The 72,089-nt window shown below is 42.4% G+C and overlaps 1 long non-coding RNA gene across 1 annotated transcript; it reads left to right on the forward strand.

Annotated features, from left to right (window-relative positions):
* The first annotated feature begins 14,765 nt into the window (after positions 1-14,765).
* On the forward strand, positions 14,766-23,061 carry LOC140650001 (uncharacterized). The gene is made up of 4 exons (XR_012041815.1): positions 14,766-14,895; positions 17,285-17,335; positions 19,512-19,630; positions 21,437-23,061. It is a non-coding gene; the product is annotated as an uncharacterized lncRNA (long non-coding RNA).
* Positions 23,062-72,089: the final 49,028 nt, after the last annotated feature.

Genomic DNA, 72,089 nt, shown 5'->3' on the forward strand with positions numbered 1-72,089 from the left:
GACAAGGTGTCTTTTTGCCCCACAGTGACTGCTGGCTACCAGTTATACTTGGGGTGCCGGCACTGAAACAGCTGAGGAGTCTCCACGGGTAGAGAGAGGAGCGTCCCACCTGATGGAAGCACCTTCTCGAGCCACAGCTGGAGTCCATAGCCCAGGAATCACACTCCACAAGTGTATTTGCGTTTCCAGTTATAAACTGTCTCTTATCGAGAAAGAATGTAATGAAAAATAAGCGCTGCAGAATACACTCTTTAAATTACCAGAAAAAATAAATACAAATTCTTATGAAAATTTAGGTTATAATGGTAAGAAAGGATACTGGTGGGGAGGGGTAAAGTGTGATTTCCTCAGTTCCCTTTGTAACCCCTAGCTCAGTGATACTGTATGTATCCCTAGCACATAATCGCTGTATTTTCCAGGGGAAAAGGTTTGGAAATTTCAGTAAAACATTGCATGTGATGTTCTGTCATTGCTACATTTTAAAAACAGCAAAAGAGCTCTGAGAAGATCGATGCCCTTTTTTAGTCAATGACAAACAAATATGTAGTCCAGAGAAAAATCCATTCTTTTTCTTTTTGCAGTCAGTGTGACTTTTCATGGGAACATGTATTTTGAGTATGCTCACAGCTTTGCTACCACCAAAGATAATAGCATTTTTTAATTACTCCAACCAAAGCAGTGTGGAGAAAACATTATATGATTTTTGAACTATCACAACAGAATTCAACAGAAGTTGAAAACATAATACATTTTCTGTTCATATATGAATACTTTGCTGAGAAAACAAGTCATACCCATGTCTCAACCCACAGTAACTGCCTGTAATTCAAAACAATGATTCAGCACTGGGTATGTGAAGTTGTGAACATTTTAACGATTTTTTTTCCACAAAACTTTTGGCACTTCTGCCTTAGACACTTTTTGTACAGAGCAAAAGTTCAAGCAAGTTTTTCAAAAGAAAAAAACCCGAGGGTTTTCAATTCACACTTAAATGCTTGAAGAGCAGTTTGAAGGCTATCAACTAAAAGGCTTTGCATTTCAAGCCCATTTGGATTTCTCTGAGGATGTTTTCCGGAACAGTGTGTGTAAATGCAATGTGAGAGGGAAGCTCCAAAGGCTGCTTCCTATTTCTTTCTCAGATGGGTGGCCATTGCTCCTATATCTACCCTCTAATCCTCTTGGGTGGGCTCATGTCTCTGTGCACAGTCCTTCCGGATTTATCGCAAAGGATTTTCCCATCCATATCTGACTCCTGCCTCAGGTCCGTATTATTTTGGGACAGGCTAGCTTCCCCCGGGGTGACGGTACGGTTGCAGCAGACTGGGTTATACAAGCTGGGTTATAGTATGCTTGTAGACAGACAGACAGATGATCTGTAAGGATCTGACCCCAGCTGTAGGATCCCATGACTCACACCTGCCCTTGGGGAAGGCTGCAGGGAGTTTCCTCTAATCACCTTCCTGGAAAACGAGCAGGAGCGAGCACGGTTCCAGCTGCTCCCGAGCTGCCAGGTAAGAATTACCCAGCGTCCAGACAAGTGCTGAGACGGTCTCAAAATGGAAACTGTCTCCCTTCCCCGCTTCAGTGTCGCCCGCTGAAGTGAGGAGCGGGGGACCCCCTGGGAACAGCCTGGCCCAGCACCTCTGCAGTCTCCACGGCTGAAACCTCCTGGCCAGCCAGCAGCCGCAGCTGAGCGGGCTCTCTACTCTTAGCTTCCAAAAAAGGAGGAAAAGGGAGAACGTCAGCATTTGTCCTGGTGCCAGGTTTCTGCCTGCACGTCGGAGAATGGTATTGACCCTTTTAGCCCTGCAGTGGAAGGTGATGTCCAGATGGGCAGCTGCCCGTCACCTCCATCCTAGGCTATAGATCAGCGGTTTTCAAGCTTCATCAGTGTGGTCCCCCCCAGATCTCCCAGTGGAAGCACAGACTCTTGGGTGGCCAACTTACACTGAATACTTTTTTCTTAGTATCTCAGTTGTCCAAGGACCTGCAAAAAAGAACCGTGGATCAGAGATTTAAAAACCTGGGAGATGGAGAACACCCAAACTAAACCCCTAGGAGGTATTACAGCCACATTTCCAAATAAAAATATTTCACTTTGTAGTTGTATGCTAGCCTCTTTTGCCTTTCAGAGTGATAACTTCAATCCAAATGTTCTCTGAGAAGTGTGCCAGGAAAAAAAGTCTAATTTTTGTGCATTTGTTTTAGTTTTGTTTTGTCCTTTTCCAAGAGAAAACACCCATTTTTCAGCCAGATCGGCACAGCATCATAGGAGAGGGAATCAAGAGTTTCTGCACCAACTTTTGGGTTAACACAAAATAGGAATTTTTTTCAGGAAGAATTTTAACTGTCAGGATACCTGGTAGCATCTAAATATATGCAAGGTGTAAGATGAATAGGGTCATTAAGTCACAAGTCATTAAGCAGGTGGTGGCAATACTAAAAGAAGAAACACTAAATACAAAAGAAGCTAATTCTTAGCTAATAAATAAAGCTAAACTGAGATGCAGTAACTGCTGACGTCCTTGTTCCTCATTATTAAAGGTCCATGCAGGCTTACAAAGTACAGAGCTTGCAAGACAAAAGGAGATATTTTTAAACAAACTTAGAAAATCCAGGGATGAATGTTGAATTATAAATGTGTGGATTGATTCACTACACTGACTCTAAATGTGGGTCACTTTTGCAACACCACGTTTTTTAAGTGGCGTTATTTCAAATTGAAATAATGCTGTAATAGTATAGTATATGGATTTTTAAAAAGCATTTAAAAATGTATCATGAAATCTAGTACTCTACAGCCTGCTTTTTGGGCACAAGAGGAAAACTTTAAGGATGAAGGTTATTTTTATCTTCTCATAAACTAGTTTTATTCCTCAAAAAAAGATGTTTTTCTCTCTGAAGTAAGTAAGTAAGTGAAAATTTTCGTGGAAAATGGAATATTGAGATTCAGTGCTCGGGAGAACAATGCTACTAAGAACAATTGCAATCTCCCAGTTCAGTGCTCTGAAAAGCAAATAGTTTTTTACATTTCCTTCTTATTACATACCTTAGATTTATTTTAATCGTTGAAATACCTGAAGCAAAAACTAGCTATTGCGAGTACTACGTTTCCTTCCCTGAAGTACTGACCAGGAAAAACAGCAAAAAGGTTATTATATCTGATCAAAAATATAATTCAATAAATATTCACTATGAAAGATCCTCCTTCCCTTTTCAGATTCTTGTCCTTACATTTGTGTATTTATGCTTCTAAGAAGACAGGTTACAGATAAACCTTCTGATTAGAATTGTGTTAAAAAAATTGTAATCTGGGAATCATGGAAGGAAAGATGATCTCAGACAGACTTGGATTAATTTTCTTCTACATTGTTAGCCAAATTTCCTCTTCACTATTCTTTTTAAACACTGTTTTGGGGAGTATTTCTTTTTTTTTTTTTGAATCAGAAGTTTTAATCAGAAGGTGAAAGATTATTTCCATCCAACTCATGTTCCGTATGAGGAATCTGCATTTGTTTCCTGTGAGCAAGTATGGATTTTCCACTTATATCTACTCAGACCCTGAACATAATGGCACTGTGTCAGCAGCTTTGCAAGAGATCACATGTTTTTTCCAAGATCTGGTGGTGGAAAATCTGGAAAGCAATATTTCATGTCTCTCAGAAGGCTGTTTATTCTCAAAAATACTGTTATTTAGCCTCATAGCAATTACCCATTCCTAATTTGAAGAACATCCAGGAGGTAAAGCATTGAGCTGCAATGAATCATTTTTTTCTTTTATGGGGATTAAGTGCATTACTAAGCAAAGAATAAGTTGCATAATTTTTTTTTTTTAAGCAAAAAGAGGAAAGTGACAAAGGAATGAGGAATATATATTTTTTTGCAGTTTGTTTGGTTCTGGGTTTCCTTTTTTAGAGACTCCTTTTCAGGCACTGCCAGTACTACCAGCAGAGCCCGCTATGGGACCACTCAAATTTGGAGGAGAAAGGTGGACATTCACAGACAGGTTTCTGCAGTTTTGCTGTTTTCGTCAGTCACCAGAATCAGAGTCCACAAAGAGCCACCATCCATCAGGCCCAGGCGCCTGCTTAACCATGGAAGAGGAGACACTGAGTTTCCCCAGCGGATGCTACCCTGAGCAGATCAGCAATAATCTCAGAGGTAGCACCAGGTCCACCTAAGCCCATCCTTCCTGACTTTTTGCAATGACATTTGCCTAAGTATAGAGTTAATTAAACTTCCCAGCTTGTCTAGGAGATGAGGCGTCAGACGGGTGTAATGTATTCAGCAGCAAAGGGACAAGGAGTATTTAGGTTGATTGTTAAGCAACAACACTACGTGCTGTGGGCAAGAAGGACACAATGCCAGCTCTGGAAATTTCGCAACTGCTGTTTTTTTTCCTCAAGACTTTGTAATTGAGGCTTGCGGGGTTAATAAACAACAACCACCACCAAAAGTAACACTTATGACAGGAGAGAAGAAAAGGACAAGAAGAACATTTTGGACTGCTTACGGTTGTTATTCTGTTAATACTCCAGTAAGAAAGTGAGAGGTCTCTTGCGTCTTTTTTAGTCCAACAGCACGTCTCTAAATAAATCCCAGAGGGGACACGTTTTTGAACGCCAAGATGAAAGTGGAGGCTAAAGCAGGCAGGGGAAAAGGTGGTTTTGGCTAAACCCAAGCAGCTGTGTTTTGCATGTCCAAAACCAAAACCACACTTTGTCTTTGTACATTAGGTCTCGCTGCTGTAGGAGCGGCGGTGTGCAGGACGGGGCTGTGCACGGCATGGTGCAGCCCTGCGCAAGCGACCCGAGGAAGGGCACAACTCTCCCACGTGGCAGAGAGGAGGGTGCATGAGGGAAAGCCCAAAACCAGAGCTGGGAGCTAGCCAGAGTCACAGGACAGAGGGGCCATGGCAGTAGGGCAGTTCCTGCTGCTCCTGATGAGCCGTGCCCAGAGTGCACCTGGGGTGATGCAGGTTAAAGCTGAGTGAGCAATTAGCTCAGACTCTGTGGACCTCATCTCCTAGCTAAGGATGCACAGTGCTACCTCAAGAGATTTATCTCTGAGGTAGAGGGACATTTTAATTACCTCCATGCAGAGTCCTGGAATGAACCACTTCCCTTATCTCAAGACTGAAGGAAAAGCAAGAGAAAGTCTTCCATGCTCGCTGCTAGCCGTGGCAGCTGCAGCAATAAATACGTGCTGAGACAAACCTACCCCAGCCAGGCTCACACATGCACAAATAGTAGCCCAGGCTGTGGTTGCTTAATATCCCAAATGGGTGGCTAATTACTTAGTAGTCCAGGCTGTGGTTGCTTAATACCCCAAATGGGTGGCTAATGGGTAGCTGATTCAGAGTACATAGGCACTGCCTATGCAGCCTGGTAAAAATAGGTCTCGTGCGTTCAAAACCAGGTCAAACACAAAGCAACGCAAGAGAAATGGGCTGTAGAAGGGTGAGTGACACATGTCTCAGGCTCTACCATTTGCCCATGGGTAACCACTCTCACGAGGGCACAGCATCGCTAAAACTGGACATGCAAACACTCAAGGAAGGGGGAAATTGGGTATTAAAGAAACTGAATTTAAAATCAGAGCAGTGCTGAACTTACTTAGATACTGCCTCGTGCTCCTGACAAATCCCCTTCTAAATAACGCTGAAAGTCCAGACAGACCAGGCTTTTGTGTAGGTGAAACGTTTCTCACCGCTATACAGAAAGGGCAAACCACAGCCAGACGGTAAAATTATACTTTCCTGTGTCCGAAAGCTGGAGTCATGGCCACAGGAGGGATCCGTATACTGAAGTTTAGTGTGCAGAAGTCAGTTGCTGAAATTCAACCAAGTTATTTGGGCCACTGGAAAGTCAAGTATTCTTTCCCCATAGAAGTAACCGCTTCTTCTTCTCGGGGGTACTCTGAGCTGCCTGTGGAAGACATGGGCAGCATGGCACAACTGCAGAGAGGCCACTGAAAACAAGAGGCAGGAGGGAAACGGAGGAAGAGGGATTGTTTGAGGGGAGGCAACTCAGAATATACTTTTCTTAACATGCCTGGTTCACTGCTGCTGAATGACAGGGGGAGAATGATGGTGGCATTATTTTGTTTTTTTAAGGTAAATTGCTGTGTTAGCCTATATGCATGAAAATATCATATACTGGAATTGGAATATTACTACTATAATAGAACTTTAATATGGTGCATATGCTATGTCTGTCTAATATTTTCTGGATGGTACAAGTCTCTGCAAATTAGCTGTAAGACTCTAACAAAATGCTTCTGTGGCTGCAAATTGAAATTTTTGGAATTTTTGCTTTGCAGGAAATGTGACTTTTTATTCCACCCAAGACCAAAAAAAAATCCAATTCTGAAATATATCTCTCCCACAAATCCTTAGGGATTTCAGTTCGACAGAGAAGCTATGGAGAAGATTCACCATTGTAAGATTTTGCAATTATTTGGAGTTTGAAGCTGTCCCAAAATAGCAGGTCGTCCGAGAGTTGGACTATTTATGTCCTGGATTTAGACACACTTCCACTGACTTAGTTGTCTTTTATCAGCCTTTGGATTATTGTTTTTTACTTTCCTGGTAATAGATTGTCTTGGATTCATTTTATACAAAGACCTGGCCAACACCATAAATGGATCTCAGGAGCTACAGTTCTGAAAGTAGTAAAATGTTATGGCATAGTCCAAGAGATAGGAAGGCAATATGTTAGCAGGTAAACACTTGTTTAACGTGATGTCGCGGACAAATGCGTGCTATAATTTTAGATTATAATTCACTGCTTTTACTTCTATCTGATGAGCATAAGGATGAATGCTTTTGTTGTTTAAGACCACAACCTTTTATCTAAACCTCTGCATCTTTCCAAAGTAATTTCTTTTCTGGTTAAAGCTCGCTTCCCTTCTCAACTCTTCTGATCAGAAGCTAGATAAATACCACTTGCCTATGGTCTGGAGGTGAATCTGCAGCTCAGATAATTAGAGTAAAGTGCCTCCTGCGGCAAGACCTGCTCGTTCCCCATTGACTTGCTCCTCCTTACACACACACACATATGCTTTTTTGGGTGAAAAGGACTGTTGAGGGGCACGGGAAGGAGGGTAGGAAGGGAAAGCAAGCAGCATGGCTGCAGTGGCTCACACACAAGGACAGTGTAGGGGAAGGCTAAAGCTCCCGACTTGTCCTCCTTTCTTTCTCTCCAGGTGAAAGGACACTCGCTTGTTGGAACTATTTTCTGGCAATAGGTGACCACCACTTTTACTCCATAGAAGACAATATTACCACCACTCTATATATTTTCCACTTTTCTGTGCATGTTTTCTTCTAATGGCTGGTGGGTTGCTTGTCAGCCGTGGCAGTCCCTCCGGCACCAGTGGGTTCCCTTGACATGCTCCGTGGAGTCTCCACGACTCCCCGGCCACTGAGCACAGCAAAGCTATGCCAATGTGTGCACCCTGGGGCAGGAGGAAAAGAATGGAAAAGTCTCCAGAGCAGCTGCACAGGATGGCCGTAAACAGGAGACATTTTTGTTTCCTCTTGCCTGCCAAATGCAGCTCCGGGAGAGCCATGCTCCTTGCTGGAGCATGGCCCTGCCTTGCCAGACCAGATACTCATTTGGCATTGCAAAACCCTGAAGAGGTTATCCGGTCAAGGTGGCTGTGTCTGGAGCAGTCTAAACAAATTCTGTATTTCTGGGAATTATCACTCCGTTGGTCAGAGTACTGGTCGTGTGGCTGCTGGCATACCAGCTCTACAAACAGAGAAAAAAGTGTCAGGACTATTTTAATAAAGGATTCCAATGGGAGTCAAAAGCATCTTGATGATTTCTTTCATGTGTTAATGCCATTAGCTACCTCAGGCATTAAGCGTGGGGAGTACCAGTAACTGACAGTACACTGAGTGGGGAATGAATCATTTTATTTTTTTTTAAGTAACTTTGTTGTTCTCATGAAATTTGGCCTCGGCAACATTGTCAGGTTTCAATTAGTGTTGGTAACTCTGGTTCAGAAAAAAAAAATTAAACTTGATCCATGATGTGTTACTAGAAATTTGACAAAGAGTGCCTTCCAGCCCCCTTTAAAGTGGTCTGCGTCATGAAGGACATTAAGAAAAAACAGGCCCATGGCAGAGGGACTGCTGTTGTGTCCTGCTTTTTCATGGAGGACGTAAGTAGAGAAAGTTTCCTTACGTTTCTCCATGGCTGGCCCATCCAACTGGTAGGCATGTCTTGGGTCAAAATGCATTAAGTTTTGTACAAATGAAGCTTTTGTGCCACTTCCTTAACAAAGGCCGTTGAGAATAGTCAGATTCATAGCATAAAGCACATCACAGCTGGAGATGGGGACTTTCGAAAGCAAGAGGAACAAATACATGAGCAGCTTTGCAACCAGAGCAAGATTTTCTTTTGTGCTGAACCTGGCCGGCTGTATACTACTTTTCTATTTGCAATGTAGAGCAGAAACAAGAGTCAAGGGCTCTGGAGAATGAAGGGTAAAAACCCAAAGGTTACACTCTCTGCTCTAAAAGTAAGATCTTCAAAACCCTGCTTAGCACTGTCCTCCCCTCCCCTAACTTTCATGTGCCTGAAGGTCCAGATCCAGAGGGAAGTCAGTCCTAGTGAGGACCTACAGGTCTCCTACCCCAGCTGTGTGTTTCTGCTCCCTCCCTACCACGAGCCCGGCCAGGGAGCCAAGCTGGCTGGAAATTCACTGTTTTTCTTTGTAGGGTTAGTCTTTACCTAGTTCAGCCCTGAGAGCTGGCTCCCTGCCCAGATGAGCTGGCGAAGGGTAAAACGGCAGCAGCGCTGACTAAGCTTGGCTTTGGCTTCCAGGGAACTGATCTTTCCCCTCCGCCAGAAACGCGGCAGCCGTCATGGCCTTGAGCTCTGCGTTGCCTTATTTATTTTGCTGAGCAGACCTAGAAGTATCAATCAGTTCCATGGAGAGTGGAAAGCGTTTCAAGAGTAATATGAAATCTCCTTGAATAAATCTTAATGGGCAGATGCCTGTCCCTTGGTACAGACCTAATTACTGAGCCATTTAGTAAGCACAGGAGTAATGCTATTAGTTAGGCATGCAGAGCTGACCCTCTTTAATCTCTATAAAGAGTCTCGGGACTTGTATCAGAGCTTTAAAGACTGCAGGGCAGTGTACACCTAAAAATGAGTGAAACCCAGAGCTTTTGAAGGTCAAACCCAAAGTCTCTAAGCTATGTATGAGAGAGAGAAAGACAACAGTACCACAGATGTGCTCAAGCAGAGCAGTCCATGTGCTTAAGTCAGTCGAGCCTGGAGGAACCTTCCCAGGAAGTTAGAGGATATTTTATTATTACTCCTGGACTTCTCTGCTGAGCCTGCCAGTGGGTCTGCCAATTAATTTCAATGCTGAGTAAGTTTTAGCAAGTGGCCACCTAAGCAGTTAGGCAATGACCACCAAATAACTACATGTATTTCTTCCACTGCAGACATGAATGTACAGGCTGTCAATTAAATGAAAATTTTTTTAGCATGCAAAAACTGATGTGAACAACACAGACACATATATATATATAAATGCATCTTACACTTTTTTTTTTCTGAATGATGACATACAATAAAATCTCCTGAAAAATGCCATTACCTATGATGGAATTGTCATTAGAGGTGGAGATGAAACTTTGAGGACTGGGTGTACAAATACTACACATCTTTGAAGGAGTTAAGAGCACTTTGTCTGACTGACAGCCACAAATTCACCTTTCCTGTGTGCTAAGTCGTCACTTCACTAGTGAGTTCTCAGCTGATGTGGGAAGAAGAGCAGGAAAGCTGATCAGAAGCATTAAAAAAGTCTTAGTATGCACAAGGAGGAGAAGGGGCAAAATGGACTACTGAACCTCTTTGACCCAGGATGACAATGCGTTGTGCCTTAAAATTACTAAATCTTGTTCCCACTCCTCCTCACTTCTCGCTCATGTCTAGACCAAACACTGAATTTGAGATACTTTTACCACAGCATCTGGCTGCTTGGGAACTTCACTGGACATCTTGATCACTCAGACTTTTTATGTCTGAAATGTGGCCACTGGATCATCTGCTGCAGCTCTCAGTTGCTTTGCTCATCTGCATTGTGCTTTCTCTTGACTCATAAAAATCCTGGCTCATTAAGCAAGCTTCTGATGGTTCGACTATGGTGTCTACCCATTGCATACATATGTTTAAATCTGTTTTCATCTGCATTCACATCCAACTAGTGCACAGCATTCACTTTGTAGTTCTGGCATAATAGCCACAAACCCTCTGATGCATTATGAAATCATATGTTTGTAGCCCTTTCTTTTCCTTGATGAATTACAGCGTAATCAGACCTCTCAGCCTCAAAAAAAACCCAAAAAACAAAGACACAAAATACTTGGAAGTCAGGACACATTTAATCTGAAATAAAATCCCATGAGTGGCAGTGTTGGCATAAGTGGTTTGCGGTTATCTGTTTCACACACACACACAAATTGATATGATTCGCTTTAAACACTTGGCCTTTTTTCTTCTTGCACAAAACAATTCCATTTGACTTCAGATTGATGAATGAAGGAACTGAGCTATTGAAAGGGCAAGGAATGAATGACTGTAATCAGGTTAGAAACATCAGGACTTTAATATTATAAGTTAACTAATGATCAGTAACTAGTGGAGCAGGAAAAGATCAAAAAAACCAAATCAGGTTCTCCCTTCCCTTGATGTAATCAATATGTATCACTTTTTAAAACTGATTATATAAAGGTACCTTTTGAATATTGGCACTTTTCTTTCTGCCTCTATTCGTAACCATGCCGGTACGAAGCAGAGCTCGGGACTCTCAGGACAAGAGGAAGTTGTCTGCTCGCTACCAGATAGATGAGGGCGTAAGGGGGAAGCAAAAGGAGGGGTCGCTCTGCCAGACATGTCTCTTGTCAAGAAAAAAACTCAGACAGGATAAGCCATAAAAGTTTTCTTCTTATCTAGAGAGAAGATCATTAGGAAACCCATGAGACCAAGTTGGTCAGGGAGAACCTGCCAGCCCACACGCTTCAGAGGAATTCTTAGGAAGGAACTGAATATGAAATTTCAGGATTCGTTGTCTTCTACAAACTACCACAAAGTGAGAGGTTAACAGAATTACATGTAAAGCCATCTGAGTAAAACATTTCACTTTTATTTAGGTGGGTTTTTTCTCCCTGTTCTGGTAGATAAGAGAATGAATCACTGGAATTTTTGTACTCTCCATTTCTAAACAGTGGGAAGGGAGAGCTGGTTATTTCTGGTAGGATCAGCTTTGTAGTGGTTTCACTCTGCATATTCCCCTTCTGCAAAATCATCTGCTCTTTGCCAGAGTTCAGAAAACACAACTGTCTCACCTAAAGGAGGACAGACCCACCTCTAAGAACTACTGGACCTTCTCTACAAGCCTGCTGGGATCAAGGGGACAAAATGCAGCCTATTTTCTATGCTACTTCCCAGCAAATAATAGAGTATGTCACTCAGACCACATCTGCAGTGAAAAACAAGAACCCCACACACTTGTCTTTGAGTTCTCTGGAAAAATCACTCAGCTTGGGCTTGGATTTTACCACCAATACCACTGACTTGAGTGAAAAGCCAACCTTTGGCATGCAGAGTATGATTGTGGTTGGTATAGCTTTTCCTAATAACATGTTCCGGTGCTTAAGCAGTATGAATTGCCTGTATTTTTTATGTTTTTGACAAGGCGACAGAGGGGTGTTTTTGTGTCAGGGATTAAATGAAAACTTTCAAAGTATTGGTTACCAGCACACAACCTTGCTTGAGGTATGATCCCAGACTGAAGCAAAGGAGCGTCTGCTGCTTGATTGCAGTGGCTTCAAATCAGACCCTTGCTCTTTCTTCCTCTTCTGTTCCCTGGCAACATGTAGAAATAGAGTAAAATCTGAAGAAATGAAAATAAAATAGAAACATAAATCAAAAGAAATACAATACAATACAATAAAATAAAATAATAAAACAAAATCAATATGAGAGTATTCCATTAATATTGAGCTGTTTATATTGTAACAGTGAAGGGCAAAATCATTAATTTAACTCTGTCTGTATTTGAATATGCCCCTCCTTGGCAAGCTACTGTGCCATATTGAGGATAACAGGAGTGTGCTTTATTCTTAAAATAATGGTGAAATGAGGTGCCTGAGACTATTAGCTACTTGCAAAGTCTGAACATTCAAACTGCACATAATTTCCTGTTGCCCTGCTTAAAATGGATCCTGTTCCCACTGAAATCAAAGATGTCATTGCCATTAGCCTTAGGGAGAGTGGTTTCAGACTGCTTTTCAGATGTTCAGAGAAAATATTTCGGGTTTTTGTGTCCATAAATTGACATGGCTCTCTGTATGCTGTGAATAGACAGGGCAAGATCTCAGGAGCCTCTGAGGTGGGATGGCAGAATTACACTCTCATTGCAAAGAGATTTGTCCTCAACTGTGCAGCACGGCTCTAGACCAGAACTGATGAGGAAAATGTGCCTCCATCATAAAGGTGGGATGACAGCTTAGCCCCTAGGGAGATCCCTAGGTCTAAAGCATAATCAAAATTTAGTGGTTTTTGATGGAGCCATGTGTATCTACTGAAAGACCAACCATTAAAACCACAGTAAAATCTCAGTGTTAAAATGGTTGTCCCGCAGGGGCTGTATAAGGCTTTTTCACGTAATCATCCTGTGACTGCTTAAGATTTTGCCGATAACAGGGATTTTCCCCTCTTTCTATGGGCTACACATTTTGTCAAATGCAGCAGGAATTTACCTGGGAACACAGGGAGGGGATGAAATTCACTTACACAGAAGCTGACACATAAGCACTGCAAAAACCACTTTACCAGTCCAAGAGAAAGCATCGGTGTTATTTCCTTATTCTGAGCTATAGGAATTCACATCCTCATTTTATCTATAGACACTTTAAGATCTCACGCACACACAGAGCATACGTGCCTCCCATTCTCCTTTTGAGTTTATAGTCTACAGATGCACTTCTGTTGCTGGGCCACTTTAGCTTAGGAATCAGCACATTTGTATTCAAAGCTGAGGACAGGTATCCCAAGGAGAGGAAAAAGGCACTAGTCAGGTCTTGTCTCTGCGACAAGCTGCTGGATGACCTCCAGAAAGTCACTTGTGATCTTTGGCTCTTTTACCTATAAAATAAAGAGGATATTACTTCTTTTCTCTTACCTCTGAAAAAATCTTGAGCTTGGGCACCTTCTTGTATATGCCTCAGTGCTCTCTTTGGAGCCGGAGATCTGCTACAACCTCCATTGACCACCCATGTCAGGATTACTCAGAATTTTACGCATAGGGCCCCACGTCATTATAAAGTGCAGAGCAGTTGGCATAGTCTGTAGCAAGGTTTTTAGGGGCTTTTTTTGCTCAGAGGATATAACTCCCTTGCAGTGGGTACAAGAACCTGGCTCTCATGTGTCTGTCCTTGCTACGGCTTATAGGTAATTCTCTAACTGCATCTCCTAATTGAAAAAAGAAGGCTTGGCTCAAGCCTGTAATGACTCAGGTCAGTCTGTTATGTCAGAACATAGCACTTGCCTCAAAAGTTGTCTTGCTCTCTATATGCAGCTGTGCTCAAGCCTGACAGTGTGTTGCTTAAAAAATACCTCTTTCTCTTTATGACTCAGAGGTGAATAGCGCAGGCCATTTCTATGGATCTTACCTGCAGTTTCAGATGCCTTTCATCATCAATGCTAAATTCCTTCAAGTATGGCTAGGGGCACTTTCCACTGGACAAAAATTAAAGCTGTGCTGCATTGCCAAAAGGAGCTAACAGGACCAGAAGCAGAGGCATGACTTTGCAGCCCGGTGGCTGTAGCAGTCAGGTGGAACAAAGCTGTCTTGACTTCTGGTCCCTGCTTCCAGGCTTCTGTAGTTTACCCAGTACCTATAATTCACCCAGCTGATGTAGAATAAAAAATCACATCAGTCCTGTACCTAGCTCCACGTGGAATAAGTACTGAGGCTCACCTGGACCTGCTATGGAGTGGAAACCTCTTCTTCTACCTGCAAGTCTGGTGTTGTAGTACAGCCTTACTGCCTTGCATATATAAAGCCAGAGCTCCTTCAGTACCTGGATGGTTGTGTAAGATAAGGGCAATAATTACATACTGCACGCTTGTAACTCTTTTCATGGACAGCTTACGAAACTCCTTAAAAACATCCATCCATTCTCACAACGTGCCTGGGAGGTAGATAAGGTTTATTATGCACACAAGCCATTATTTATTGTGAACCAAGAGACAGTACTCTATTGCTGGTACACCAAAGATAAACGACTTGCCCAGGCAGAGCCTGGAAGGGAACTGAGGGTTGCTCCAAACCATGTGTTTCAATCCTTAGGCCAAAGCAGTGCTTTCAAAGTTATTTAACCTGGCAAAAGTTAAAGCGCTGGCTTATGGCACTGTGATAAATCTTGGACTCCTGGTTTACCACGGTGCAGATGAGCATGGAAGAGGAGCCTCGAGAAGGGCTGATAAGGCTGTCAGTGCTCTCCCAGCCGCTCTCCGGTGCCTGTGTGGTTCGGCTGCCGCCCCCCCGGGAGAAGCACTGCTTCTAGACTGCGTGATGAGTCAAGGTATTGTGGCTGAGACTGCAAGCATTGGCTCTGTCACCAAGCAGACAGACAGACATTCAAAGAAACCACAGCCCTCTGGTTTCTTTGCCCTTGTTTGCTTAATCGAATTTGGGTTGTGTGCGTGCATGCGCATTTTTTCACCCACAGCACAAACAAATACTGCTCAACACCTGAGGGTGGCTGGCTCTCAGAAGTGCCCCTGGAAAGGTGACTCAGGGGAGGAGTAGCGGGAGGCTCCTATGGCATTCATCCTAACACGGGAAAGAGCATTCCCTCTTACTGTAAGTGATCTAATTATATTACTGTAAATCTCACTCTCACATTTTCAGCTACCTCCGCATCAGCTCGCAGGCTGCACTTATGTAATTGTGGAAAACTTTCTACCGAGCAGAAGATTCCTGCTGCATGCCACATTGTTTGCAGAAGACTTGTATGCGAGCGTGGGCGGGGAAGGGAGACTGCAGTGCAGGAGACTGAAAGTGGTACCTTTTCTAAAGGTCACGAGTACATGAATTTGTGCATTAAATTGCACTGTGGGCCTATAAACTGCAAAGAAAATGAGCAGTCTAAGAAAGGTATGTTGTTTTCTTCAGTGGGATAAATCCCATTTAGACAAATAGGCCAAGTTTTTTATTCCTGTTTCAATTAAACACAATATTCCCTTCTTTTTTCTTTTCCTCGGTCTCACCTGCTGCCACTGATCTTATCATTAGGCAGCTGATAGAGTCCTGGCGACATTTCAGGGGTCCTCTACCTGTATCCCCTATAGGTGCTCCCCAAAAGTCAGCTCATCTCACACAGACCCCTGTTAACATGACAAGAGGACCCAGGACTTAGGTCGGAGGCATCTTATAAAAGAGGGTCCAGGTGATGAGCTGGGAGCAGTAGGCACTTGGGGAATAAAAGGTGTTTCATGGCTGTGTCAGTTAGTATTGCTATAGCGAGCTGGGCCAGGACTCGTTAAGTGGGCGTGCGTGGAGGTGACTCTTCCATTGGGGCCTAACGAGGGAGAGGGTAATCACTCTGCTTGGGAACAGAGCGAAGGGAGGAGGGCACCTTCTGCAAGCCCTGCTCTCTCTGCAGCTCACAGACGTCACTGGGAAACAGCAGCGGCACAGAGGGATGCAGCTGTGTGTGCCAGCGCTTGCCGGAGCAGCTGAGGAGAGTCTCAGAGAGGCAGAATTACCAAGGACACAGTCAAAGCAGCACCGTGAGCGTGTCCTGAGAAAATCTGAGAGAGTGCCTGGGGCAAAACACTGACTGGAAAAGAAACCTGAATGGCAGGAGAAGACTCTGGGCATGTCTACGCAGCCCGGTGCCCCTGGCTGGTGCCATTCCACCTGCGCGCCAAGCCAGCCCGGGAGGAGAGCCTGAGCTTGTCTGTGCCGCCCCTCAGAAGATGCTATTGCGCTCAGCTGGCCGCGGTCCAGCCGCCTTGGAGCCTGTGCGGAGCAGCCTGTCCACATCTGATCGAAGGCATGTCTATACAGCCTCTGAGATGCTTCCTTTTTTTTGTTATTTTTATTTTCGTTCCTGCTCTGTTCAGAGAAAAAATTACCAAAAAAGCACATTTCTTGTAAATAAGGTAGAACATCTCAAGCAACTGACACCACTACCTTCTTCATTTAACTGTGGCAGCCCACTGGGGCTGTGCATTTGACATAGATGGTTGAGTCAGAAGAGACAATGTTATTTGAAAAATATAGTTTCTAACAGAGCCCAGAACTTGATCTATTGTCTAGGAATCCAAATGGCAATAGGCCATATAAAAAAGGGAGGGAAAGGGTCACTCTAGCCCATTCTTCTAAATCAAAACCAAGCAAAGTAAGAAAAAAAAAGGCAGAAGGTCAACTGAGGAACTAACACCCGAGTCCAGGAAGTTGTCAGACAAAGCAACTACAATTTATATGGACCCCTTGCTGCTTGCTAGGATTACGTCTCTACACTTGCACCTCTGAACAATGTCCACATTCGGATTCTAGCTAAACTAAGGAGGGATGAAGAAGTGCTTTTCTGAGGTAGGCACGAAATAGAAGTATAAACAGCGAATTTGTGCCCATGCCCTGCCACAGGAAGAGGAAATATGAGGACGTAGTGACAGCATGACCAAGAAGATGCTGAAAGCAACCTGAAAGGGCCAGGGAGTGTGTGTTTAAGGTCTGAGTAAAACTTTTTTCCTGTGGTTTTTATTGTCTCTATAAATGCCTGATGAAGACAGAACCTCACATTATGCTCTTTAAAAACTGTGACGCAGTTCACACTATAAAGAAGTGAGTTTTCTGTAACTACGATAGTTGATTATTTCATCCTGTGAATACTTCCAAAAAGGACATACACACATAAACTTTCTATGAATTGACGTACTGAATTTATAAGTACACATGGATATTCTAATTCATCCATCAATACACACACTTTGGATTTGATCTGTTTTCTTACAATTTATTGTACACACATGAAAATGAAAGGCCAAATAATGTAGATGTAATTAGGGCCCAGTTCTGCTTCAGCTGAGGTGAATGATAACATTCTTGGCTTTTGTCTTCATAACCTTTAAGGACTAGCTATGCTCAGGATACCTTACACTAGCTGAAGATCTAGTGTTACTCCCTTAAGAAAGAATAATACTTTGCTGATCACAGTCAAGATTTGCTTCTCTTCTTTTCCAAGGTACATATGACAGGATTCACCACCTCTGCATCTGCAAATGACACAGCCTAGGTAGGTCTGAAGAAGTGGGTATGTTTGATGTTGTCCGATGTTCTTTTCTCCCACATCAAAATCCCATCTGTTGGCATCAGGTGAGTAACTGGAAATCTCAGCCTGTCTTTAAGAATTAAGTTTCTGGGTTTTAAGGCTGCAGAGATGTCTTCAGAACATGAAACAAAAACATTCGAAGGTCCAAAGGCAATAAAAAAGGACCTGACATTCATCATTTTTTAGGACCCTGAAGTTTTTAAGCCACTCCCATGATTTTGGAGGACTAACTTAGCAGGCCTGGAAGTTGTTGACTTGTACTGGGCAAGCGGGAGCGGTGGAAGGAGTGGCCGTTCTTCATGATGACGGCACCTCCTCTCTTGGAGCATTGGACATGCCTGTTCTGCCCACAAGGTGCAGGTGATACGTCTCTACCAAGGCCAAGTTCCTAGATTCCTATGAGTCATCCTACTCTCTTATTAAGGAGGAAGATATTTTTAGAAATTTAACAGGATCAAACAAATAGTGCTACTCTTTGTTTTAGATCCACGATATGCTCTAACATCTTTGATCCCTTAGTTTTTCAACCCCCTTTTAAATGTGCAAATGAGGTGTAGGTTAGCACACAGTTCTGGATTATTTAACTGGTCAAGGTATGGAGTATAGCTAGAAAAGTATAAATATAAGGAGATCTCTGTAAGGTGTTATTTCAGAGCTAAGCACAGATAACAAACTGAGTGTTTAATCCTTTTATTAATTTGTGACAGACCTTTGTGCTGTGTGTGATTTACCAGACTTAGTACATCAAATGATTAAAATAAAATGAGCACACTAAGGAAATACCAGCAACACAAAATATTGAATCACATAAGAAAAATTAGACCTGGTTTAATTAAGCACATTCTAATTGAACTGGGATGAACTTAAAGGTAAGTTTAATTTTCTAGCTGAAGCAGGGCCACATTTAAAAACTTTACTCAAAATATATTAAGATCTACTACTTATCTTCATTTCAGAGTTAACAAGCATGAAATCTGACTGGTTAAAAATCTGTACAAGAATACGATGACAAATCACAATCAGCTGTCACATTTGCCTGTTTTATGTCTTCATTGTTCACTATCTGTGAACATTTATTCAAGCCAAGTGTTGTTTGTATGAATGTTGGTTTTCATTTAACTGAGAAAATTGCTAGGATCAAATAACCATCTAAGCACTTGTTGCAAAGATTGATGGATAAAATGCATCTCCAATATATTCACTACTATAATATAGCCCTAAGTAATGCTGTGAAAGCACAAGAAATTTCCATTTCCAAAGGAGTTCTAGGAAATTAACATTTACTTTGCTCTGAATCAGAATGAAAACAAATGAATTGCCATGACTGAAAAAAATCCTTCTATCACAATACTTTTCTTTCTGTGATAGAAAGCAAATTACAGTTTGAAACTAAAAGTAGCTTTGAAAAAACACCTCCTCCCCCTTAGCTTCCATTCCAAAAGTGTTGAAATGGAATATTTTGACCTTTTCACAATAGTTCTTCCCGATTTTTTTCCCCAAAACAAAAGGTTGTGAAAATCAACATGCCTCAGAGAGCAGTTTTGGTTTGACAAAATGGCATTTTCTGATGGAAAAAAAGCATTCCATTGGAAAAATTTTTAACCAGCTCTAGCAATAACTCTGGATTTCACACTCTGGGCTAAATTCACAACCCTTCACCCTCTGAAATTAACTGGAACACTTGAGAAGTAAGGAACTAATCAGGGGAAAGAAGCACCCTCCCAGTATGGTTTGGAGACGACAGGGGGGCCTACTGGAACGGATCCGCACAGGCAGGCTGCTATACGGGTTCCCATGGTGTCTGCTCCCACCAGCCCAATTACAGGATCAGAGGCAGATTTGTAAGAGTCTGATTTTTATTTTTTTTTTTTTCTGAGGAAATAGCTTCATTTTGTTTTGTTTCTTGCTGTTCTTGGCATGAAATTCATGTTTTATTGGTATGAAATACAAGTCTGTTTTGACACTTGCAGAGACAACGCAGACAGAGAGAAACATCTTTCTAGCTATAAACTGAAGTTTGTATGCCTTGTAAATAGTTTTTTATTGCTCATATAGTAGAAAAGAAAAAAAGAAAATTTGCTACAAATGCAGATAAGTTATCTATGTCTTGCTGCGTACTTTCCTCTTTCTTTCAAAACAGGAACCTGGTTCACCGAGACCATCTGATCCTTTTGCGTACTTCAGCCCATGAAGCAATAAGCAACTCCCTGAAATCTGAGTATAGCTTCAGTGCACAGCCGTGAAGTTGCCTCCCATTAGGTTAGTTAAGAAGTTGCTTCTCCCCGAGCCTGCTGTAGAGACAAGATGGTCTTGGTATCTCTGTGGCCTGAAGTGGCTCAGAACTGTTGGACTAATAAAAAGAGTCTGGAGGTTTGGTCTGTGCTATTGGAAAGCCATTGGCCCTACTTTAAGTTACTTTTGATCTACCATAAGAGCTAAAACGTACAGGGCTGAAGCCAGCACATTTTTGTCTTGGAAGAGACACAGATCTCTTATCTGCATGTTGCTCCCATATCTAATACCGCATAAATGCAACTTTCATCCTATAAGGACTTGAGGCTAAAGCAGGCAGGAAACAATGTTTTCTCTCTCTCAAAACTTTTAAAGACTTTTTTTCAATAAATCTGTACCTCATTAAGATGAATCAAAAGCCTTTAAGCCCTTTTCTCACACACAGAGTGAAGACTTAGCACCCGAGACATAGGAGGTGTAGAAGCCTCAAGAAGGACAAAACAGCTACATCTGTACCCAAGAGTGGAGCAGTGCTGGGGTACTCTCCAGCTCTGTGGCACCTTCTTGGCCAGGGCCACCCTGTTGCATGCTCCCATCCCCTGGAGCAGGGGCTGAGGTACTTTGGCTATGACCCATGCTGACTCCTGAGCCATGATAGCAGGCCTGGGTTAAAACTGTGCCAGGGACCTTCCTAACAGTTTCATAGCATGACCATGTCCCAGCACCCAAGTCCACGGCACTGACACTATAATTTACTAGTATAGTCATACTGGATCAGTCTAGGGAGTTGCTCTAAAATCTCCCACCTGAGCACTCTGTCTCCAGACTATTAGTGCTTCTGCTTTAAGTCATATTTTAGGACTGTTGATAACATTGTCTGATCCAGAGTTATAAGAGGATAACACTTTGTGCCGTGTCATATTGAGGGCTCTGCATACAGCCACCTATCATTATTTAGGATAATGGGAGGCAGAATTTTACCTAGGCAATGGAAAATCTTGTATGGGCAACGTGGGATGGAGTGGAAAACCAGCTGGCTATGTGTAATTAGCTCAGGTCAGCCAGGTCAGTTCCAGCCCTGCTGAATCCAGGTAGCTGACTGTAATGTAATTTAAGTATTACTGCAGTGCACTCACTTGTCCTTTAGGTTATGGGAGAGCTTTTTAACTTGGTAAATAGCTGCTTTATGTATTCATGACAAGTAGTCATTAGAGACAAGTTTTTAAGAGTATTTTTTCAAAGCTGGGGATCCGTAAATACTCATGTCATTGTGAAACTGAAAGGGAAGCTTGCAGAACTTCACACTTGACCTACACGTCATGGATTTACCTTCTTTCTCATCAAAAGGGTATGGGAGCATTGTCTTCTCTTCCCAGAAAATTGTGGTACAGTTTTGTCTCCTCTCCCACGTGCAAGACAATGAACCTTATCCTTGCCTATAACAGGGAGTACCTCTGGAAATGCCATCTGGTGCTCTTGAACTTTTTAGTTCTTGTTCAAGTTTATCCTGATGAAATCCTCTGGCATCTTCCTGAGGCTTTTCTGCTTCCCTGCCAAACGTTAATTGGTACCTGTTCCTGTACATTTTAATACTCTCTCCCACAGCTGTAGTGATTAGCCTCAAGCATCTTTCCTAGCTTCCAGCCCTTTCTATAAGACTTTGACATTCCTTCAGAAACCTAACTGGGACCTTTCTTCTGAGGCCATGTGACCTGGTTGTCTCCCTTGCTGCTAAATATTTCACTTGTAAGGGCATGCATTGCTATATGGTCCTGCAGGTCTGGAAATGAGCTCACTGAGAGCCCAATGTTCACCTAACTTTCTGTTTTTCAGAAAAGCTGTCCCTCTCTGGTCTATGGGAAGCAACCCTGGGTGATGTATAAGCACCTGTCTCATGCAAAATGGTCTGTGGCCAAATCTGTGTACATATCCCCCAGTCTTCAGAAGGAATATAACCACATCGTCCATCCTTTCTCCCTCTCCAATGGCATGTAGAGAAGACAAGTAATTTAAAGCTTTATCAACCTAAAAGTGGATGCCGAGTGGATGGCTAAACTGTTTACTGCCCTTGCAAAGCATAGCCTCTCCCTGTAAATTTTGGGTTGCAGTCTTAAACAAAAACTCCCAGTCTGCAATGATGAGAATGTGTATACATGTTATTTAACCATATTTTAATACTTTTTATTTGCACAAGTCATGAGATTATTGTCTGATGAGTTTAGAAGCTGAGCATTATCTCTTCGAAGACTGTGCTTGCTCAAGCATGTGGACCTGAGCCGACAATCTGAGGTTCAGGCAATGCTAGTAAAAACTGCACTTTGCTGGATGTCAGTGATTCACTCCCAAAATATGAAGCATGATAAACTGAGAGGAAAAATAAGTAAAACACCTCTCAAGTGGAAACCACATTTAAGAAGAGACATCTCAGCACCAGCTTTAAATATTTGCTTATTTGTATGTCAGACGCCCAGGCTGGATTTAGCCCTTTCAATGGAGCAGAAGCCTTTATCGTATGGCCATTTCCCAGCATTTCAGTGGAACATCACGTCTCTCTAGAGCCTTGAGTGAAACATCTTGGCCTCCAACTGCAACCTCAGCTTCATGGATTGTTCCTCCAGCACCGACATGGGCTGGCATGTTGACTCAGGAGTGAGCAGCTCCTTACTGCAGTAGTGGTGCTCACTAGCATAATTGAGAAGGAGATTCACTACTGTCATCACCAAGGACTTGTTTATGCTTAACAACTGGCAGAAGTGTAATTAGATTTACTTAAAGCCAGTCTACTTACATCACTATGAAACTTTGTTTACGCACTGTTCAGAATGGCTGAAACCTGAGTTACATCAATTTACCTTAACTGTGATTGCAATATAAATAAGCTTGAATACTGATTTAGCTATTACTGGTACTTCTGTCTTGTGGTACATCAGGATAACAGTACTCACTCTAGTGTGACTGCTTCCTTCCTCAGAAAGTCATATCTCCTACATTGCTGATGTTTTCAAACTCAAAAATAACCTTTCTCTTACATTAACGTGGGAGATACTTGTGATCTGTTCTTTTGAGATTTTACCGGTGTATCAAGATGCAAAAATGGGCCACGATATTTCAGTTAAGAAAAGGTGATAGATGAATAAGATGAGTATTTTACAAGTCTTAGTATAGCTGAGTGATAAAGCTGTTCCAGGGACAGAGGAAGTTTTATTTCAGTAGCACATCAAGCAACAAGAATTCCTTGTGCTGAATTCTTTATGGGCATGATCCAGCTATGCTTCATTTGATGGATTTCATGATGCCTTTGTTCTGCTTTGTAGGAAAGTGTTTCTTAATATATGTGGTGTTTAAAGTGTATCTATGTGGAACAAATACATAAGTCTTGTGAAGAAGTGTCATTGGATTCATTCATGAGACAGTACTGGCACTTGTGGTCTGTAAATATGGTATTGCTGTTATATTTATTTTAGAGGTGAATTGGTCAAAAATTAAACACAGAAAATCACAGCTACTGGGCCCTGTTTCACTTGTTGTTCTTTTAACTTGTCTGGGAAAGGGCATCCATGTAACGCACAGCTTCAAGCCCCGGCAAGCTGGAATGCAAAGGTTCTGATGTAAAATAAGAGATGGAAACATGGGATAGGGGATTTCCTGAGCTGTTCTTGGTGCATCCTTGCTGTTAAGCAATCTTGTTCTTCCTCTATCCCTCTCTCTCTTTCATATACACTCCCCCCCCCGCCCATACATTTTTGGTCCCTTTTACCACCCCTCAGGAGAGAAAGGCACAGGCCCTAAGAGCAAAATCACAAAAGCAACATGATGTGAGTTTTAAAAATATCTGGCCTTTATATCTGGACTGGGTTTTGCCATCCAAGGAATAGGTCTAACTTGTTTGAAACCTCATGGGAAAGGTGACATGCAAGATGGACACAAGACTTTCTGTCACATTGTAAAAACCCCATCGTAGAGTCACAGAATAGACAGGGTGCATGCATTCCTCCGTGACTCGAAGCTACATGTCTGAAAGTGAATTATATTTGCTTATCATTCATGCATGATTGTGTTCTTTTTCGATGGCCAGGTTTTTGCTTCCTGGAAAGCACTTTTCATTTTCAGTGATCTGCAAGAAATTGTTCTTTCTCCAGGCAATGCTGACATCACACCACTCCTCCATCAGATTGCTCTGGGCATGGTTCTGTGTGTTTTTCCCAAGTGCACCATAAGGGCCCAACCCTATATTCCCAGACACCCAAACTGCAGCTGACTCACTGATGTTCTAGATATTCAGAGTGTGCAAGAGGGGACCCAAAGCGAGAGGTCAGTCTCTACTGAACTTTCTCCCTCATTATTAGGATTTCAGTGCAGTCTAAGACCATACTAAAAATATTGTTAGCACTGTATTTCTGCCTTTCCTCCTTTTTCTAGTCTTCAGTGCCTTGGGTCTTCTGTCTTGCTACCCCTGCTTCTTCCTCCTCACTCTGTTTTTCTGATTCTGGGGTTTTGCCCTGTTGATTTTTCTATTTTTGTCTGCTTTCTGTCTTTTGTTTCTTCAATTTGTCTAACTAACTCATGCCTCTCTTATACTTCCCTTACCTCTCTCCTTTTTTTCCTAAACTCAGGACACTTTTTCATTCTTCTTTGTTTACAGTCATCCCATTTTTTTCACCCTCTTCTTGTTTGTTTCTTCATTTTGCTATTTCTACTGTGGTTGATAGAGCTTCCTTGCTTGTTGTGATGAATATACAGTTAGAGATATTCCTAGTTTAAAGGAGTTTCCAATCTAAATAGAAAAGAAAGGCAAAAAAGAAGTTGAAAAGAAAGGAAATATTGGTATCTCCATTTTACTGAGGGAAAACTGTGGCAATAAAAAAATCAATAATGTTTTCTAGGTCACACAGAAAGCCTGTGGCTGAACCAGGAGGAAATGCCAAGCCTCCCAGATTTCATTCAGTGTCTTACTCCTAATTTCTTGCTGATTTTTGCAAGTGTCTGCAGTGTAATGATTTGCAGTGTGATAATAATGGCACTGTCCACAAAGGAGCAGACTTCCCGCACTACTATGGTTTTCAAGCTTACCATAAAAGTCGCTGATTACTTGGCGTACACTGCATTACAAACTAATAATTATTTTAAGAAAAACAGTTTTATTGGATGCCTTTTCCATGACCAACTCACATCTTATTGTGAAAGCCCATCAGATAGTCAGCCCTATAGGTTCTGACATCTGCATTTAACTGACAAATTCTTTGAAGAAATTTGGAGTAATCCAGTTTTCCTAGTTTAAGTAAGTCAGCTCCATTAAGATGAACTCTGATCCACATTCTAATAAATTCACAGAATTCATCTCAGCCTGTGTTCAAAATCTTTACTTTATTTGAAATAGGTGTCATTATTAACAACTGCTGATTGTTTCTGTGGTTAATGTTTGGCACTAAATGCAGTATCAGCTGACACTTGCAGTATTTGTTCTCATGGAGAAGGAGTTGTGGGTACCCAGGCATGTGTCTCTGGGGTTAGCTGGATGTTCATCACCAGCTATTGCTTGCTTCTCACTGTTTTAACCTGCTCCAGGTGGGCCATTTTTCTCTGCATCCATTCATTTTAGGGAGATTTTGCATAAATATGTCATGGGGAGGAGCGCAGAAAGAGTGCAGAACTTCTGAACCTCTCCATGTATTATGAATAATGCCTAGGGAGATGCCAATATGGAGCTACAGAAAATCTGGGGGCACTCACCTACCTAGATCCCATGATTACACGGAAGCCTCTCCAACAGCTGGGGCAGTCAAATGGGCACCAACAGCATGGCAGTACTCATCTTTCCTCCTCTAAAAGCTGAGGATTCAAGCCATAATTTGGTGGTTGCTGGTTGAACTCAGAGCCTCAACGTGTGCCGCTCTTGGGGCACCCACCCTACCCACGACCCTGGGCCTCCAGGCACCCACTTCCAGCTCGCAGAGCTGCATGCTTGTCTCCTGATGGTGCATGACCAGCAGCAAACCAACCTTGCGTTCACACAGGCCAGCTGTCTGGCAGAAGGACATTACTGTGACAGAGTAAATCCCTCTGGGGCTGCCAGCTTCACCTTGTACAGAGCCAAACTTTCCTCACCTGCAATGTGGCCTTGGCCTTTCATAGGACATAATCACCATGGGGAAAATGTGGTTTTGATGTAAGTTCGTTAGCTTGGGTGAGCTTGTAGCAGAGGTGCATGTGGCACTGTGTGTGCACATCAAGCCTTGTCTCATTTCAGCTGAGCTTAAATTTCCCTCTTTCCCCTGGTGTGTCTGTTGCTCCTAAGAGTGGAGTGGGAGAACTAATCAGACTATGTAAATATAGCCATGTAGCACAGCATAAATGCGCTTTAAACGTATTTATGCCACCAAGGGGATTTCAGGATTAGTGTAATTGCTGTGCAGTTGCCTCAATAAATGTGATATGATGAATTCATATAATTGGCTTGGTGCTGCACCGAGGCATGGGGATGGGAAGCGAAAGCAAAGTGCAGAGGCTGCCCCCACTGATGGCGAATCTTCTCAGATACCTCAGAGAAGCCAACACTCACATCCATTCAAACCGAAAACTAGCAAATGAGTGCACCAACATTAAAACAAAACCCAAATGCACCAGCAGCCTCCTCATGAAGAGCGAGAGGTGCCAGAGTGAAGATGAGAGCTATGTCAAATTCTGATCTTGCAAACAGTGATGTAAATACGAAGTAACTCCAGTGAAATCTATGAAGTGGGTTTGATAAGGGGCCTAGAGGGCCATATTTACAGCACATAAATTTAGACACTGACTCAAATCCCTAGTTGATGAGGCTACAGGCTCCATCTAGAGTTAGGCGGTACCTCAGAGGGATTCAGAGGTACCCAAGGTAAACTTGTGCTCTAAACTGTTCTAGAAGAACCAGTCTGTTTCTCCATTAATGGTAAAGGTAGTCTGGGGAGATAGACTGGTCATGTTGGTGACTAAATTAGGTGTGCAAAATTAAGCAGAGTGAAAATGCCCTGAACTATCCAGTTATAGAAACCTAGAAAGAAAAGCTGACCTCCTCAAAAAGCTGTGGCTAATGCAAAAAACATTGGGTATCACTGTTATATACCAGATCCCCCCAAGTCTCTAATCTGCTCCCAGGCCTTTACTATCATTAAGACAATCTTCTGTTTCAGTAGAAAATTTGCAGCCATCAGTCCAGTTTCTCTCCTTCCCATGTTCTTGATATCCTCACTGAAGCATTGGAACGTGCTTCAGTTAGGAAAATACTTGCCATAGATGCCATACCTAGAATGCTTGAGGCATCCTACCTGGCTCCAAATGGATGTCTGCGCTAAATGCTGTACTGTTTGGCACTCTCTGGTTGTACTGGGATTACAAAGGTGCACCTGCAAGGGCAGTCTTTTTTTTAATTCTCCAGCTCATGTTATCTTCCTCACTTGTACTCTCACATGCAAAGCCAAAGATGAGTGCCTGTAAAGGAGCACGGTCAACTGAGTGGAGCAGGACGCTAGTCCTATGACTGAGCACACACCTCCATACCACCTAGACATGCCATCCGTTCAACTTGACATACCAGCTATAAGCACCTCTAGCCTCTTCAAGGCAAACTTAAACAGTTAAAGTGAAGGTGGCTCACCTAAACAGCTGGCCTCCCCTTAAATGCCTGAGTCAGGTGATGGCAACCAGCATTGGAGCAATGGCGGCTTCTTCTCTCAGCTCCCAACTTCAACTACTGCATAGGAGAGGACCATTTAGGAAACTTGCTCCCTGTGAACACTTAGGGCTTAGTTACCAGCTCCTTGCTGAGACAGAAACCTGACTGAAGCCATGTAGATGGGCTTAATATGCACTGTTGTGCTCAATTTGGCATGTCAGCAGGTGTGCCAGCACTCCTCTGGGTCAAGAGCACAGTCGCTTCTCCCTCTGGACATGCACCCAAGGTGCTGGGTTCGGGGCAGGGACAGGCTCACGGGCAGTGCTGGGCACCTACCGAGTGCCTGCACCGTACCAGGTTCAAGACAGTGCCATCATGGCCGTTGGTTCTGCAAGTGTTTCCACTGACTGGAGAACAGCGAGAAGAAGCCTTTGTAGATTGCTGTACTATTGTCAGCCACACACTGGGCTTTTTTCATCAGAGAAAAAGAGATGGGAATTCCCAAGGATCTTAGCACTGGACACATTTCCAGACCAACTGGCCATAATGTTAGCATATCCACTACAGCAGCAAACAGGCCTCCGAATGCAAAGAGATCTCCCTTGGTATGCTTTTATCCTGGTGGCCTCACAGGCAACCTACCCGAGATGACCTGGTTAGCAGAAGGCAGGATGGTGATGGCTTCATGATTTTGAACAGATAAAAGAGTTTTTCTATTACTGTACTGCCTCCTCTGCGTTGCCTTTGCAGCTCGGTGCTGTGCTTCCTGCAGATTTCCTGGAAGGTGGCCTGTGTCATCCTGACCTTCTGCAGTGACGGTTCATCATCTTGCATCTGGAACACAATCTTTTGCCACCAACTGAGGTTTCTTTCCTCAGCCCAGTGTGCACCTTTGTCAAGTTCAGCGAGTTGTGTTTTTCAAGCTCAGGAAAAGTCCCTTTTTGAAGCAGCTTCTCAAACTAGTTGTCTTCCTCAGCCTTGTTTACCTCCTCATTCTCTGCAGCTTCTGCAGCTGTTCTCTGCAGCTGGGGGCAAAGCTGGGGTGACAGCAGCTGCTGGAAACCCACAGCCGCAACTGCTTGGGTGATGCTGGGGCAAAACTGTTGCTCTCTGAAGGCAACACCTCAGCACCTCAAGCTCCTCAGCAGCCCCTCTGGAGCCCTGGGGACGAGCCTCACAGTGCAAAAACCTGTCGGCTCTTGACAGCCTCAGGTGTTTGAGTCAGCTACTCCAAAGGAACTTGATCATGGCACAGGGAAAGAATATAATGTGATTTTGACCTCAGCCTGTGAAAGCTAGTGATTTAGAGTTAAATTCTTCTTGGCATCCCCCTGTGCACAGCAGAAGCTGTCTCAGGATGCACAGGGTCTGGCACAGGGGCATAGAGACCCCCACAGCTCTGAGTACACAGCTCTGGGGAAAATCCCCCCACATGGAAGTAAATATTGAAGTAGAAGTTGTCTGTCTGCTTAAACAAGGCTGGAGCAGTGGGGCTGAACAGTTTCCCAGCTCCTTCACACTCAGCCCCTGACTCTTCAGCTGTATCTTCTTGGCCTGTGACTTTTGTAACTGAGACCTCCAATCACTCTCCCATCCAAGGATCAGACAGATCTGAGCTGCTTAACTTGCAAGGCTCAGTGAGACTGAGTGCAAGCAGGGCACGGCAGCCATAGCTTAGAACAAAAGGATTACAGAGAAAACATGATAAGAAATATTGAATTTTCTCCAGCAAATCATCTGTCTTCTTCAGGATGACACAGGTCTTCTCCAAGGCCTACTTCTCCTTAGGCTGAAGTCTCAAACACATCAATTTTTGGGAAAGACGTTTCTTTTTGGTCTCCTTTGGGACAGGCATTGCTTCCTGAATCTTTTAATATTCTGCATTTCCTGTGCATCACCTGTATTGCAGATGAAGTATAGGACAATATGAAGTCAAAAGCTGATTTAATTCTCTCCTCTTAGTTTAAAAGCCTTAAGCTTCCTCCAGCTTTACAACCCTTGATACTCCAATACATACAACACCCTGGAGTCATACTTCTCATCAGTGCAATGACTACAAACATGGCAAAACAAATTCTGTTCTCAAGCAGTAACTCCTGATAGCTGATGGTGGACTTGCAGTGGTGTAATCAGGCATAGAATTTGCTCCAATGTGTTTTTAATACAACTAGAGAGACTCAGGCTATTTATTATGAGAGTCATGTAAACAAGTCATTCAAACAAAATCCTCCTAATTTTACAGCAGTCTAGACATGTAGCATATTGCGAAGCCACGTCTAAGGACAGTGTCATTAAAGTTTTTATCCTTATTTCCAGTTCAGAGGAGAACTGAGGATAAATGTGGCAGTCTGGCACCTAACATATTATCCCACAGTACCTAAAAGGAGCGTCAGATTCATCTGAAAAGCCCTTTGATTATTACATGATAAGAAAGGTTTATTTCATGTTTGCTGTGCTGGGATAACATTGGCTTTACTGTGTTTTGCCAAGTTTGCACACTTTCTGTGGGAACCCTCCTCATTCCAATGCAATGGGATGATAGGAAGCATTTTATTAGAGCTTACTGGAAAAATGTGCCATAAGTGCCAAGGAGCCAGGACTGTTGTCCAGCTGGCTGAAGACAGACAATGCGTAAGTTACAAAAAGTCGCAGAATTGCTGGGCTGCATGGAAATTCCCATCTCAGCTGGTGCCTGGTCTCCCAGACTCATACACCTTCCGTGAAACACATGCAAACCTTCTTCGCCAACCCTAAACAATATCTAGGAAATATACCGTAAGGGTTGCCTTAAGGTCAGCAGGATTTTGAAGAGATGGGGGTGTGCAGAGCTGATTGCTCTCCTGGAAACCCCCCATCCTCCTGGGGACACGATGGCAGCATGACGCTCCTGCACACCTTCGGGGCAGACAGCACGTTGCCTCCTGTGTGGCTGTGCGAGTTGGCACAGATAGGACAATCTTGTTCCCTCTTCAGGCTTCGCATGTGCCTCCCCTCTTTTATTTTTGGTGTGACTGAGGCTTGTCTTGCAACGTAAAGCTTAGCCCAGAGCTCTCTCAGCAGAGTCAATGACATCTGGAAGTAGAAAATGCCTCCCAAATGTTTATGAGATATGTCAGCAATTTCCAGATTATTATTTTTCCCTAGCGTCTAACCTGAAACTTCCTTACTGCATTTTTAACTCGTTGCTTTTTGTTTACTCATGAAGACATTTCAGTAATTAAAGTTTATGAGTAATATTCTAAATGAGGGAATAAAATGAATTTCAAGAGACAGCAGACCAAAAAGAGGAGTCCTGAGAAGAGATTTGGAAGAGGAGACTGGGTCTGATATGTCCTTTTCTGGCATAGGAAATGCCATAGGGGGAAGGAAGCCAGAAATCGTTTGTGGGAGGAGGCGACGGAAACTGCAGCCGCTAGTGGATGAGTGGCAGGAGTGAGAAACATAACATTAACAGGAGTTGCACGCCATGTCTGGGTGAGATGCATTATTGGGCAAAGCACTGAGATAGGGGGGGATATGGCTTCTCAAGCTACTGGGAAGAGGTTTTGGTTGATTGCCAGAACATAAATATTTTAAATGAAGTTCAGGCTCCGCTAAAGTCTGTGAGAGTTTCACCATCAACTTCAGCAGGGCTAAAATTTCACTCTGTGTTTTATTAATTGTTTTTGGGGGGGTAGCTTCAGAAAGTGTCAAAATACAGATAGGCTTGTATTAAAGCTCTGGATCCAGATTCAGATCTACATGCCTGCTTTACCTGACTCAGAGAACTGAGGCAAATTGCAGAGTGGTAATGGATTGAACAATGGCACAGTCAGATCTGATGTTAAAAGCCTTCAGCTAGAAGTAGTCCAGTCATGGAGCTCTGGTCTAGCCTGAGACTGAGATATGAGACACAGATCATCACTCTAAGTGTGGATCAGATTTTATGAAAAATAGAGGAGGTAAAAAAAGTTCTGAAGAAAAGTAGCAAGAAAACTTAGCAGTTGTTTTTCCCTTGTCTTTCTTTTTGTATCTGGTCACTCCCAATTTCATATCAATACACTGTAATGGTACAATATCAGCTACCACATGTCTTTCAGTGTAAACTGTAAACTTCCAAATTTTATGTTCTCCTATGTATTGTCACTTTAGTACTAATGATAAATGTAAGTCATGATTCAGCAACATCCCTAAGTGCTGCTTCTTCTGTAAGTCTATGAGATACAGTTGTGTAAATTATAAATGTTTCAGGCCATGACTGAGCTGGAAAAAATGAGGGATGGGATTTTGGGAGAGGGGAAGGAAAATGGAAAACATATAATAGTTCAATTTTCTTTGATCTGAAATAAAGCATTTAGTGTTGGCCTTATTTAGCTCTTTCCAAAAAAACATGAGGTTAATACTGAAACGTAAGAACTGTTTCAAAATGAAACATTGACCTTTCTGTACAATTGTCCTCTCCATTTTGTTTCTGAATGTAGTTGCAGTTTTTCAACAAACTGTAAAGTAGTCTAGCTGTCATGTAAATGACCTTACGCTACTCATACGATCAGAAGTTAGGCAACATGAATGTGTTTTGCAACATTAAGGTGAAAGAAGAGCGAAAGAAAGTCTGCATTGAGAGAGGAAGATACACTTTGGGAATACAGATCAATGTGTGCAAAGAATGCATTCTAGCATGTAAACTGTCTGCAAAAGTTTAGCTAGCGTACAAACAGTCTTACAATGTGTTTGCATTTTGCAGGCCAACAAACACTCATCATTAAATCAGTGAGGCCAGTCAAGATGTCTGTAACACAGCAAGAGGCACAGCAAAAGCAGCAGCAACAGCAGCAACAGCAGCAACAAACTCCCCTCTCGCTGCCTGCAAACATCCCAAACTTTTACAGCGTTCATTCCTAGCAGGCTGTTGGGAAGCGTGCTATCTTCGGAACTTAATATCTTTAGCCTAGCAGAGAGAAATCATCTTCTCAAAAGCTGGTACTTTGATCACCCTCAGAAATAAAGATCAGAGGATGACTAAGGATCTTGGGAATTGAGTTCTTGCTCTCTTTCTTGCTCATGCAGGCACGCAAAAACGCACACAAAGGCACATTTTCATATATTTGTTATTGACGCAGACACACTTCAATGAGAGATCCTTGCAGCGCACGTACTTAACTGACACATTACACAAATGTTTGCTGTGTACAGAATAATCAAGGAAACAGACTCATGTTTATTATTACTGAATCAGCAGCAGTCTAATGGATTAAAAACATCCTCTTTTTTTTTTTTTCCTCTCTCCTGTTGTGAAAGTGCCAGTGTTGTAAACTCTCCCTGCAAAGAGAAGTGGGTGGAGATGAAGCGACTCATGACCTCCATGATCCGTGCGCTCCCAATCTCTCAGGTTAGGTCTTCTGGCCACAACCCAAAATCCCAGAACATCAGCTACAGATACTTGGAGCCAATTGGGTTGGGAAAGAAGACCGTAAATGTCTGTTTCCGGTTCACAGGCCCCTTAGCGTCACCACATATTTTGGAAGTCTGTCTGGCTTCCTGACTTTGAGAGTCTCTTGATTTAGACTTCAGAGAGCAGCAGTGAAAGGGGGGAAAACAAGGCTTACCTAAAACCTCGTGAATAGTCGGAACATTTTATTTTCTATGACTTTTAACACTTTTAAAGCCTTAATTTATTAGACTGGGGGGGAGGATATTTATAGTAACTCCTGTTACTATAACGAGTTGTGGTTCTTTACATGTATACTATTCAGATTGGAAGAGATGCCTTAAATTGGGTCTGAACTCTTCCTTATCCATCCAGGTTTCCACTCATTTCACTGGTATCAGGGCTGGACCTTGAGGCCACTGTAACCCCAAACAAGAAAGTTTGGTCTACACTGAAACAGTATTTTCTTAAGTCTGAAAATACTGCCAGTCCTATTTAAACACAGACTTAAGTCAGTCCTTGTGAAGCTTTTATACATCTAAATTAACTCAATAAATTCACTCAATCTGATTCAGTCTGTCTGAGCATCTGCTTTTAATGTGGGAAGAATGGGATTTAGCAGCGCTTTGCATATCATTATAAAACTATTTTTAATCTCGCTGTGATAAGCAGCACAGCACAGAGGCTTGGCTACCACTCAGACTGGGGAAGTGGTGTGTAATTGTGAGGGACTGTACCTGTCCCAGCCCATTAAAATAGCTCAGCTTGGCGAGCAGCTTGTAAAAGGAGCTCTAATACATGAGAGCAAGAACTGGGTTACTATAATGATCTGAAGAGGGAAAGAGAAGATGTGAGAGTATGCAGAGAGCTGGCATTACCCATGCTGGAAGCGGTTGTTAGAAAAAAAGGAGAAAAAGATGAAAGCAAGGGGACCAGGCCAAAGCACATAGGGCCCTTGTACCTTTCTAATGGCCATTCCTGGCACGGGCATTGCTGTCACTCTTTGCCAAGTTCTGCGTTGGTGGAGAGGGCTGGGTTTTGGGATTTTTGGATCCAGTTGGGTGCATGTGATGGGGCTGTAACTTCTGAAACCTCAGGTAGATGCTCAATATTGGTTTTTCTGTTATTGTCGTAATCAGAGTACAGACTGTTCCTTCCCGGGCAAGGACAGCATTCCTCATGGGCTCCTCAACACCCTGGCACTATTACCCCACCTCAGCAAGAAATTCCTACCCACATTTCCATAAGTTTTCTCATTCTTGCAAAAGTGACTCTAGAAGGGTCACATTTCCATGACCGGGCCTACTGATACATTCAACTTTCTCTTAGTCAGAGGGCTGAACTACATACACTTGGCAGCGTGCCTGGGCAAGCACACAAAGCACAGCCTTCCCTTTTCATCCCAGGCGTTTATCAAAGGACGCAGATGTTGCTCTTGTCTCTCCTCGGGCCTGTGTTCCTCCTATGCTAACCACCTCTTCCAAGCCCATGGCGGCTCTGCCTGTTGGTGCGGCAGACAGTGTTGGAAGGACAAGGAAACCTGCCAACGGGAAAGCCAGTGAAACACAGCCTAAAACAAATAGACTACTGCCTGTGTCGCTGAAGAAAAGGCTCTGTAATTTTTAAGGGCTGGTCTTTTTCGATCGTCTTGCGATGGTCTTTCAGTGATGGTCCCTGCTCGGACGCTGGGCCTTGCACTTCTTCACCCCATGAAAGGCAAGGGTTGTATACATGGCAAAACTGACCATAGCAAACAAGATTTCCACAGAAGCACGAGGCGGAAATGTCTTGTCACACTCTTTCTTGTGTAATCTCGGGTCCACCTGCCGCAGAGATATGTCTGCTCTTTGTTCATCAAAGCGTGATGCCGCCAGATGGAAAGGGCAGAGGATGTTATGTCTGGGGAGGTGTGAGGCACTGAAACACTCCTCCAGACAAACTCTGTCACCACAGGTGTGTTCAGGCCAAGCCATCGCTTGGCACTGGCCATTCCCCAGAGGCAGAACCTGTTGTGCATGTTTGTAAGGTTTAGCTTTTCTGCAGCGTATGTCCAACAGTCATAGGAGGAGGGAAACACTTGGATGGGCCAGGTGGCATGACCTTCAGCACTTCCACCCAAAATCCTTAGAGAAAGGCAAGGCAAGTGATGGGAGATGTTCCCATTGCCACAGGCAGTTCAAGCCCCAAAGTTGCTTGTGAAACCTTGTGCTACTCCAACAACTGGGATAATAATCTCCGAAAATGGAGCTGTTCTAACTTTTGCAACTCCACATCATCAAAGGTAGGTTCTAGCAAGTGAGAAATTTTCCATTAAATATTTTTGCCAACTAAAAGTTTCGAGCTCTTTTGTGTGAAGAATATTTGCTTGCCATAGAAAATAATTCCTTGTCCCCAGAAAGCTAAATCCCTGGCCTTGTGGCTATGCACGGAGACCATACTCATTCTTTCTGGTTACTTGTCCCTCTATTCTACCAAATAGGCTTAACTGTGACACTGAAAATACTGACAGCAGTGAAATATCTTGCAGCCCACTGTATCAAGGTTTTGAATTCCTTACTATTCTTACTGATATTAGTGTGAGTCTGTATTCATTAGTAGAGGTAAGATCCAAAGAGAGGTTTAGGGGCCTCACTCCAGTTCAGGTGCCTTGCTGTCCATTGAAGTCATCTAACAAGGACCCCAGAGCCAAAACAACTTGTGGATCTGGGCCTCCCTCCAGATTTACAATGGGGATAACAGAAATTGCCTTTTGTAGCTCTGTCATTTATTTTAGAGGCCTGTGTTGCATTAGAGGCCTGTGTTGCATGTTTGCTCCTTGGCAGGATGAGACCTATGAAGTGAATAAATATACTTCAACCACAAATGAGCAAGCAAATGGAAGGAAGTGCTGTTTAAAAAAATACTTTCAGTGACTTATTCAAGTTACAAGAATGGCAAGAGGCATTTTCTAGGAAGGAAGAGAGTTTCTAAATTGTTTTATGCAAGACGGTCTATTTTATGACTTCATTCTGAAAAAAAAGTTAGAGGTAACTACTGTGAACAGAATAGCTCTGGCAGAACATGAGCACGCCAGAGCTTGGTTTCTTTCAGAAAGAACATGTCATATCACCATGATCATCATCTGTTGCGACATCACAGAATATGATACTGAGATTATATTGCTGTTCTCTGTGAGTCCACTTAGCCTCTTTTTTTTTCTCCAGTCTGATCTCATTCTAGTGAGGGACAGACAGCTACTTCTCCCCACTGTTGTGGCCACAACTAGCTTCATGTATGACTTATTTGTTTCCTCATTAGTCTTACACATGTTGGACATTTCTCTAGTTGGTGATATAATATGTCTGATACCAGAAGAGAAGCTGAATAAAGACCTCTTACTGTGAACTAACAAGTCACTTACTTACAGTCATTAGTCACTGAGTACCTTCTTCTGGATTAAATAACACGGAATATTACCTAATCAAATTATCTGTATTATCCCAGTGCAACAGCAAAAGATGGGCCTGACTTTGAACTTTGGATTCCAAGTCCAGTTTTGGATTTACATACTAATCAGGCTTCCAACTTACCTCTATTAATGAGGACAACTTAATGTACTCTAGATTTTGAACCCCACGTTAAAGAATACTAATCATCCAAACCCTTAGTTCTTGCTATTTTATAATGACCATATCTGCGTTCAGATTCAGGGTTCTGTCCCATCTCTCTAAATCACCTAATGTATGCATTTCCTTTATAAACATTAGCTTTTACTGAACAAAAAACCACTACTGAAGAGCTGGGTTTGACTATTATCACACATAATAACTAAACCTCTTTATCATACTCGCTGCTCTATACTTCAGTTAAACTAACTAGGAAACTTCTCTTGCTTTAAAGTCTCATCTAGAGATGAGCCAGCTTATTACCAGTAATAACTGTGTATAAAGGAATGAGCCATGCCACGAGGGATAGTCCCTGACAATTCTGGCCTCAGTGGTAAAGTAGGTAGGTAGGTAGATCTGACTGAGAGTGTCTTTTCTATCCATTGCAGGGTAGCACCAGTGCCAATGAAGAGACTTTCTCCAGCAGTGATGAGAGGACAGCTAAAAGGAAATGTTGGAGTGTGCTCATCTACAGGCACAAAATCAGGTAAGTAATCTTTTTAATATTTCTGACTGCTGACACATTTAATTACATCCATAGGATGGGCTGCACTCTAGTACTGAACAGTGCATAAGAGTGCACCACTGTATTCCTAGTCAGAAACACATTTACTCTGTGTCCCATTCTTGGAGCCGGGGGTTGTAATGTTGCCTGGCCACTGCTTCCTTGTCTAGAAAGCAGATATTCAGGGCAGGGAGGGGTGGAAGAGTTTTCATTTGTGAGTGCAAAAAGGTGAGGAAAAGAAACCAGCTCCCTGCAAGAGCTGAAACACGCTATGCAAATAGATAGCAAATATACTCGGCACTTTTCTACTACCAACACAGTATGCGTTGCTTACAGGCAGGATTGTACTCTTTGTCACTGCTCCTTCTAACAGCTGCACGTATGTGGCAAAAAGTGTGCTCTTAAAAGCACTCGCCCATTATCATGGAGGTTGAACTCTCTGTGAGGAGGCAATTCACCCTTACTTTTGGATTCACAGAAGGAACAAAAAAAAGAAGACGGAAACAAAGCAGAAGAGAAGTATTTAAAGTGAACAAATACATAAAGAGAATTAAGATAACTCAATATAGGAATGTTGTTAAGGGAGCATTGTGGAGTAACAAAGTGCCTCATGTCAGCAATGAGCTCCTGGAGGACAGATCTCTGCTCCCTCCCTAGAGTAATTAACTGCTCTTGCATTAGGGAGGAGTGCTGGGGCTTCTTCACATGAACACTGCACTTTCTCTGCCTCTGCAAAATGTTTCAAGTGCCTTTTTTTTTTTCCTTTCTGTTTCTAATCTTTTCCTGGATTACTGAATGTACAGTGAAACTTCTTGTCTCGTACAGGAATTATGTTTATCACAGAAAAGGAACTCAGGGAGTTGGATGATGGGATGTAGAGACTTTTATCTTGAGGTTGCTTTCTTGAATCAGACCCAAGTTAGTAGTGACCTAAAATTGCCTCAGCCTAATGACTGTTTGGTCTCCACTGTGAAATGTGTTTGGTGGTCTCAGTTTAATTCCTGGTAAATACTTGTTTGCGCACTAAATTACTTCCATAACTGGTATCCATGTTGGCAGTCTCACAGAGAGGTCAAGGGTTTGATGGGAAAAGGGACTGAACTATTCTTTCATGCTGCGTTCTGGTCCCTTCAAGCCATGTGAACTGAAGAACCAGTGCAGTTTACAGTGGATGGAGGTCTCCTTGCTTGTTAATCTGGTTCCTTTCAAGAACATAAATTGCAATATGCTAACTCTGAAAAATTACTTGTGATTGAAAATAAAGCTTCATTCATCCAGGGTCCTTTTAACATGCTGAAGGCCAAGGTGTCTCCAGAAGCTTCAGAAGATAAAGCGTTAGCCCATGTCAGGACATAGTCAGTCTGATTAGCATAGTTGATGGTATATATCTAGATATAGATACACTGCACAAACAGTATAATTCACATAAATAATGTCTATCAGCTCTCCCCTCTCTTTTTCCATTCACCCTACTGCTCATTTCTGGTCTCTCAATTTTACTGGCATTTGTATTCATGTGAATATATGAGGTATCAGATCAGGAAGGTCTATAGGTTACAGAAAATGAACCAGCAAAAATAAGTACATAATTAAATAAACTAAATAAAATTGTTTGCTGTACTCAGCCAGTGCAAAGAAGATTTTTTTGATTAATTTAAAAGCCTTCTATTATTCCACACATCTACAAATTTAAGATCCCGCAGACTGCTGTGAATAGCAGCAGAAGTGAAAACAAAATTAGTATTTAATCGATGATTTTCACACATTTTCACAAGTATGTTCAGGACGTATTTCTGCAAGTGTGTATTCAAAATTGATAGGAGCCAGAGGTCAGTAGAAAACTCAGCTGTCAGATGGTAATTTTTCAGTCACAGATTCACACAAAAATTCAGTAGGACCCTCCTGTCAGATTGCACTGACAGAACTTACAATAAACCTTATGTTATCTGTCAAAAAAACCACCATAAAATGCAGCCATGGGCATTTTCAGTCTGCATGCCAAGTAAGTCCAAAATGCATTTTAGCACCGAAAATAACATCTGCTACATGCATGGTCTTAGAGTGTGATAAGATGTAAAGTGCAGACAGAAATACAGATTGTTTGCTGTCACGCAGATACAGACAGTTAAGCTCCAGACCTGAAAGTGAGTTTTGACCACAGCTCCAGCCTATGCATGCAAGTTCTTCAACAATTATTAGTGTAAATTGTATTAAATGCACTCCTGCCAGCTGTTTAGGATTTTCAGGACAAGTCTCTTACTGTGTAGTTATAGCATTTACCATTGTAATTTTTAATTACAGACTCTCATATTAACTGGAGCCACATGATATTATCATGGTGGAACTGAATAACAACAGTGCTGTTGGAAATCTGTAAGACTGTATGCCACCATCTGAAAATACTGAGCCATAATTCATTTTACAGCAAGGTAGGTAGTATCAGTATTTTCCTACAGTATCTACTGTCATATTTGTACATATATTGTATTTAAATGTTTTACAAAATAGACGTAAGTTATCTGGAATTATTTTCCAAACACACTGTCTTTCTGAATTTTAAAGGCATAATCTGCAGTAGACTTTGCAAGTAACTTAGGAGCCCCAATGTGTAGTGTAAGTATACATGTATATGTATATGTAATACTGCGCTCTTTCTTTTCTTAATGGATGAACTAGAAATCAATAGTGGTTTTGTTTGCCTTGTCTTTTTCTTTTCCTGAGGTGAGTTCTGGAGTAATTTCCTTTAAAATGTAGAATTGAGAATGGCGCAAAATGTGTTAGTTCATGTGTGTCTAAAAAGATCATAAAAGGCATTCAGAAGAACAGAAAGTGCTTGTGGAAAAATGAAACAAAGGAGACACAAATGCAGCCAGCCATATGATAAACCAGATTTTATGAATGTGCTTGTTTGTATCTAAGGAAGAACTGGTCTGCCTTGAAGTTTGTCTGGTTTTCTCCAGCTTGTGTATTAAAAGATATTACCTTTCCCCACCAATTTTTCCTTGCTTTATATGTAAAAGCACATTAGATTATTGAAATGGCCAGAGTGAAAGTCTGGCCTAAAACAACAAAAAAAATCTGTTTCAAGGCTATGTGATCTTAGTATGTAATGTCTTCTTAGCTGGAGTTTCTCAGAACAGATTCCTCACCAATCTGCTGCTTTTCAGAAAAAGCCCATAGGTGAAAAAACAAGCTTATGGCACAGCTGCACCTAGAAACACAGCACAGCTGTCAGGTGGGGGAGGGAGATTTTCAATTTGCAAAGGTAAAAGCATGGTTTCTTCTCCCTTCTCTACTTCTGAGAAAGTGTAAGGGTGATCCTACACTGCCCTCGCTCCTTCCAGGCAAATCTACATGACTTCGATGAGAGCTGTATACATGAGCTGCAAGGACCGCATGGCCCAACACGGCAGTTATCTTTTTAACTTACAGGAGTAACTGCCAAGTAACTGGTAGTGATTACACATTTCTCCACTCCGTGCATACAGCTTCACTGGAAAGAAAGAGCATAGCAACTCTGTCTTTAGTTTGCATGTGGGCAGCCTATTCCTGCACTTTCTAAGCCCCAAAAGCTTTGGTGTGCCAATTCACTGTACACTGACTTACAAATATTTGCCATGGGAGAGGGAGCAGGTCCTAGGTCATCAGAATTTTAGGAAGCAGTTTTCAAGCTGCTTCCAGAGCGAGCCGACATGTATTAATAAAAGTTTCATCTGTGCATAGTAGCTGAGAACAAAACCAATCTGTTTCCCAGCATTGTTTTGCTTTGCTGCTGTGCTCACATAATGCAAACCTGTCAGTACTGCTCTGCTGGCAGTTTCCATGAAGCTGATTTTCTATAAATCTGAGTATACACTGTGCTAAATCGTTCCTTCTCCTGCATCGCCTTGCAGAGCGGTATTACTCAACACAGTATAAAATTCTTAGTCACTGCTATCACTGGGCTTTCTGTGGCACAGACCCAGTTTTCTGTGCTGCATTCCTCATTTTATAGAACAAACTGGAGCTTGTTTTTGTTTGAAGAGCATTGACCAACATCCTGAACACTGCCCATTAGGGTCAAGCATGGAGCATTTCACCACCTCCCATTTCTCTGGGCTGCACTGTGTAGTATCATTAAGTTTGTACTTGCAGGAAACTGAGTCATCCACTCTTTCCTACTTTGATACACCACAGCCGATGGCCATTCAAAGTGGGGAGCGGGGCTTAGCAGTTCTGTCCTGTGATATGTCACCTCTCCAGAGGAAACAGAGTGGTCTTCAAGCTCAGGTTTATTATGATAGCATTGAATTTATACCCTCCACTTAAATTAACGATGCACAGTTCTCCTGTCTGATCTGACCGGTCTTCACTGTCCAACCACTAGAGTACTTTCTGTCATTATAAATCAAAGCAAGCACTGGAAAATAGGCGAAGAAGAAAAGAGAATAGGAAAAACAGCCAAGATTTCAGTGATATATGCAAACCAAGAGCATCTCTGCACACTCATCCAAATGTCCAAAGACCATCAGGTGGAGCAGCCCGGAAAGCTATTGTAAAGCCTGGTAGAGGCAGGGTGATGAGAGGAAGGGTGGGCTGGAGAAGGGTCCTTTGTAAATCTGCAGAGAGGACCAGTGCAAGTCATTGCTTAGGTCAATGGGTGAAATAAAGCTTCAGGAGGATTTTAATATCCCAACAAACCTGTACCTCAGAGAAGAAGGCAGGGGGAGGTTGTACATTTGCTATGTATGAATAGTAACACCAGCTGCCAGCAAACAACCAGATCAAGCAGGGCATTTTATGCACCTAGCTCTTCCATGAGACTCTGAGAGGAGCGTGCCCCTTGTGGCAGGAGTGCCAGGGGTACCTTACCTCCTCCTTTTCCCCATCAGGTCAGGCCTCCGTGTGTGGGACTTCTGCACCTGATGACTTACCATTTTGATAGACTTCAGATATGGCAGTAGAGATAGATACACTCCAGATTGTTCTTCCTCCTGGGTTAATCTGTGACTTAATTAAGCACAGCAAAGTTGTTATAGCAGAGTACCTGAAATAGTTCACGCTCTCATCATGATGTACTGGGCTTGGCACAGCTACACCACCCACGCTGAAAACATGCTATTGATGACAAAACCTGAAAGTCACCACAAGCCTTTCATAATCTAAATTACAGAGACAGTGTCTGAGTAGCAATCACATGGCAAAGATTCTCTCTGCGTGTTCAAAACCAGTTGGCCTGTGCAATCAGGCAGAAAGGTCGGGAGATGGACAGGGTCTATCACACACAAATCTGCCAGGTTTTAGTCCTCTCATTAACAGGGGCTGAGAAGGTTGTACTCCCATAACATGTGAAATGGTTGTGGTCATATGAGCACAGGCATGTGAAGTTTTCCCGTCCAAACTACACTCTTGTCCTCCTTTTTATAGCACCATAGGCTGGGATTTGCGTTGTGCTATGACATTGATATCCACCAGTCATGGTGATGGCAAACTCAGCTGATCATTCTGAACCAGATTTACCTATTAATGTCAAAGTGAGATCTCCCCATGACTACCCTGATTCTTGGACTGTCTTGTGAGTCTGACTCCATCGCACACAAAATTTCCCACCCCTCCACCCACTCTCTCTTCCTTCTTGCCTGGTTGGTTGAAAATTACAGGCTGTTTCTCCTCTTGACTTCCTGGCAATTTGAAAATAAATCAAAGCTCCCAGTGGGGCTCTGTTAGTACTCCATGTGTTTGCTGATACCTTTGTGTGTGTGTGTGCACAAGTGTGTACGGGTGCGCGTGTCCACAAGGTCCCTCTCGCTCTGTTTCCAGGGTGCAGTCTGGATGCCTCTTGTGGTCAACAGTGTACTTATTTGACCTGAAATCAGACCTGAGATGTGATTGCCCTGTGAAAGATTTAGTTGAGCGCAATGCTGGAAAAACAAATACAGCACGAGTTGCTTACAGGACCCCAAAGTTCTGCAATCAGCTAAAGAACCAGAGACGTGTTTAGTTAGTCACTAATAACTGAGTGAAATGCAAGCAGGAGATGTCATTTTCTTCAGATAAGGTGCTGGGGATCAAAAGAATTTGGACTTGTTTCCACTGACCACATAGCAGTAAATGTGGTAACTTCTGAAAAGTGTTTGAGAAGGCAGAATTGTTGTTGTATCTTGCAGGTGAGGCTTAATGGGTCAGATTTCCTTAGCTGATTTAAATGATTCAGCAGGATGAACTATTCTGTCTTGATTCGAAAGGCAAGTCTCACATACTCATATCTACAGATATGGGGAATACTCAGTCCAAGAGCTAAACTCCACATTTGATCTCTACAGAACCAAAATTCAGAGCAACTACACACATCTATTTACTAGAAATTTGGTCTTTGATTCTTAAAACTGGGGGTTGGGGTTCTCTCTAATAAAAATAGTTACTCTAGCTAAATGACATTTAGTTATAAGTTGGCTTGCTTTGCACTTATAGAATATCCTGGTTTAACGGGCTGGGAAAAGTTGGTATTCTTCTCTACTAGTGAAACTTCCTTTTCCTTCTCTGCTTTTTTTTAACGGGTAAGACAGACAATAAGAAAAAAACAGTGATGGCAATTGTTGAGGAACTGGAGTAGGGAAAATGTGAAGCAGCAGTAGAGGAATTTTAATCATTTGTCTTACTGACTTGTTTCAGCATTATCTGTAAATGGGGATTCTTTATTTAGAGTAATAAATTAGTGCTGGGTGAAAACATCAGAATTTTGTGGATTTCTATGACGTGATTTCTATTTAATTTTTCATCAAAACACACATTTTCATTCATTGCCTTTCATTTGTTAGCAGTTCTCAAGTATTTGTTACAAAACTGAAAATCAGAATAGTTGCTCTGCTGTTTTGCTAGAAAATAGGGAAATCTTTAAACAAAATGTAGTGAAATTTAATTTAATTTAAAGTGAGTTTTTCTCTTATTCACTTAATAGTCACTAGATTTTTATGAAGAAAACTACCTTCGTCAATGCCTGTGTCTGTCTTATACACATCTTTATATCTTTAGCAGAAATTCCTGATTCAAAACTAGTTTAAGTATAAAGTCATCTCATTGCTTTTTAAACCTGCTGAAGTTGTAGATTCCCTTAAGTTCAGTTTAAAGCAATTCAGGCTTTTTGATATGAACCAAAAATGAGTTTTCCACAAAATGAAAAGTGTCTCTGTGTTTAGCTGAGTTATAAAATTACTTCAGAGCTGGTAAATCTACCTTGGTTTTATCTCTGGACAAAAAATCCTTGATATTTGTAATGACTTGAAAAAAGGCTCTAGCAAACCTTTTTTTCACCCAGTCTATCTATTCTCTTCCTTCGCACAGCTCCATCTTTAAACAAGTCACACATATACACGCGGGAATGCTGCAAAAGACACGGGGTGTACATGTGAGTACACGATGCAGAGGGAAGGCAGCTGACCTATAGCACTATCCCTGGCCAAAGCCTCCTCTTCACAGAGGCTGGAAATGGCCCTGCAGAGCCTCTGGCTGGGATCAGAGACACTTCAGTCTGTACCAGCAGTAACAGATTCATTGCTCGCAACAGAGCGATGACGTCTGGATGCCTATGGCCTGTTTCACTTTGAGTTTTCAGGTTCACACAATACTGAAACTCAAAGCACAAATAGTGGAGGGGATGTCCCAAAGCACTGCAAAGTGAGCACGCCAGCTCCATTTTCCAAAACCTATGCAAATTGCAGTTGGTGGGTTTTGCACAGCCTTACCTGGTAAATCATGCTACAAAGCCAGCTAGCACATTTTACAGTTATGAGCTCAAGCTTCCCGCAGGGTTGCAACAAGTGACTGGTCATCTAGCCTCAAAAACTCCACCTTGCACTCCTCTGACACAGAAGGCAGCTCTAATAATGTCCTCATTAAACACTCCAGAGAGCCCTCAGCAGAGGCATATGCTGATACATATCTCACTGAAGTAAAGTGGGATTTAGGTGACAGAGTTTTTGTACTGGTTCAAGCCATGGGATGAATTTACCGGAAAGCAATACAAGAAGACCACACAACTGGCTTCAGCTAAAGCGGCATGCCAGTTGCAACCCTCCATAGCTACTACTGCCACCAGCCTGATTTAGATATCAGCATCTTTTGTGGGGCTGGTTTAATTGTGTCATGGCCAGCTTTGAAAATGCAGCAGTCAAAATATTCAAGGGAAAAGATTTCCTGAAAAAATTTGAGGTTCTAAAACATGTTGCCAAAATGTCACTTTTGATGAAAATTTCAGTGTTTTCAAAGGACAAACATAAAACTACATGCTAGTGCAGATTGAGATTGTGAAATGTTGAAGATGCCCAACTTGTGATACTGCCACTTAAAAGAAGTGTTCTGTTTCAGTTGCAAATATTGACATGTTTCACACTGGAATGGACTGTTCCTCAGAAATTTTGACAAATGGGAACCTGTTGGACTTTATATTAACTTGAATTATCACTTGAATAGGAAACTTATGGAGATACTCACCATTTCACACAGAATCATCTCTCTATCCATTTATGACCACAAGATAGAAGAGGATTTAATGAATCACTGACTTGTGATTCTATTCCACTAAAAATTATCTATCTTCCATCCTATTCTCTTCATTTCAGGAAAAGAGCAAGATATCATGTGAGACTTTTCAATTGCATGGAGGATCTGGTTTTGACCATCGTAGGTTTACAGGTCCATAGTATATTACCAGCTAGCATCCACTGTCAAGTTATATTACAGCAGCTACATTAAGTAGTGCCAAAGCACTAATCTGAAGTCAATTAACAATTGTTACTACAGGGTGTTTCATTCTAATCCTTAAATAATTCACCTGCCTTTGATGTTAATAAAGTGGCTTAGAGAAGTAACATTTGATGGAAAAAAGCCACAGATGCCAGAAATAACATGAAAAGCTCCTACTTAAAGCAGTTAACAGCTGCAAAGCTAAGTGTAACAATAAAATGTATTAGTTAAAGAGATGTATATATATTTAAGTGTACTTATATTTTATTACTAAAATGTATAATGTGATACACTGCAAGATTTAAGTGGTAGAGCTTTTTATTACCTTTTAAAGTGTTCAGACAGAAAACAGTGGAGAATGAGGGATAATCCACTGCATTTTTGTGGGCAGCACCCACATGTTCACATTTCCCAATGTTTTTTTCTTTAGGGGAAAAAAAAAGAGTGCACTGGGCAACAACTTGTTTTTTTTCCCCATGTAAAAATCATGTGCCAGTGATTCACTAATTCCTATTTTTCCTTGTGCTCATAAACGGGCAGAAGGATGACTGTCAATGAAACTATTAAAGGATGGAGAATACCTCAGAGAGTCGACATTCCAAATGATATATTTAAGATAAGACAGATTCAAACAGGTCACTGGTTTGCAGTTGCACAACTGTCTGGATTTTTTGGATATAGTTCATTTCATTACAGTCTCCTAAAATTCTGACTTACGCATTGTTAGGAGCAAAACAGTTTGATGAGCTGACATTACAGTCACTCCCAAATGTTAAAAAACCACGAGTCAGGGAAATTTAGCGAATGGCTTTAAGAAAACCTTACGTTCTTTTATTTGTTTTCTGATTTCTGAGCCATTAGGGTGCACTCCCTCCACACTTTCTGGCTTTCCTCTGCACCAATGAAGGCTAGAAATGTAAATTGATCATTAAAAACCCAGACCAAGAGTCACATACAACAAATTGCCTCCAGGATCTGGATTCACAATAAACTAGCAGTGTATCCTGTATAGCTGTATGGAAAAATCCACTCCCTCCACCTGTATTTTTATGTCTTGTCTTCACTTCCCCTCAAACATTTGAGTGGTCAAGTTTTATTTGTACGTATCTTCACAGAAAATCAATGGTAAGCTTATACCCTGGAGTATCATCAGTGGAAATTATAGGTTCACAGTCTCAGAGAGAAGAAGGGCTGCTAGGTATTTTACGTGATCATCAAGGCCATTCCCTGCACTAAAGTAACAACAAAATTGGAGCTATGAATTATGTAGTCAGCCAGTATTTCTTCCAAAAACTACATTTTTTTTCTAATTTCTAATCTGTGTGGTGAAAAAAAGTCAAGATGGAAAAAAAGTGAAAAAATGAAGTTCATTTTTTCCCCTAAAAAGATAAACTTTTCTCAATTATTTAAATAACCAAAGATTTCCTTAGGCCTAATTATAAAGATTTTTGGGGTTTTTTTACAACAGTAGTGCTAAAACAATGAGGGAACAGAAAGGAATCTTTGTGATTTATATAGCTAGTTACAGCCAAGCCAGGTAAAACTTCAAATATCAATATTGAATACTGCCCTTTCTTATCCCTGCAGCCCAAGAAAACCTAGTGGAAAGGCTTTAAAGAAGGAAAAAGAAAAGGCCAAAGTTGATACAAATTATGAATTCCACAAAATCATCAATTCTGGTCAAACTAGATATAAAACCCTCAAACAAAAAGCAGTCAAGACCATCCACTTCCTTAAGGCAGCTAACAAGTTGTTAGATGTTTCCTATGGCTCATGCACTGTGTAGAAACAGCTCACATGAGGAACAGCTGAACCTCACAGCTGCATCAGTTCAGTTCTGCAACTGTACCTCTGACCTTGGACGACGCTTTACTCATGGAAGCCTGGAGCATCTTCCCCACTAGACAATGTTTAAGAGTAGCCATATTTACTGAGCAGCTCCTCTTTAATCTTTTCTCTTTCCTGTGCAACTATTTAGGAGACTTACTAATGAAAGTTACATTAACTTCTGGCTTCTGTGTGATGCAGACTGAATCAATAACATTTTTCAAAAGGCTAGTTTAATTCAATAATCAATTCAAGAGAGTGCTGATACTGAGTGGCAATACTCTACTATTTTGTACTAGCAATTTGCTGAGTGGCAATAGTAGAAAATGAAGGGGGCAAAGCATTATAAAGTGATCCATTAAGAATCAATTAAACTTGTGGAAAACCTGAACCACAAGGACTGATGAGAACAGAGCCCTGCAGGGGCTGTGATAGGTGTGAACACCCTTTGATGATCTACTCCTCCTTTCACATACAAAAGACCAACTTAGTAGGGAAAGAACTTGTGTGAAATGGGCTTTGGTAAAGAACAGCCATTATGATATCTGGGAGGGTGCTTTGAGGCAGAAAAAGAAATGGTACTATCATTTAAATGAGAACATGCTGAGTGATGGAAGGAGGAATACAGAGATTTAACAGAGGGCAAGAAGGGATGTTGTGATGGTTATGATTAAGTTGTTATGGTTTCTCACTGGGCAAGAAATCAAGCACTGAGTTTTCTCCCAGGCCTGCCACAGATGTACTTTGTGAATTTGTGAGGGCCAGATAACCTCTCTGTGTTTCTGGTTCTCCTGTCAATCAGGGATGAAGAAGTACTCCCGTTAACAGGTTGCTACAGGATTCTCCCTGTTCTCCCATTCCTGGGAGGTGTTCAAATACCATGGTGTTGAGACTTGTAGAAAAAAAGAATCCTGCCTCTATCAATAGATAAAGATGAGAAGTAAGACAAAAGGTAGGTTAGAAAAAGTCTAAATATGTTTTGAAAATTTTCAGATTTGGTATTCTGTTTTTATATGGTATCCATCACTATGATATCAGACCACCTTCTAATAGTTATGTGAGCAAGATGACTAATATCTGTCATGTTAAGTTCTTTCTCCTCTCAGGGGAAAATTGTGGGTTTTTAAAATACTTATTTATATCTTCTTTACTGTGTGATTTTATTATTAAAAGCTGGGTCAAAGAAGTTTGCTTGCTCTAAGAGCAGAGGTAAGAGCACCTTGGGGAGCTGAAATTCTGCAAGAGGTGATTCCACAAACTTGGACTAAGGCCCTGAGAAAGTCCTGTCTAAACACAGACTACTAGCATAATCAGGATTTATTCTTGTTAAAGCAGCCAGCATTACTTTTTCAGATCTACTGTAGGTCTCTACTCATAACACTCTCTAGCATGAACGAAGATCATCCTTTCTGTATTACATGAAATGTGCTGCTATGGAGAAGTATTTCCAGGCAGTGTTACAAGTGCTGACCTTCGTCCATGGACGCTATCATGTTTACCTAGGAGATGGATAGGACAAAACTGGTGGATACAGTATGAGCATTCAATAACCATTTCTGAGAGAGAAAAAAGGAAAAGAACAAGAAGATATGCAGAGAATTTTTCATGGAATTGCTCCATTTCTATTTGGTTTGACTGGATTGAGTGCTTTGTTATACATTGCTGTACACCTGGCATTGGATACAAGGTTTGGACCCAAAATGTGGCCCAAAGAGCATTTGAAAGGTTTAACAGTTAACTCTGGGCATGAGGATGCTGCTTCCCCCCAAGACACTATTAATAATACATTATCTGAAAAGATATTATAATAGAGTGGCTTTCTGTTTTTGAGATGATTTGTAGGTAGCTGAGGTATCCAAGATGAAGGGGAGGGAGGCAGACCGGAAAAGAGGTGCTCAGAGAGCAAGGTTGACTGCTGCTCTCCCATCTCTGCATTCCGTTTCTAATGTGATCCAGTCCCCAATTAAAATGTTGTGCTTGTTCCAAATAAGTTTTTATTAAGAAAATAAAACCACCAAAGAGGAGGTTGTGCAAGCTATCTGGAGCTCCAGAAAAGCAATGACTTACACACATGCGTAGTGGACAAGCACAGAGGTTCTACTCACCCATCTTCTGGCACGTCCCAATGCATGCTAACTTTCCCTTGGGGAATCATCGTTTCCCATTGGCAAATTTGGGGTTGAGAAAGCAAAACAACATTTGCAGAAATAGACATGCCAGCATGTCATGCAATCTTTTGGGCTTTCTTGCAAGGTTTTTAAGAGAACAGAATATAGAGGATGTGTTTTAATAGGTTGTCATGAAGTGAGATTTTTTATTCTTTTCGTAGCACAATTTAATGAATGTTCGAACGGATTTATTGTTCCCGTTCTTGCTATTTTCTCTATTGAAGTTAACATGTTCATCTTAGATAAAATGCTATATTACAAAATTTTAAGTCCAAAAATAAAAGGCAATAATGAAGCTCCTCCTTTTTCTGGACTGGCCGGGACATTCTTCTTTCATTGTGTATCATGCGTTTATTTCACCCAGGTCCTGGTGCAAAGGAAAAGGAACAATGAGGTCCCGTGCTGAATCCTTACTCCTGTTCATTGTACAATGTTTTCCAGAGTGCGGAGGACAGAGCTGGCTTGCCTCTGCAGCACGTGAGCTGGGATCCTACACTATCTGAAGTCATCTCTATCTAGAGCTTCTGCCAGCAAGAGGGCTTATTTTCTGTACCAAGGGCAGGTTCATCTCAGTTTAGATCTTCTTTATCACAGGGAAGGAAAATTGTAAGTCTCCTTTTCATGATTTTGCTCCTGCACACCTTTTGTCTCTGGAAGATTGCTAGCCACAGCGTAACCCTATGTCAGTATTTTAAGACTGATGTGGACATAACCATCACTTGCCTCCTTTTTAAAAACAGTGCGTTCTTTGGGACAGTAGGTAGCCCTTTCGACATCTTTTGTAAAACAGTGTTGGCATTGAATGAATACTAACAGCAAAGTAGGAGTGAGATATACAAACATGCTTACTGGCTCTGTTACAAGCTAGATTCAGACCTCACCAATACTCCGATGTTTCCAAACTAAAGTGGATTTACTCTTTTATTCTTCAGAGCAAAGTCTATCCTAGGTTGGTGCAGATAAAAGGAATCTTAGCAGGCAAATATTTGGTAATCTTTCTAAAAATGGGCTACCCACTCACTTCAGTAAACAAAACTTATGGCTTTCACGGAAGGAAAAATGAGAAATGTCATTATCTCTTACAACCTCCCACGTTACACATTTCTACTTGAATTTTTATGTATGAGCTGTACATAGACTCGACCGATTTCAGAGCTGGTCACTCAAAGGGACCACAGAATCTAGCTCATAAGGTGACTGTCCTCCATGCCCAGTTATATTTTAAATTTATGTGGGAGATATCAGTACTTCCTTATGCAAGCAATTTCTGCAGATGCAGTCCCCTTTGCTGCATAGACCAGTAAGATCTATTTTTACATGATGAAGAAAACAATTGTTCAGCAGTGATTTACTATTCAGTTCTAGAAATTAGTTCTGAAAGCAGTAAAACTACAAGTACTATGGCATGGATTTATGAGGTACTCCAAACAAACACTCCTTGGCTGTTGACCATTCAGGTCACATATCTTATGCAGCCATTGAGTTTTTTCTTACAGAATCAGTAATATTATGTTACTGTATTTTCTCTGCTTGTCTACTTACTACTGAGTGCTAATCAGCCTGGTTAACAAAATGGGACATGTCACCTATATGAGTTCTTATCATAAAACCCAGGCACATTTACCCCAAAGAGACTCTGTTAATATCACATGCACACATGCAAGCTTGTAAAGAACTAACAAAGGGTCTTTAGTGGCTTATTTTAGCTAGTGAAGCTAATTTCTTATTAAAAAGAGTGTGAAGCTATATAGCATTCGTTTTGTGATTTAATAGCTTCTAGAGCCCAAGAGTATTAAGATATCCAGTTACTGCTTTCCATGGAAAACCTCCTTCCTCCACTGGCCCTGCATGGGGGACGATTAGTATGCTTTGTATTGCAATTTCAACAGAGAAAAGCAGAACTATCTATTAGGAGTTTGTTTAGTCAGTATGGAAATGACTGCTGCTGTGTGCCATGAGGGGTGCATACCTGGCTGAAGCTAACTCACTGTTTAGACCTGGCATAGCAATTCCTTGCACAGAATGCTGCATTCTGAAGTAAGGGTGAGTGTGCTTATTGCAGGTAGGAGGGCTTTAAGTGTGTCGTTGTGCTGGTTTTGGCTAGGATAGAGTTAATTTTCTTCATAGTATGGGGCTATGTTTTGGATTTGTGCTGGAAACAGTGTTGATAACACAGGGATGTTTTTGTGACTGCTGAGCAGTGCTTACACAGGGTCAAGGCCTTTGCTGCTTCTCACACCACCCCACCCGCAAGTAGGCTGGGGGTGCACAAGGAGTTGGGAGGGGACACAGCTGGGACGGCTGACCCCAGCTGACCAAAGGGCTATTCCATACCATAAGACGTCATGCTCAGCATATAAAGCTGGGGGGAGAAGAAGGAAGAGGGGACGTTCGGAGTGATGGCGCTTTGTCTTCCCAAGTCACCGTTACATGTGCTGGAGCCCTGCTTTCCTGGAGATGGCTGAACACCTGCCTGCCCATGGGAAGGAGTGAATGGATTCCTTGTCTTGCTTTGCTTGGGTGTGCGGCTTTTGCTTTACCTATTAAACTGTCTTTATCTCAACCCACGAGTTTTCTGACTTTTACCCTTTGGGTTATCTTCCCATCCCACCACAGGGGAGTGAGCAAGCGGCTGTGTGGTGCTTAGTTGCTGGCCGGGGTGAAACCACGACAGCCCTTTTTGGTACTCAGCGTGTGGCTCGAAGGGTTTGAGATAACGACAGTTTGATTGGAATGTGTTACATCAAATGTATAGCTGTTATTGCTGTTTAGCTATTAATTGGCAGGCTCCTGTGCTTGCCATGGGGCTTGGTTGCCTTCCTGTATATGAGTCTAGTGCTCGTTAGTGGCTGCTTTTTGCTTTTGCTGCTTGCTGTACTGCTGTACTGCTTATCATCTGACTCTGCTGTGCCCGGGAACATTTTGATAACAGCAATGGCCATGCACCTGGGCTGGCAGATGGCCAGGGCATCGCTGCTCTTTCTGTGCTGCTGTACTGGACAGGCTGGAACTCCAGTGTGAACTCGAGTCCAGGGGACTGTGACCTGTGGATGAGTCCACGCAGGAGCAGGACACCCCAAAGCGTCTGTGGCCGTGGATAAGCTGATGCCAGAGCAGGTACATCTCGGAGCATCTGTGGCCGTGGTCATGTCTGTGCCGCAGCAGGTATACCTCTGAAGGGATTGTGGCCCAAGGATAAGTCCACGCTGGAGAAGGTATGCCTCGAAGCATCTGTGGCTGTGGATAAGTCCATGCTGCAGCAGGTACACCTTGAAGCGTCACGCACAAGGCTGTGCATGAGGTCATGCTGGAGCACCCCAAAGCATGTGGCCATGGATAAGGCCACGACAGAGCAGGTACACTCCTGGAGGGACTGCAGCCATGGGTAAGGCCATGTTGGAGCAGGTTTACTTCTGAAGGGACTGTGGCGGTGGGTAAGGCCACGCTGGAGCAGGTATATCTCTGAAGGCATTGTGGTGCATGGAGAAGGCCACACTGGAACAGGTGCACCTCAAAGCGACTGTGGCTGTGGATAAGTCTATGCCGCAGCAGGTATACCCCTGGGGAGACTGTGGCGCATAGATAAGGCTCCACTTGGAGCAGGTAGACCCCTAAGGGACTGCAGTCTGTGGATAAGTCCAAGCTGGAGCAGGGCCAAGGGGAGGAGTTCATTGCAATGTTAGACCCAATGGTCTGGTCCAAAGGGGCAAGGGGTGGACATTGTAATGGAAATACCTTTAAATGGTTGTAACCCAGGATTTGAGTTGCATGTTATGGAAATTACTATAGCAGGAACCCCTTGTTGCTAGCCAGGCTAGGAGCAGGAGGAGGAGTTCATTGCACTCTTAAACCCTATAACCTGGCCCAGAGGGCCCCGGGGTGGAGACTGTAATGGATATACCTTTAAATTGTTGTAACTCATGGTTTGAGTTGCATGTTATAGGAATTACTATAGCAGGAACCACCTGAACCAACGGAGGACAAGCCTTACAGGAAGCAGTGCAAGTGCAGCAGCAACCCAACCTGAGGTGGCTTTGGTGCCCAGTAACTCCACGCAACACACCACCTCTCCTGTCCTGAGTGACCACAATAACAGGCGGAGCCCAAAGTCATGGACTAAATTAACTCAGTGGACATTTTGTGGACATTTGTGGATATTTTATGGGCATTTTATCTCCGTTTCACAGGGCTGGTCCATAGACTAAGGGAATGATATCTGTGTATTATATCAAAGGATGGGAAAGGGGATGGTGGGTAATGAGGTTGTATTGGATAGTGTGGGACCTGAGCATGACGTAAATGGTATGGAATGAGGGGTGGAGAATGTGCTGGTTTTGGCTGGGATAGAGTTAATTTTCTTCACAGTAGCTAGTATGGGGCTATGTTTTGGATTTGTGCTGGAAACAGCGTTGATAACACAGGGATGTTTTTGTGACTGCTGAGCAGTGCTTACGCAGGGTCAAGGCCTTTGCTGCTTCTCACCCCACCCCACCCGCAAGTAGGCTGGGGGTGCACAAGGAGTTGGGAGGGGACACAGCTGGGACAGCTGACCCCAGCTGACCAAAGGGCTATTCCATACCATATGACGGCATGCTCAGCATATAAAGCTGGGGGGAGAAGAAGGAAGAGGGGACGTTCGGAGTGATGGCGTTTTGTCTTCCCAAGTCACCGTTACATGTGCTGGAGCCCTGCTTTCCTGGAGATGGCTGAACACCTGCCTGCCCATGGGAAGGAGTGAATGGATTCCTTGTTTTGCTTTGCTAGTGCACGCAGCTTTTGCTTTACCTATTAAACTGTCTTTATCTCAGCCCACGAGTTTTCTGACTTTTACCCTTTGGATTATCTTCCCATCCCACCACAGGGGAGTGAGCAAGCGGCTGTGTGGTGCTTAGTTGCTGGCCGGGGTGAAACCACGACAGTCCTTTTTGGCATCCAACGTGGGTCTCAAAGTGTTTGAGATAACAACCGGTTTGATTGGAATGTGTTACATCAAATGTATAGCTGTTATTGCTGTTTAGCTATTAACTGACAGGCTCCAATGTTAGGTGGCTAAAAGGTTGATGTGACCCAGGGTAAATATGGTGATGATTATGCATGGTATATAAATAACCTATATAAAGGGTACCAATGCATAAAATGCATTTTTTTCTTTAAAGAGAGATGAAGAAAATATTTACTACCTTATTAAATCAAAAGAAATATGTAATTAAAAAGCAATCACTAGCTTCAGAGCTGCAATAAGCCTCTTTATTAGGTATTAATAATTTTATTAGGTACTGGATTGCTGGAGGGCTGGGACCGTATGAGTTGGTAATAAACCATCTTGATACATCATGTTCTTTCAGTCTTGCCAATGTGACATTTGCTGTGCAGGCACTAGGAATGTTATACATCTGAACTAAAGGAAGCGAAAAGACCCTACTGATCCTGAAACCCTCTTACTGGCCTGGGCAAATTAATATCAAGGGCACTGACTTAAGAAATGCTTTTTGATGTGTATTCATATGAGAATAATGTAGCACACAGTAAAATTGACTCTTGGTCAAAAACTGGAGAGGTATGCCTAAAACTTTCGAAATGCAAGAGGGGTTATGGGGGCCTGTTTTCTCTGTTGGTCAGCATGGCCACGCTTGCTGGGACAATACTTATCAGGTGATATCGGTATCATATGCCGTAGGAAAACTGTTGAGAATTTATATTAATCTCTAATTCTGACCAAAAAATGAGTCACAAACTAAAACCAGTCTGATGCTAGATCCAAACATGTTCTGTGTAGTTCCTTATTGCTGACGACTCCTGGGAAGAAAAGTGACCATTAAGAACTGATCCCACGCATCCCATCTCCCCACCTCCCTCCAACCATGAAAACAGATCTGGACATGTGGGCCTTCCCCTCTCTGGAAAAGACAGCTCTTGGCTTTCAGTGGGATTATGGCCCATGTATTCAAATCTGTTAGCAAGATGTCATCAATGAATTTGAAATGTTGTTCTTATGTTAATACTTCTCTAATTAGCAATGTTTGAAGTAGCTCTGCTAGACTAAGAACATAGCCTAACCTCAAGCCAAAACTCAATCCAACCCCTCTTTTGAAAAAATTGTTACCATTATTGTCTTTGTCAACATTATCTTCCAGAGCACCACCCACAACTCCCAAGAAAGAAGACAAATCATCTATAAGCACCTTCTGCCTTAACACAAAATAATAATGTATAAATTAGGCCCTCAAAACATTTCTGCAAGCATTTTCACCTATGACTCAATAGTTTCAAGAACATTTTTGGCTTCTACAACTGACTTACCAATATCTCAATGCAATAAAAAGTACTAAAGAGCAAAGGAGTTCAACAACAACTCCTGTACCTCCAAATCATTTTTTATCTGTGGGAGGATTGTAACAGAAACAGCAGCAGTGACATAAAAGAACCAAAAAACTGCAGTTTGGACTTTCCATTATGGCAGCAGCTGTGGAGGTGGGGCACTCTAGAAACATCCTCTCTTGGGCTTGTTCATACAGATGTGTTTACTTTCAGGCTGATGTATTTCAGTATCTGTTCTATTAATACATCTTTCCAGGAGTATACTCATAATCTTTTTAAGGTTAGCAATAAAAACTCACTCAGAATGGTAGAGATGCAGAATAGACATAGTAGCTGAGCTTTTATAGTAGCGGATCAAGCAGAAACCTACACATATATGCAAAAATTACAAAGCTAAGCAAATCTGCCTGACAGAAGGGTAAGAAAGTGACAATCTGTCTGCTGTGCTGTCACAGAAAGCTGCCTTTTGATTGAAATAGCTAAGGGTAATATGAATTATAGACAGGTTGATGTATACTTTTTCTCCCCTTTACTGTGGCAGGCTAACCATTCTTCTAGTAGTTCAACTTTGATAGAGATGTTATGCATTTTAGAACCATTTTTGTCATGTAGACTTCATTCGCTTTCTTGTATATTTTAAGAACTGTATGTTTATTCTCTTTGCATCTATTGTTTTTACAGTGTCTTGGTTTTTTTTTCTTCAGAAACTTGACAAAGATGTGGCAGTCTTGATTAGAGATAAAAATAAAGCAATGAAGTGTGTTCCAGAGAAAGTGACCCACCATCCATTATGTGAGATTTGCATAATAGGAAGATTTTTATCTTAAAACATGGATTGCCAGTAATCTTGAATCAGCTAGATTCCAGGACATTGTACAAAGGGCATCAGCTCCTGGTAAGCCCACCTCATTATTACTAATACTTTCTTGACCTAGATAGGATTTTGATTGTAGTCTAAGTGAATATTCAAATCAGGTATATATGGAGATGAACATCTTAGGCAATTAGTCACTTAGCCAGGTTACAAAGCCATGTATGAATGCATATGAAGACATGCTTTGCAAGTAACTAAACCACTTGTCTAATTATATGACAATCATTGTGGCAAACCATACACAATTGTTCAAACCACTGCATATGTTTTTTCCATAAAAAGAAATACAAAGGAAAATACATTTTATGACACTGCCTTTCACAATATTATGTTATGCTGCATAAGCACGCATTTGATGGCTAAGTCATAACTTAACATCTCTCCTCATCTTTGGTTGGTTTTAACCATTATTCATTTTAATCCTTAAGACTCACAACGTATTAGTAATGTTAAAAGATACTAAACAGCTAGGCCAGAGGCAGGATTATTTTCCAAAATCATAAGAAGTAATTTCCTTTCACTTTCTGAATTCTGGAGTTCATTACAATCCTTTCTTTTTGTCCAGAGACTCCCACAGAACTGCAGTAGCTCTTCACTATAGCCCAGTTTTGAAAAACGCATGTCTTCTTAAAATTTGTCTGTTCTCTGTTAGGGAACAGGCAGATGAGTTACTACTTCTGCTATCGCCTGCAATCCTAGTGATTATACACTTGCCTCAGCTGGATGATTTAGAGAGCTTCCCTAAGCTCGTCAGGCCCCTCTATCTTCTGAGAAGAGAAGGGCCTTCAGATTTGCCTCCAAAGGGCAAACCTGGAGAGTCTGAATAAAGTATCTTCACTCTCAGATAAGCACTCTTCATCTGATCTGTTTTAGCTACTTACTTCAGGGTGAGAGGAGGTGCACTGCAAGCCTGCCTCTCCCTTGGCTGATAAGGATGCCTGGACAAGTAGTTCACATGTAGAAGTCTATACTGCAGACATCTGCACATGGTCAGACAAAGCTCTCTCTGAATTAGAGAATCACAGAAATTATGGTAAGATGCATATACATTCTTGAGACTGAAGCCACACACAGCTGGATCACCTTGTCTGGGATACAAGAAAAGATACAGCTGGGCTTTTGCGTTCTCTGCTGTGTAAACCAGGGAACGAGGAAAGAAACTGAAGAGATTCTGATATTTTACCATAATTATGCTCTCTTTCTGGCATTCTTATGACAGTATTGGCACAGCTTAGTTCCTTACTGGGGCAACTACATGACAAATATTATTTGCTGATAATTACACAAAACTGTAAATGTTATTGGAGCTTTCATATTTCCTGATACTAAATGTGTATGACTAATTTGACTCATGGCACTGTGCAGATGTGGAGACAGTTATTCAAGTGATACCTGTCTTCCTCACATTCTAATAAGTATACTTATGACTAAAACCATCTAGCAATAAAATTTACTGTTAGATTCAGTCACACCACAGACTATCACTTAGTCTCAGATAAACTGTAGAATTTGACACAATAATTCCTGCTGTGGAGGGAATTAATCCTTTCTTGTTTACCAGCAATTACTTTTTTTCCTATTTATTATTTGGCTGATCATACCACATGTTAGAAAGAACAAGAGAAAAGTTACATAGTTCTTTTCCTACATGTTGACAAGTGAAAAGTTTCAGAGGTTCTCCCCAGTCATGGTTCACATTTAAGCATTCACAGAAATTCTTTCCTGAGAATCAGAGACATGTCCTTGATAAACAGGAACAAATAAACAGAGTCATATGTAATTGGACACAAAGGTTATGATCCTCAATTAAAGCTGATTAAAGTTTGTAAACCCTAATTCTGTACCCTTACCCTGCTTTCTGTGGGTTTTTTTTCTTCCAAGTCCTCACATCAATTTTATCATTTTAAAAAACAGTGCTGTTAAGCAGAGTGAAATGTTCATTCATTGTTTAGATAGCATATGTAAACCCCTTTCTCCTGGGTAATGACTGAAACCATTGCAGGCTGGTCACTTGCCTGCCGATGGGAAGTAGTGAATGAATTCCGTATTTTGCTTTGCTTGCATGTGCAGCTTTTGCTTTTCCTATTAAACTGTCTTTACCCATGAGTTTTCTCACTTTTACCCCTCTGATTCTCTCCCCCATCCTGCTGGGGGGGGTGCAGTGTTGAGCATGCGGCTGTGTGGTGCTTAGCTGCCTGCTAGGGTTAAACCACAACAGATAGGCACGGTCATGGGCAAATACAATGGGAGGATATAGCGAGACATTGCTAGCCTAGGATGATTCTGATGAAAACACAGGAACAAATAGTTTCCAGAAGCTTGCCCTCGGAAATCTCATTAAATGGATTCCAGTGGTATCTTGATGGAGACCCTTCTTCAGTGTGGGCTGACCAGAAACAATCAACTCACACTACATGAGACCAAAGACTTGCTTACAAGCATACACTTGCTGCTGGAAGTGGGAACACCCTTAGAATAGTTTTTTCCTTTTACCTTTTTCCTTTTTCAATGTGTAATGGGCAAGGGACAATTATGGCAAGTAGTAACCAAAGTAACTGAGGTCAGGAAAGATGCCAGTAAACATTAGCTGACCAGGGGACAGCAATTCTGCTACATGACAACTTTGAGGTTTAAGAATTTGTTTTTGTTCCATGTTGAAATGAAACCAGAAATGTTCTATTGGTTGTGTGTACTGGTGGGATGAATGTGTCACTTTAATAGCTGGGTGGTGAAGGGACAAGGCAGGCATGTGGAAGACCCGGGTGCAGCTTCCTGCCCTACCTGATTCAGGACAGGGATTTTCCATTCTACATCAGGGATTCAAACATGCTTCTCCCACATACTCACTCAGCACCATAGTCAATCACCTCTGGAGTCTTTCCTTTGCATCTTCTCTCTCTTACTGTGAAACTGGATAGTTCAGTCCAAACGTTTTGAGAAGATGTGAGGAAGCTTTTTGTATAAGATTTTGGGTTCCTCTGCCTTTACAGCCTGCAAGATCAATTATGTTCTCATGATTATTGCAAATCGGGAAAATGCTGAGAATGGCAAAGGCATCTTATCATCCTAAGAGCACTGCTCTACAGGTAGCAGTTGCAGACTGTGTTTTCTGTAGAGGGCACATTTGGACAAAATTGTGGGCATGTTGCAGAAGTTCCTGCAAATTCAGGACACTGCTGCTGATAAACTGGAGAGGGAACAACAGAAGTTTACCAAGAGAGTTAGGAGCACATGACCTGCAAGGAGAAACTGAGGGAGCTGGACCAGTTTACCCTGGGGAAGAGGAGGCTAAGGGGCAATCCAGTAGTAGCCTACACTTGCCTAGAGGGGAGTTGCAATGGAGCCAAACTCATCTTGGCAGCCTCAGACATAAACAAGAGGCAACAGCCCCAAGTTGCAGGTTGGGAAATTCAGGCCGGACATTAGAAAAAAATGGGGTTTTTTTTCATTAGGAAGGCAGTGCAGCACTTGAGCAGGTCACCAGAGAAGCTGCATCCTTTCACAGCGTGTTCAAGACTCAAAGAGACAAAACCATGGGTGACCTGATCCTGAGTGGGAGGTAGTCTTGCACTGAGTGGGAGGCTGGACTAGACTGTCTTTAGAAGTCCCTTCTAACAAACAGTTCTATGATTCTATTAATATGGCAGTGGAAATTCCCATCATGGTAAAGACTAGAGAAAACTCTGTTGTAGAGAGAATGAAAAGAAGCAGCTGGACACCATCTAAGCATGGTTAAACTACTCTGAATCATCATCCTGAACCTGCCCAGTGCCAAAATAAAGGAGGCGAGGCCTCTTGGTACAGAAAAGCTGGTTTAATTGCCCTCTTGAGATGCCATATACTATGTACATTGGGATCCTCCAGTGTCACAGTTGTAGTTAAAAACCTCCAGGTAATTCTCTACAGGGGCACAGCTTGGAGGACAGGAATATGCCTTGTGCTTCTCTCTCTGAGACCTCCCATGAGCTAAACAGTTCATCCAGCAACATGAATGATCTCTGTTATTCACAGTACAGAATGTCGGGAGACTCACAAGGTGTCAGCTGAGATGGATAAGCAACAGAAGTGGTTAACCAGGAGAGACTAATCCACAGCAGTAAACACCACTTATTAGATTAAAGGAATAGAAGATGCGTGATGAGAAACTCTAAGTTGGTTTGGATAGTCTGATGTGCAACCAAGCCTTGACATCATCTCTATTATTTCATGAAGGAGTGTTTGGTCTCTCCTGAGTCTGAGTGCTGCTGGCATCCCCTCTTCACAGTGGGATGAGACCAGTGTAGTACGTCTTTTCCCTGCACCCAAGTCTCACACAACATATGCTTAAATTCCTGGAATTTAAGATCAAAAAAGTAGTCCACACAATGAAGTGAGCAGAGATGGACTGGACACTTAACTACCTTATGTGAGGACACTGGTCTGTAAGAGACTGGGACACTGTAAGAGACATATAAGACTATCAGATGTGCCTCCAGCGCACACCGTGCTGGACCTGGAAGCACAGTGATGGGTCTTATCCCAGCAGCAACAGAGTCACGTCAGCAGAGCTATAACTGATCATGGCAGTGAACTCATAAGAAGTGCCGAGCTGATAAGGGATCTCCCCGTTCTCTGATATCTCACAGAATGACATTTCTGACCACCAGATGATATATAATTCATTTTTTTGGATTTTCTGTCACAGGGTTAAGATTGAACCATCCCATCTTCAAGCCTAGGTGTCAGGAATGTGTCTAGATGGTAGGGGGAACTTTCAACAGCCTATGAAATCATTTCAGAGCTATTGCTTCAAACCATTCCAGATCATTCCAAAGTGTGATTTCTCCAGCAGAGCTGGAGAACACAGAACATCCAGGCAGCATGGGTGATCCTAGCTATCTTTTTCTCTGACTTGAACGGTATTTCCTCCTGCTTATGAAACTACATGTATGTTGATACCTATTGTCCTGTACAATTGCACCTACATCTAAGTACCCATTTATTTTATCAGCATTGATATTTATTTACCATTTATTTGCTGTCACTGAGATGGCTGCTATGTCATGGGTTAGTCTCTAGGGGGTTAGGTGAATCACCTGAGGATTTTATCTAGGTTTCTGTATGTTGAGGGTAAACGTCATGAGAAATAAAACCAGAAGATTATCCTTCCTTTCAAACTGTAGTTTGAAATGGGTTGTGACTGTGGCAAGTGTCTGTGACTTTCTGTAAGAATGAACCACATCTGATAAAGATGACAATCACTATGGTGTTAGAAAGTTAACTGAACAGTAGGATGATCAGCATGAGTCATGCTGTCAGGGGAAACAGCTCTACCCATTTATTTTGTTTTGTTATTTGGTGGACCAGCTTCTCAAAAGATATTCTAAGATAGTATACAACTTGAAAGATGACTAAGTGCGTTCTGCATGCTGCTGAGTGCTCTTCAGCTCCCAGTGATGGCAGTCATTATTGAGGAAGCACAGTACTTTTCCAAATTTGGCTATAAATCCACTGCGGTAAGCTGACAGAGGGGCTCTTCCCCTTTGCTACAACAGCAGGAAATACAGCACAGAAACTGCCTTTTCCTTCTCCTAGCTGCCAGTACGACTAACCCTTTAGGAACTTATCTGTCTTTTTGTTGCTGACCCTTTAAATCAGACAAGCAACTTCACACCTGGGTGGCCATTTCGCAAACAGCAGGCACTTGCTCCATGTTTTTCCATTGGAAATCAATTGATCCCAGTTTTCTTTTACTTTTGTCCAGGGATATGGCCTGCATACTTGCTACCTTCTTGTACAGATGGAAGGCAAAATTAATAGCACGTGTTTTTCTCAAGGCAAGCAAGCAAGCGAGCAAAGCTGTAAAACCTACTAATCTTGCTTAATTTGCAACTGGGTTCCATCATGTATTTTAAGGTCAGGATCCCATGGTCTTCAGAGAAGCTACAATAATGTATGTCACTGATGAATGACAATTTAGTCCACTATAATTATTACTGTCTCTTCTAATTTGCTTGAACTTTCCATGTTTTATTTAAGCTTTTTCCCACCTTTACTTTGCAGCAAGCTCTAGAGCTTGCTAAACCTAGTTATCTGTGCAAAGCTATAATGGATTTGGGGGGAGGTTATGGATGCCTCACCCTAGAGTTTGTAGCTATTAGCACAATTTCTTTCAGAGCATATTATAGAGGCGCAAAACAGGCTGAACCAGAATAAGAATGCTGTTTGCAGCAGATCTTCTCATCTCCACCTGTAACACATTTTAGTTCCTTGAAATTTTATAAGGCAGGAAAATTAGTTTCAAATAAGGCTTCTGAACTTGCAAAAATAGTTCCCTTTTTATAATTATTATTTTTTCCTAAAGTGTGATGGAATCTCATAAAATTAGGCAGGAATATTTATCCATCATCAATTCAAACAATGTATATTCAGAAAGAAAAAAAGGTGCTGGCCACATTCTAACCTGCCAATGCAAGTGGTATGCTTGCACAGGGCAGCTTGCATATACCATATCGACTTCGTTTCTTCTCTGAACTAACTGAGATTTACTCCAAACTGGGTCAGTAGAATCTGTGTAAATTCATCTCCATTTGGACTCAGTGAACTGCAGAGATTAGTCAAAGACAGAGTTAGTTATAATCTGTCTGAAGGAGTGGCAGCCAGGTTGGATGATCTTTCCCACTGAAAATTCCCACAGGTCCACATTGGGATTCATGTAGTGCAGACGGTGCACAACTGTTGTGGTTTCAACCCAGCCGGCAACTAAGCACCACACAGCCACTCGCTCACTCCCCTGTAGTGGGATCGGCAAGAAAATCCAAAGGGTAAAAGTAAGAAAACTTATGAGCTGAGATAAAGACAGTTTAATAGGTAAAGCAAAAGCTGTGTGCACTAGCAAAGCAAGACAAGGAATCCATTCACTCCTTCCCATGGGCAGGCAGGTGTTCAGCCATCTCCAGGAAAGCAGGGCTCCAGCACATGTAACGGTGACTTGGGAAGACAAAACGCCATCACTCCGAACGTCCCCTCTTCCTTCTTCTCCCCCCAGCTTTATATGCTGAGCATGCCGTCATATGGTATGGAATAGCCCTTTGGTCAGCTGGGGTCAGCTGTCCCAGCTGTGTCCCCTCCCAACTCCTTGTGCACCCCCAGCCTACTTGCGGGTGGGGTGGGGTGAGAAGCAGCAAAGGCCTTGACCCTGTGTAAGCACTGCTCAGCAGTCACAAAAACATCCCTGTGTTATCAACGCTGTTTCCAGCACAAATCCAAAACATAGCCCCATACTAGCTACTGTGAAGAAAATTAACTCTATCCCAGCCAAAACCAGCACATTCTCCACCCCTCATTCCATACCATTTACGTCATGCTCAGGTCCCACACTATCCAATACAACCTCATTACCCACCATCCCCTTTCCCATCCTTTGATATAATACACAGATATCATTCCCTTAGTCTATGGACCAGCCCTGTGAAACGGAGATAAAATGCCCATAAAATATCCACAAATGTCCACAAAATGTCCACTGAGTTCATTTAGTCCATGACTTTGGGCTCCGCCTGTTATTGTGGTCACTCAGGACAGGAGAGGTGGTGTGTTGCATGGAGTTACTGGGCATCAAAGCCACCTCAGGTTGGGTTGCTGCTGCACTTGCACTGCTTCCTGTAAGGCTTGTCCTCCGTTGGTTCAGGTGGTTCCTGCTATAGTAATTCCTATAACATGCAACTCAAACCATGAGTTACAACAATTTAAAGGTATATCCATTACAGTCTCCACCCCGGGGCCCTCTGGGCCAGGTTATAGGGTTTAAGAGTGCAATGAACTCCTCCTCCTGCTCCTAGCCTGGCTAGCAACAAGGGGTTCCTGCTATAGTAATTTCCATAACATGCAACTCAAATCCTGGGTTACAACCATTTAAAGGTATTTCCATTACAATGTCCACCCCTTGCCCCTTTGGACCAGACCATTGGGTCTAACATTGCAATGAACTCCTCCCCTTGGCCCTGCTCCAGCTTGGACTTATCCACAGACTGCAGTCCCTTAGGGGTCTACCTGCTCCAAGTGGAGCCTTATCTATGCGCCACAGTCTCCCCAGGGGTATACCTGCTGCGGCATAGACTTATCCACAGCCACAGTCGCTTTGAGGTGCACCTGTTCCAGTGTGGCCTTCTCCATGCACCACAATGCCTTCAGAGATATACCTGCTCCAGCGTGACCTTACCCACAGCCACAGTCCCTTCAGAAGTAAACCTGCTCCAACATGGCCTTACCCATGGCTGCAGTCCCTCCAGGAGTGTACCTGCTCTGTCGTGGCCTTATCCATGGCCACATGCTTTGGGGTGCTCCAGCATGACCTCATGCACAGCCTTGTGCGTGACGCTTCAAGGTGTACCTGCTGCAGCATGGACTTATCCACAGCCACAGATGCTTCGAGGCATACCTTCTCCAGCGTGGACTTATCCTTGGGCCACAATCCCTTCAGAGGTATACCTGCTGCGGCACAGACATGACCACGGCCACAGATGCTCCGAGATGTACCTGCTCTGGCATCAGCTTATCCACGGCCACAGACGCTTTGGGGTGTCCTGCTCCTGCGTGGACTCATCCACAGGTCACAGTCCCCTGGACTCGAGTTCACACTGGAGTTCCAGCCTGTCCAGTACAGCAGCACAGAAAGAGCAGCGATGCCCTGGCCATCTGCCAGCCCAGGTGCATGGCCATTGCTGTTATCAAAATGTTCCCGGGCACAGCAGAGTCAGATGATAAGCAGTACAGCAGTACAGCAAGCAGCAAAAGCAAAAAGCAGCCACTAACGAGCACTAGACTCATATACAGGAAGGCAACCAAGCCCCATGGCAAGCACAGGAGCCTGCCAATTAATAGCTAAACAGCAATAACAGCTATACATTTGATGTAACACATTCCAATCAAACTGTCGTTATCTCAAACCCTTCGAGCCACACGCTGAGTACCAAAAAGGGCTGTCGTGGTTTCACCCCGGCCAGCAACTAAGCACCACACAGCCGCTTGCTCACTCCCCTGTGGTGGGATGGGAAGATAACCCAAAGGGTAAAAGTCAGAAAACTCGTGGGTTGAGATAAAGACAGTTTAATAGGTAAAGCAAAAGCCGCACACCCAAGCAAAGCAAGACAAGGAATCCATTCACTCCTTCCCATGGGCAGGCAGGTGTTCAGCCATCTCCAGGAAAGCAGGGCTCCAGCACATGTAACGGTGACTTGGGAAGACAAAACGCCATCACTCCGAATGTCCCCTCTTCCTTCTTCTCCCCCCAGCTTTATATGCTGAGCATGCCGTCATATGGTATGGAATAGCCCTTTGGTCACTTGGGGTCAGCCGTCCCAGCTGTGTCCCCTCCCAACTCCTTGTGCACCCCCAGCCTACTTGCGGGTGGGGTGGTGTGAGAAGCAGCAAAGGCCTTGACCCTGTGTAAGCACTGCTCAGCAGTCACAAAAACATCCCTGTGTTATCAACGCTGTTTCCAGCACAAATCCAAAACATAGCCCCATACTATGAAGAAAATTAACTCTATCCTAGCCAAAACCAAACTTCAGGCTCTTTGTATCTAGAGGTATTTCAGTTTAGCCTGTAGACACTCCTGAGAACAAAGTGTATGGAGGGTTTCATTTTTTAATCAAGGTCATTGCTAGGATTCCCTCTACAGCATCGGCCCCCAGAAAGTTGCATTGGCACTTTTATTGCCAGTTGGCACTGAGGAGACAGTCAAGAGCAGCACAGGGACAGGGACAAACAGGTGGGGTAGGAGAAGAGTGTGGGAACTTCCTGTGCTGGGCAGAATGCTGAAGAAAATACTTGTATAACTACACCCTGAAAATAGTCAAGAATGCTTGGTTAGCCTTGACTTGAGACCAGCTGAGATTTGCTTTTAGCTGACATAACCTGAGAACCTACTATGGCCCGTTCTGTCTTGGTTAAATGAGCAGCTTTGAATTCAACCTTCCCTGTTACAAACCTCCTTAAAATAAATAAATCTGTTAAGCAACAAAATGTGCACTATGTTACTGCAAAGGAAGAGCTGTAATTGCAGCCTGTCCCTAGGGGTTATTTGAAAAGCCTAGCATGCAGTAAGTAGACAGTCTGCTGTGCTATATAGGCTGTAAACATTGCCCTTATATTATCCTCTTCACATTTTCTTAGGAGAGCAAAAGTTGCATGGCAGAACTGTTTATTTAATTGTGGCACGCACAAGACATGGACATGCACCAGGGCATAAAATACATTAGCAACAGCACAAAACACATAGCTGGAACAACATCTAACAGTTTCTACTAGTATATAGTCTCTTTTCTTATATGCTGCTTTGATATTCTACTCAATGAGTCACATTAGTGGTTGTATTTGCTGAGGTGTAACACTTTAGAAGGAAATAATTTTATGTGTCTATGTGTCTTGAAACTGAGGGCTGCAAGCTCAACAGCACATCCTGTCTGCAAATGTCATTCCCAGCCCAAAGTCCCAGGCCACTGGTGCTGCCTTCCCATTGCTCCAGGAGACAAGTAGCTGTCAGCTTTACACAGAGCTTATTTTTCCTCTAGGCCTGCACAGCTGAAATGTTTAGCAGCGGAGAAAGTGAAGTGTCTTTCTCCCCACTTTTCCTTCACCAAGCTGTGTGGCTGGAGAACGGGGACAGTAATGGAGCACGGCAAAGTGATGGAGTGCGCTGTGCCCAGTTACTCCTTGCTGCAGGAACCCAAACAGAAGCCCTCAGTCTTTATTTGAAAGAAAAGAAAGAAAAGAAAACCCTTCCTGTTGAAACTTCCTGTCAGTAAACTTACAGGGTTTAATCCTAAGGTAATACGGGGAAAAGAATATATCTACAGAGGAAGACAAACAATAATGAAGCCACATATCACATTTTTTGTGATTCTTTCTTTAAATGCAAAACTATTCTCTGGTGACCCATGTTCAAAGGAAAGAACGTACCTCTCGTCTGAAGGGCAGTCCTTGGATGTGTCACAGAGCAGTGTAACTCTCTGGACTACGGTGACATAATACAAGCCCCAAAATTTGCTCCATCCCATAGTAAGTCTGTTTTACCTCTGCTCTTTGATCCAGATACAGCATATGAAGGGAGAACACCCTAATGGTTTGGGCATGGCTGTGGCCATCAACAGTGCTGGGTCTTCTCCAGGGTCAGCTGCAGACCTGCTGCCTACATTCAGCTGTACAGCTGCGACCTCCACCTTTTGCTGCTAACTACCTAATGGTACAAAACCCTCTCTCAGTGACAGCTTTGAAGCTACATTACTAAGGGGATGTAAACAATTTAAAAAATCCCTCTGTTAAAATTCCTAATTAGTGCCAATGTATTATAAGAAGAGGCTTTCTCCAGGCCACTCTTTTACTGTCGCTTGGTCTATTAGGGTAAATGAACAGACAATGGCTGTGATTTTCCACTCCATCCCTCTAGTTTCACATTAATGTAATAGAGCAATTAACACTTGAGGCTTCAGCCTCTACAGCTGCTAAACTGGAGTGAGCAGTTGTGGCTGGGCCACAGAGAAGTCTGAGCTGAGCCAACCTCAGTAAGTGAAGGAGGCAGAGCTGTGAGCCAACCACCCGGCCGCACGGCCTGTGCGTGAAGTCTTTTTGATGTACACCTAGATGCAAACAAGAGGCTGAGCGCTCAGTAATAAATAGCAACACTACATAATAATAGCTGGGAATTACTAAGTGCTTTACACTTACATAATGCCAGTCATGCGAGGCTCTCCATTTTGCAAACACTAACCTCTACTATTAAGTGTGCATACCGTGAGCTTATTAATTAGTTTATTTTTCCTGGGTTATTTTTAACCTGGAGCAGTTCCTTGATCCAGCTCACAACATAGCCCCACACATAGTTACATGAGCGTTAGATGTTGATGGTGTTGATAGCAGAGGAAGGGGAAGGGAGGTCTTTGCACCACTGTAGTCCCTGAAGCCTTCATGTTGTTAAACCATAGGTTTAGGCAAAATTATATTTAATTCCTAACTCCAGCAATGCAGTTGTGATTAAGATTTTACTGCCTTTCATTACAGTCTCATTCCCCAGAGTTGTAAGAACAATTAAAAGGCTTTTTTCCATGCCCTTGACATGACCCTTTCAAAAGTAGGTTAGGGCTCACCTTTCGCCTTCTCCTGCCTCACTGCTATTAAAGACAGGATTGAATTTTACAGCCACTAGATCTACTTAGAGTTACATTGTGATTCATAAATTCCCTGAGGCAGAGACTGGAGCCAAATCTGTTGCTGGTATAAACTGGCACAGCTCCACTGATTTTGACACTAATTTGCACCACCTCACCTGTGTATGTTTTTCAAGGCACCATGTTGCCATTCAAGCAATAATAAAATGAATGGGTCATTATCGTGAACGCTGTACTTGTGTTGGCTACAACAAAGGTACATGAGGCATGAATTTGACTCAGTATTTCTTTGGCTGATGGGGAAATCATGGTCCTACAGATAAACAATATGTTTTCTGTTTGTTCTTTTATCAATATCTGGATAGAACATATGGAGGAGTTTTTGAAAGCTTTCTTCTGAGCAAAGTTGTTTTCCACTTCTGAACTGCCAATTTACCATGAGAAATCCATTCACTGGCACGACAGAATGGGCAAGATGTACAGCAGAAATAGTATGGTCTGTTGCAATAAATTACATGTTTCTTTTTCATGTGCAGCAGTAGAGGCGGCACTGATGCAATTAGCTACAGCTGGTTATAGAAAGAAAACATGCATCTGTAGATGGCTCAGACTGGAGGGAACCGAGATGTATTTTCTGGGATTTATCACTGTAGAGAGAGCAGGGGGAAAAGAGAACTGCAATTTTCATTCCTGGCTACAACAAACTTTAATAACCTTTATTTCCCCTTGTTAAATGAACTTAACCTAATAAACACATTTAGTCCATTACATAGCAATTAGCAAATGCATCTAGGTCATCACAGATGCTCCAAAGGAAGGATTTGAAAGGTCCATTTTCTGGGATAAAGGATTTGAAATAATTATTTGCTGAACTAAAGAACTGAAGTGTGCCGTATGCTGTATGTCCTTTTACCTCTAGGCTTCAAATATCCCATTTAATTCTGTTGTAACAAAGGCTTGGGACTAATTTGCTAGCAAAGCTTTTGCTGGTGGCTGTTCAGAGTTTGCCTGTTCCCAGGTATCACAGTTTAGGGTTTCCAGAAACATAGCTGCAGAAGATGTGGCTGATATACATGATTTTCAGCACCAGCCTCATGGCATAGCAGTGCCTTTCTTCCTGAAGGTCCTGGTCACAGACTTATTTTGTCTCTGCCTGTTTCAGCTGCCTCTTTTAATCTCAGTGCATTCACCATTTTCCACCACATTCTTCCAACAAAATACATGATTATCTTTAAATTTGTTCTTTGGGAAAATATTTTTTTTCCAGAGACAACGCGTTTCCCCAAATAAAACTGCACCTAAGCATTTTTATTCACTCAGTAAATTTGATCAGAAAAAAATTGTAGAAGACAACTGCTCTTTCCTATGTCTGACTTGGATGCTTCCTTTCACTTTTCTATTTCCTTTTTCCCATTTTTTGTTTCTTTCCTTCTGTGGAGAACAAAATGAGACAAAACTTTTCCTCTGAAACTTTCTGTGTCAAGGGTTCTCCTCAGTCTCATGTTTCATTTCCTTCTCTTGTTTCCCTGGCCCTCATCCTGTATGTAATACTCTTATCTGCTGAGGTCAGGTCTGACAGACAGGGCTGAGAGAGAGCTGGCAGACCAATTCTTCCTACTGTTGCTTGCAAGTGACTATGAGCAAGACTTGGTTGCAAGCACTGAATATTTTCTCAAGATCTAAGTAGTCCTGCTACTACACCCCGGTTTCTCATTATCTGGCAGTTCTACAGCTCATCTACATCTGTGGGAACATCTCCAACAGGTTTTTTGCCTTCTGTGCTTTGTATTGTACTTGAATTAGTGGCTAGGATCTTTTCTATTTCTTTATGCATGGGACACTAAAGTCTGGGAAGTATAAGAGAATGATAACTGTGAACAGGAATGTTTCCCAATGAGGCATCATGTTTTCATCCTCCAATCCTACCAGAATCCTTCTGTAGCGTGTTTGAGTGGTAGAACGCGTTTCATGGCTTCAGTATCATAAAAGCAGCTAGTTAGCTATTTTTGCTATTGCTTGGGTCAAAATAACATGGCAATGGCTAATTTGTCCTTTCTTAGAGTGGACTCAGAACTTGGGTTGAGAACATCACAGGGTAGGAAAGAAGAGGTGACCTTGAACATTGACATTCAAGCCCAAAATTCAAAAGGGACTTCTGGGCTTTTGTCCCATGCTTAATCTATGTCTAAGCTGACAGTCCAGCAGAAAATCACAAAGGTGATTACACCAAAGCAGCACAATCACTGACTTGCCACTTATTTTCAAAGCTGTGTTTAAAAGCAAAATGCCACTTCTTAGACTTCCTCCCTTGTTACACAGCCTGCTTTAATGTTCCATCAAAACAAAGAAAACAACTGTTCCCACATTAGGCATACATTAGCTATGGGGAAAAAAAGAAAAACAAATCATTATTACATGCTTTGGAAAAGGAAAGGAGCCAGGGTGTGTGCCTAGACGACAAATTTCTATAATCTCCACACCTATAATTTACTTCAGAAATGTGTGGTTACCTTGAAGAAGAGAGGGATCTTCCCAGCTTGCCAGTATAATGAATGATTCAGGTGTGAATGGAAACACATGAAGGGAAAAGTAAAGATCTAAGGAAGACGGAGTTTCAAAACTGCAAGGCTAAACAGTGTCTCCTCAGACCTCACCCACTCAAATTCCTGCCCCACAACTCAGAAAAAGGAGACAAGCTGTCTTGATACTGGCAGTCAAATAAGAAAAAAGCAAATATTGAAACCCGTAGAATAGATGGCAAAGGAGGCATTTCAAGCACACTCAGATCATCCTGTGAGTTGAAAACAGATCTTGACAAGCTTAAAGTTATTGAAAATGGATCCAAGCAAGAGCTGAGGCTGCTGCCAATATCTCTCTCTCTTTAATTACAATCAATTTCTGCCATGTGCTCACCAGAAGGAAAAAAAAAAAAAGAGGCATTTATATTGGAGATGGGAAGTACAACCTGTACTCATACATTTCATTCATGATGCTGAATGCAGAAGATGTTCAGAACACAGAGGAACAGTGGCTACTTAATTTGCTCATGAATGAATAATTTATGCCAACTGCTCCCACAAGGGATACTGGCAAGGACTGTTTTCCTCATTACTCGCTTCGGAAACAATCTTTACAAATCCCACCAGTAATGGAAGACTAAAAATGAGTCCAAATAGATCACTTAAAGTGAAGCAAAATCACTTTCTGTGATCAGAAATCAGCAGTGCA

Source organism: Ciconia boyciana, chromosome 3 (assembly GCF_034638445.1).
Source record: "Ciconia boyciana chromosome 3, ASM3463844v1, whole genome shotgun sequence".
Classification (NCBI taxonomy): domain Eukaryota; kingdom Metazoa; phylum Chordata; class Aves; order Ciconiiformes; family Ciconiidae; genus Ciconia; species Ciconia boyciana.